The sequence below is a fragment of the Coturnix japonica genome, chromosome 18 (genome assembly GCF_054131305.1).
Source record: "Coturnix japonica strain WE chromosome 18, WE-NBRP24, whole genome shotgun sequence".
In the NCBI taxonomy this organism is placed as follows: domain Eukaryota; kingdom Metazoa; phylum Chordata; class Aves; order Galliformes; family Phasianidae; genus Coturnix; species Coturnix japonica.
The window spans coordinates 9,331,600-9,398,882 of NC_140680.1; the positions used below are offsets into that span (position 1 = coordinate 9,331,600).

The window sequence follows — 67,283 nt, forward strand, 5'->3', positions numbered from 1 at the left end:
CAGGATGAATCCCACAGTGTCCTCTGGTCTTATATATATATCAAAGTGGAGCAGCAAATCCTGCACAAGATTGAGGTTGGCTGGGATTTGATCATAACTACAGTCCTCCAACTTCAGTGCACCTGGGATGCCAGAGCCTATCATCAGTGCTGAGAATAGAGGCAAGGAAAGCATTCAACATCTTTGCTTTGTCTGTGTTCCTGTTTGTAAGACAACTTTTCTCATCAAGAGAACCAGCGTTCACTTTGCTTTGTTGTTAACTTTAAAAAACAAAACAAACCAACAACCTCTGTATTGTCCCCCACACTACTGGCCAGCTTCAAGTCTAATTGAACTTTGGCCACATGAATTTTTTCTCTAAAGAGGTGAAGAGCATCCTCGTAGTCTTCTCCTGACACCTGACTTCGCTTCCAGTGGCCATGCGCTTTCTGCCTAAGCTTTAGCAGAAGATCCCTGTTCAGCCAAGCTGGCCTTCTACCCCTCTCGCTTGATTTCCAGCACTTTGGAACTGCCTGTTCCTGTGCTCTCAGGAGGTGGAACTTTAAAATTGACCAGCACTGATGGACACCAATGCCTTCAAAAACAGCTTCCTAGAGAACCTTACTAATAAATTCCCTGAGCAGGCTAAACTCTGCTCTCTCCACTGAGGTTTTAGTGGCAGATTTCCAAAGATTCTACATTTGACCACTTCATGGTCCCTGTGGCCAAGATGGCCACCAATCACCACTTCATCCACTAGACCTTCTTTAGGCAGGTGCCAGCCAGACAAGGTCAGCATCACAAGTTGTCCCTGTGCACAACAGCCAGTCACTGGCTTCTCTTAAAGAGGAGATAGGTAGGAGGGAGAAGTATCTTAAGGAATGGATCGACAAATTTGAAGCTAGATTGACCTCCTGCTTAAAAAACCTCTAATGGCCCAAGATCTCTTGGTGTTTTGTTACAACCTTCTCTCAAAAATAAATAAAGAATAAAATTAGGGTTAGGAGGAAAAGGGGGCTTTCCAGTTAACTCTAATCTAAAGCTGAAAATGATGTTAGAACCCGTTTCTGGCTGCTTTTAATTGGTTTGATTTACACATGCGCTTCAAATCACCCTTCTATCAAATGCTTTCCTTTTCTCTTTCCTAGTATTGTTTCTCCATATAGCCCACAGCTGGTGGAAAGAGTCAAGGCTCTCCCCTTCCTGTCTTACAAGAAGCTGTTGGCCACAATCAGTAGCAATGTCCCAGCACAAACTGTCCCTGCAGCCCCTGGTGGCACAGCCCTGCAACCTGTCTGCAGGGGCCGGCATTACTGGGCTGCTCTCATTTGCCCTTGGATGCCTGAGGACTTGTTAAAGATGTATTGCTTTAACCAAGATTCCTGAGAGAGGGTCCAGGCAAGTGCACTGTGCTTGGCTAAATGCCCGGAGGAGCAGCAGTTATTTATTTTACAGGAATTTATCATACAAACCTCTTCCTGATGATATTCACCTCCTGGTCCTGTTTCACACATTGCAGCTGCTGCAAACAGGTGCAGCTCTTCCCTCTATATCAGCTCCTTATCAGCTTGCTGCCCACTGAATACACTTCAAGTATTCTTGTGGCCTTGGCCCATTTCTGTACTCTTCTCATTCCCAAGAGCTCAGGGTCCCTTATCATGATTTTTTGCTCCTTTATAGGGTATGTAGTTCATTTTTTCAGTACTGCCCTGAAATCTGGTTTTCTTACCCTCCATTAATTAGAGTTATTAATCTTTTCACTGAAGAAATAATTCATCTCCCTATTTTCCACCAGGAGTCTGCATAGCCAGGAGCTGCAGGTAATGACCAATGTAAATAATCTGCTGATATCTCCTAGGCTGTCTGTGTGGTGGCCCACATGGCACAACAGTGTGCTGCCTCAGCCAAACAGGCTTTTCAGTTCTTCTCTTTGGCCCCTGTTCCCCTTGGCGTGGCAGTGACAGACCATCCCTATGTCTTGTGTGTCCCTCAGAACAGCCACATGTACCAACCGGATCCAGGCTGGCCATGGGAGGAACATTTCTGGTCTTCTGGGCTCTTGGGTGCCGCAGTGCCTTCCCCCACAGACCTATAGGAAGCACGAGTTCTCTGTTCTCTTTGGACAGTTGAGTTCTTGCCTGGACCTGAAATGAGCGGCTCACAGTGAGGGATGGAGATGTTGGTGACGAGAACACAGGTTTTCACCCAGGAGTTTGCCCATTCAGCAGTAGTGAGCTGAATCTTTGCACTGCCTCTCTCTGAGCAGATGCTGATGTTTTGCAAACTCACTGAAATGAAGACTCTCTGTGATACAAATCAACATGAGCAGATACCGATCATGGTCAGAATGTGGCAGGGTACAGGTAAATCTAGTTCCTTTCTGTGCCTTTCTCCACTAGGTTCTGCACGGGCAGTAAATCCTGTGTGCTCCAGGTTACTGCTGAGAGCCCAGGGTAACTTGTGCTCCTTTTTCAGCAGGACACATCCAGGACACATCCACTGCTGCAGTGGGGATGCTTTCCCTCTAAAATGCTGTTGTGATGGCAGTGTGGAGATCCCTTCACTGCCCCTCAGGCTGGGGAGGGCAGCTCCCTGCATGGCTCTGCTCAGCATCCAGCTGCCATTTCTTCAGTGCTCTGCACATGTGGGGTCCTTGTGGATGTTGAACTGAAAGGGAAGCAGAGATGCTCAGACAAGCAGAGAGCCCCAGCACAACTGCAAGAGCACTATGCCTGCACCTCACCCACTGCAGCTGCTGCTGAGCCATTGTGGCTCGCCCATGGCAGCTGCTGCACGGCTCCCCAAGGGTCTGCTAAGCCAGCACCAGGCATAGCACAATGTGCCACTCAGGCAGCAAGAGCCTGAGGCACAGCAGCTGGACACCCTCGCCACCACCCAGCAGCAGGGTGGGCATTTGAGGAGTGGGATTGGTTGGGAAATTGTATCTTCTTACCTGCAGGAGGCTGCTGAGAAGTGTGAGGGATCCAAATGTGAGTTTGAAGATGTACTTGGAGGTAGAAATGGTATTTTGGTATGAAAAACCAACATGTATCCAGACTGAGGGGGAGAGAAAGAGGGAACAGACTGTGGGACCCCCACAAGGGGCGGCATCTACAGCAAGCTCTCCACCAGCCCCTAAAGGCTCCTAGTGAGCACAGAAGACAGCATCCACAGGTGGTGTACAGGGAGAGCAAAGCTAGGCAGGGTGAGGAAAAGTGAGCTGGGGGATTGTGTGCAGGCAAAGCAGGCAGCAGCTGCTGGCAGAGCTCAGTGACACTGGGTGAACAGGCAGAGGACCCTGAGCCGGCAGGAGGCAGAGAAAACAGACCCTTCCCCAGTCCTCTCTGTAAAGACACCCGTCAGATCTGGACAGCAAGCTGGGATGGAAGAATGCTGAGTAGATACATGCACACATTGTGCTGAGTGCGGGCTCCAGAGCCCCGGCTGGGAGCTCACAGTGTCAGCACTGAGTTCCCCTGCAGGGCTGGGAGCTCGGAGCACAGCCAGCTGCTCAAGGTCAGGCGTACAGAAGATGCTGAAGATGCTGCCCTCGTTGGGCAGATGCCAGCCAGCCAAGGTCAGCATCAGAGGCTGTTCCTGTGCACAACAACCAGTCACTGGCCCCTCTCCCTCCCACAGTGTAAACTGTGTCTGATTCTGTCTGACCGATAGGGAGAGCAGGCATTGAAGCTACAAATGCATTCCCAGGTGTGTGAGAAGAAGTTGGTTTACCAGAAATCTATGCCAGAACAGCAAACCGATGTGCTGGTTTTGTTGTTGTTGTTTCCTTCTCAAACGGATGAGTGTAAGGGTTGGAGTCATGTACTCACATTGTACACGACCCTATGTCCCAACAACCAGGCCAGTGCACATCCCCACCAGCCCACTGCCACGTCGTGCACACGAGCACCTGCTCGGTACCCTGACATCCCAGCAGCACAGACTTGTTGCTCGTTATTGCTTTGTTTCCCAGTTTGTAGTATATATGTTATCGTTTATTTATAGGCAGATCACTTCACTATTTACAGTACATGAGCGTAGAGATTCTACAGTCTTTGTGATGTAAACAAGTAACTCCGCAGCAGGGGAGTCTGGAAAAAGAAGCCAGTTCTGAAGTATTTACACAATTTAAAATAGAACTTTTATACCCACCGGATAGATATAGATAATACATCGAGCGATTTGGTTAAATTATCTATGAAACTATAGAATCTGACAATGTAAAAATACAAGAAAACGTCCTCTCGTTTTAGAAGGTAGACAGTTAAATCACACTAGAAATAAATCTCTGTTTAAAAATAATAACAATAATAATAAAGGAAAGGCATGGGAATCCATGCCATCTTTTAAGGTTAAAGTATATTACATAAATAAGGACACAACGGAACGGAACCAGGGAGGGGGGGAACAAAAAAAATGAAATATAAAAAACAGCCACCAATTAAAAACAATCAGACTAAAAACTGGATTCGTAATCACAGAGGGATCAACTCTGCCGCTCTGACTTACTCTGCGAGCAGAAAAACACAGAGTTCAGCAGTACTTACTCAGCACGAGGAAGGGGGCAGAAGCGGCCCCTAATCATTATTAGCAGTGTCCTTTTAGTTCATTGAAAGAAAAAAATAGAAGAAAAAAAAAAAAAGAAAAAGAATTTAGCTTTTATTATAAATAACAAAGCAGATGTGCCCCTTTTTAGGTGAAATTCTTACACCTTTCTCAAGAAATGCATTGCTTTCACCTTCTTCTCTCTCACATTCATACGGCCCACAGCCCGCACTGTGACGAGCACGGCTCCAAGGATGAGGAATGGAGCCCGAAGGCTGAGTTTGGTTCATATTGCTTGAGATTGTCGGGACGGATTGAGATAGAACAGAAAAGGGCTTCAGGGCTAGGCTACAAACAATGATAGAGCTCATCATTCAGCCCAGCGAGCTGCGCTGATGAGGAATGGGGATGAACCTCATCTTTGGGGCAGCATCAAACCTAACACCCGGGATTGTCCTCTGCATTCAGCCCAGACTCGGAAACATCGGCTCCTCTCCTAAGAGCCCATTGAATTCCAGCTGGGAAACCTGGTATCCCACCCTGAACAGCAAGATTTTATGGGGCAAATCTGTGCAAAAAAAGCAAAAGGGCATTTCATCATCAAACTCTTCATGTTTAGCATCTTCCCTTGGTACTCACAGGCAGCTACTGGGGGACATTCTAGAGCTATATACTTCTTAGAAAAATAAATCTCCTCCTTACTTATTGCCTACCCTAATATACCCTTTGCTCCCAGTTTCTCTGGGCTATGCCCCAGCAGCGAGGGGCACGGGGTCCCTTCTCTGCACCCAGAGCAGCCTCAGTCCCTGAACAGAGCGAGCTCTCCTTGGCCGCTCCTCACCCCTGGGTGCTGCAAACAAACAAAACCTTTCCATTAAAAAAATAAAACTCCAGTGGAAACTTATTTTTCACCACTACCCCTGCGTGAGAGACTCTAAACCCAGCCGGCAGGAAGCCACACCTGTGCTTCTCAGGCTAAAACACTCTGCGCTCACCACATCCTAAACTGGGGGCAGGCATGGGGGCTGGTGAGGAGGGTGCCTGAGCACCCGTGTGCGTATTGCATCAGTGCAGGAAACGTTTCTCAAGGGGGGAGGGACAATGAGCAGTCCGAATTCAAGGGAAGGGGGGACAAAAGAAAGGAAAACCCCCAAATGACAACAAAAAAAAATTCCACTTATAGGCTTCAGGCAACACGAAGACCACTTATTGCATCTCTTCCTATCCTACGACTGCAGTGCTGATTGGCTCTGTGCGTTACGAGGTTCCCATTGCAGGGCATTGCCCCTGTGCGATGGCACGGGAAGCAGCAGGAAAGCAACATCAGATTTTGGATGGGGGCTCACAGAAATCAATGCTGGCAATGCACCCAGGGGCTGCCCCAAGGGGGGTCCTCAGGGACCCAGCAGCCCCACAGTGCTTGCCCTTCCTCTCTGCCAGGCTTAATGCATCCTTTAGTTGGGAGTAGCCCAGGGCTCGCTCCCATGGCTGAGCAAGGAGGAGATGGAAGAATTCCACTTGGCCTTTTTTTGTTTGTTTTGTTTTTTCTTTTGTTTTTGTTTTTTTTTTCTTTTTTTTTTTTTTGGATTGATCGTTTTCTGAAAAACATCAGCACAGCACAGGACAGAACTACCCACCCTAAATGTGTCGCTATATACATTCTACATAAGCTCTATAGCAATCACATGTAAACATCATCGTTGTGAGGAAATACTAGGACAGAAAAAGGCAAAGCTACAATGAGGCAATTGCCAATAGCAGATGCTCAGTCTCGGCCAGGGTTACTCGTGTATGTTGGGTCAAGGACAGGAGTGGGGACGGCCTGTGGCAGGAGAGACCTTGACCAAGTGGCACAAGGACATGACCAGCTCTGGTGGTGGATGTGGGAGCCAGCAGAGCTGTGCCACTGCCTCACTGCTGCTGTTGGAACCACAAGTTCCATGAGGGCAGTGAGAAACGAGTGGGCACTGCGGATGGCAGGGCTGCTGGCAGCCCTTCTGTCAAGGACAGGCTTGGGCTGGAGCCACAGGTTGTGTTGGCAAAGCAGGGCTCCTGGAACTGAACCTCCTGCAGTTCTGGGGGCTTTGGTCATACTGCCTTCAAGATGAAATGGTGTCCACACTGAGGAAACGAGAATAAAAACCCTAAGTCGTGTACCAGGGAGACCCCAGAAGACTCTAATCTATCTATCTATTGACAGAGTTAAGGCTATAATATTCTATCTACAAAGGATGGCTGAATCCCTAGTGGTCTCTTGTGTCCAGAAAGCAAATGAGGGTGATGGAGATGGCTTGAGGAGCCAGGGAGATTTCCTTTCCCCCTGGCCTGCTCTTGGTTGGGATCCTTCCAACCAAGGCTGGGGTCTCTCCCACTCCCACCTTTCCCAGAGGTGGGGGACAAGTTTGCAAGCAAATTTCACAGGGACGCTGCTTGAGCATGCCTTACATCCAGCGCTGCCGGGCGGCCCGGGACCCTGGCAAAAGGCAGGGACTGGTGCAAGCAGTGGCAGGCCAGCCAGGAGCCACAGACACAGCAAAGATGCCACGCTTCCTTCACGCTGCTGGGGCACGGAGGCAGCAGTGTGGAGTGTGCCAGTGGTGGGCACGGAGCCGGCTCACCAACCAGGTACTGGGTGGGTGTATGGCTTATGGGGCACCGGCTGGAGAATGGGCAGCACGTCGGGCGGGCAGACATGGAGCTGCCATGCCCCTGCACATGGCAGGCTGGAGAGGGGACGCCTGGAGGTGGTTGTGCCACTCCTTTACCACCCTTCCCTTCATGCCCACACCGTGGCCCCTCTTGGCAGCTGGGGGCTGGGGCTCAGCCCTAACAAGGAGAATGGCTTCGACGGCAACGTGGTGACCCGGCGGGGAGGCGGGTGGCCTCGTGGCAGAGGGCGAACGCTGGCTCTGGGGCTCTGCTCTGACCCCCATTTGCTCAGTGGCAAGTGCCTCATTACAGTGCATAGTTAAAAATCAAGGAAGCGGTACAATAAATCTGAATTACAGTACATCTGAGCCATAAATACATCTTTAAGTATATACTTCTTTTTTTTTCTTCTTCTATTAAAAATTAGTTTATAATCCTGATTCTATTCACAATTAACAATTTCATCATCACACACTACGGACAAAAAATGTTATGGTGAACACAGCTGCAACTCCACAGTGGGAGCACGGGGAGGGGGACAGGGGAGAGGGGCCGGGGGGGCTCCTAGGCTCACCCTAAAACAACCAGTCAGAAGCGGGGCGACTAATGTGTGGCAGTGAGACATCAACACCATGGGGACTCACAGACAGAAGCAGCTTTGTTCAATGTAAACATCAATTGAAAGGGACAGCAGTCTCTCTCTCTCGCGCATGCGTGCTCTCGCTCTCTCGCTCTCTCTCGCTTGTCATAGACTGAATAATTTCTTTGAAAACGTAAACATATTGGAAGTGCCTTGACTGAGGTATTGAGGTATTCCTCCAAGGTTAAGGCTGTTACCGATGCAGGCTTAGCTGGGCCTCCTGCAGCAAGCTGTCAAAATCCATGGTCTCATACTTGCTCTTCACCGGCGCCGGGGAGGACTCCTCCGTGCTGCAATCTGGGAAGAACAGGATACAGAACATGGGTCAGGGGTGGCTGGATGCCCAGAGCACCACACTCCCTGTGCCATCACACTACTGAGCCCTGGCCGTGCTGGTAGGCACCAAGCACCCGAGCTGGTGTTTCCCCTGATGGGTGCCTTCAAATGTGCCGCTGTTATCCCATATCCCAGAATGAGAGAAAGTGGGAGAATGGGCTGTTTGTCCCCATTGAAAAGCAGCAAACTGGTGTTTGGGGGCGGGGCTCTCGCAGGTCAGGCTAGATGTCAGAAATTCACAAAAACTGCCAGATCCAGACGGGTTCTGAGTCCCCAAAGTATGGCAGCTCCCACGTGAGCAACCAGGTCATGGCAAGCGTGGGCGTCTGCCTGTGGAGCTCCCCTTCTCTTGCATCAGAAGCTGAACAAAGAGTGCCATGACAAAGCCCGCCATATCTAGCAAATGCCAGAAATAAGGCAGCCTCATTTAGCAGCAGCTTAACCCCTCTGTGTGCATATCTTTGCTACAGCTGGGAGCCATGCTGGGGTCCCCGTAGCTCTGCTGCCCGCAGCTCAGCAGCACAGACAGTGCTTTCATCATGTGTTGCATGCTGGTTCTTACCTCCTCAGAGCCCAGAATGAGGGATCCTGGGGTTTATTACATGAATAATGAGCATTTGCACCCACAATCAAAATCGGAGTACTGCTCTGAGCAAATGAAGTGTTACAAGGTGCTAAGGGATCGGGCAGTACTTGTGTCAGACTGGGCACCTAGGCGGAAATCAAAATGCATGGCTTTATTTTCTGGGCATGGAGCAGGATGCCTTATTTTGTGCATGAAGTAAGAGAAAAGAACCACTTCACCTCCCGCAGAGGGTGCAGAATTTAACGTGTGGTGTCTGTGAAACACCCAAGAGTCAAAGTAAGAAGGGCCAAGCAAGGCTGGATCACGTTTCTCTTCCAGAATCAGCACAGGGTTTCGCTCCTGCCCATTAGGAAAGGCTGAGGGGTGAGACTAAGTGAGTCCTGGCTGAATCCAGGCAGGGGCCTACAGAGAGCAGAGTGTGTGCTTGCATCAACAGTTAATGCAAACATAGCACATTTCCTTGTCATTCCAGATGAAAAGTACATACATGATTCTGGGGATATTGTCCTGTCAAGCAGCAAATAACTCAGATCACCTTTTTGAGCTTGAGTTGTTGACTGCTTTCCCTAATGACAGGGAAGGGATTTCTCTGCTGGAAAGTGTCAAGCACCATGCAGAAACACATCTGAGAAAGGATGGGCTGTGCATCAGCTGGGATCCTGTCACCCTGGGCTGGAATGCTGTACTTTGCAGCCAGCACACCCTGGGGTTGCACACAAGCTGCTTTCCTCCTGCCCCTGGCACCCAAAGCCATCCAACTGAGCTGAGAACAGCTGTGCAAGCTGTACCAGAGCAGGTGGGCTTTTGCTGCAGGAAAAGCTTTAGGACTCTTGCATGACAAAGATTCAGGAATGCAGTGTGCTGTTACCGCCCCACGCTGATAAACAGGATGCTTCTGAGGAAGCCTTCTTACCTAAGTCAGTGTATCTGGTCCAGAAGAAGTGTCCGAGGCTACCAGAGCTGAGCTGGAAGGAAGGCTCGTTCCTCTTCCTTAGCGAGGTGCCGTTCTTCAGAGATAAGGCGGCGTGCTCTGAATACCGGTAGGTGATGAAGCCGTATTTATCCCCCCTGAGCAACCAGAGAAAGAAGTAGAGTCGTGTCAGGCTCCAGAGCCATGCTAATGTGACTCTGCTCTGTGCCATGTGCCCACAGGCTGGGATGGGATGGGCACGGTGCAGACCCCCACACACCGGGGACCTCACCACCCACCTGTTAGTCCTGGACAGGACCTGGCACTCCACGATCTCACCGAACACCTCGAAGCGTTTCTTCAGTTCGCTGGAGCTCATGTTGCTGGAGAGGTTCCTGATGTACACCACCCGGCCTTCCCCCTGCCAGCACCAAGCCAGAAGTCTCAGGCTTCCAACCCACACCTTCACCTCTGCCAATGGATACTGAAAACATGGGGTGCCAGGAGCCCCCACCCTGACCATGCAGTGCTGCTGGCTCCCAGCCCACCACAACCTCAGCTACATGCCCCTTCCTCCCTTTAAGTGCCTACTGTACCCGTCTGACATTTGCAGCTCATCCTGGTGAAGTCACCAGGGAATATTCCTGAGACAACTGGGGGAAAAATTCAACTGTGCTGCAGTAAAATAATGCCAGATGGGCAGGTGTGGATATATACATATGTACACGGCAGTAGGGAGGAACAGGAGCTATGTCCCTGCACATGCAATCCCATTCTTGCTACACACCCGTGCACCCAAGCTGCCTCTGCAGCAGCAGTGGTGGCAGGGCAGCTCCAGGGATTCCCTAGTTCACTGCCCCAGCTGCCAGCTCCACAATGGAGCACTGACGTGGGATGCTCTGGGTATTTATGTGCCAAGGACTTTGCGTATTGCCAATTGCCAATTGCTTCCGCTTTACTTTAGATTTTCTCTCTTCCCCCACCACGTCCTTGTTTAACACTGGCCTTGCACCAAATGATGCTGAAGCCAGAGCTAATGGGCTCCAGTGTTGCTTTTCCAGAACAGATTACTGAGGGCTGTGGGTTTCTTTGTCCCAGTGCACATGTGGGTGCCCGAGGCTGCAGCTCCCTGCTCACTTACAATGGCCTTTTCCCGTTTCTTCTCAAGCTGGCCCCGGCTCCTGCTGCCACCCTGACACCGCTCACCGTTCCCACACCTGCAGGGCACAAGAGACAAAATCAGCCCAGAAATGGAACCCTGGGGGAAAGCTTCAGCTGTCAGAAAGGAGCTGTGGTGCTGGGAACTATCAGCAGCAGAGGAGAGACTGGGTCATGCAGGGCATTCCACTGCACTCCGACACTGAGAAGACCTTTCCTTGATGCCAGAAGAGGTCTCTAATCAGTCCCTTAATCATGTCCCTTCACAGGAATGGCTCCAGCCTCTGCCTGTTGCTCCCAGCACAAAGGAAATCCACATTACTTCCCCCAGGTGCTGCTCTCTCAGGCTAGGGCTGATGTTTTCAGCAGCTGCTGATGCATTTGTATCAATGGATTTTAATTAATTAGCATTTTTATGACTCGGGCTAGCAGACCAGAGAGATCCAGTGCTGTCACACATTGCCTTCAGATAGTGCTGGGAGCACAGCTTGTGTGCACCAAGCACAGCGGGAATGATATCAGGACTGGTGCTGGGAGCAGGATGCACTGAGACTCGCACAAGGACCTCCTGTAGCAGGAAGGGAGGAGACAGCCACTGTGCTGGGTCAGATCAAGGGCCTGTCTGCCTCAGGACTGTCCCAAGCTATGGCCAAAGGAAGTTTCTACAACAGCACATGCCCTCAACCTTACTGCCTGCAGCTGCTGAAGGCTGCCAGCCCTTTTCACTGCCCACCTGTACCTGAAGGTGCATCTGCTTGTGGGGGATCGGGACCGGCAGCACGAAGACCCCGAGCTGGACCTGCTCCGGGAGCAGTAATGCACACTGGTCCTGGAAAGGGGGTTTCTCCGCAGGCACAGCTTGGTGTCCAATGGGCTGTCGCAGTGCTCCTCTTCCTCCTCTTCTTCTTCCTCCTCCTCCTCCTCTACAAGGGAGCCACTTTCACTGCAGCTGTCGTCAAAAACAGCGTCATACTCGGGGGTCTTGCAGAAAGCCATGTCCTGGTCATCGACAGGACTGTCCAGGATGCCAAAGTGCTTTGTTAATCTGGCTCTGATCTCCTGATCTCTCAGCTGCTTGATGCCATCCTTCCACACCATCTCACTGCCGGCCTCCTTGCAGCCAAGGTCCAGCCCCTGGTAGTGTGTGTCTGGGACCCTTCTCTTGTGCTCCATCTCAGTCTGGCCTGAGGGCTCCCAAGACTTGAGCACCTTCCTTTGCAGGGTGCCCTCGGGCTTCAGCACCTGGCAGTAGTCGTGGTCCCCAAAGGAGCGTGAAAAGGGCCTCTTGAGCACTCCTGGCTGCTCAGCAGCTCGGCTCAGGTGGGCCAAGAGCTCTGTCCTCTCAGGGTGCTTCTTTGCGGCTTTCTGAAAGGTGGATGTGTCCCCTGTGCTGCCAGCTGTGGGGCTGGGGACTGTGCTGTCCTCCTTGCCTGTGTCCTGGGGGATGTCTGGCTTGTACAGATCCTCCTCAGCAGGCTTGTACGGTGGAGTGGTGGGTGGTGTGAGACCTGAACCCACGACAAACAAACCACAGGAGTCAGTAGGAGTCAGCTCTGCCCCAACTGGCACACTCAACTTGACCCCAAAGGATGAGCAGCACTGACATCTATCCACTCACCAGCACTTTGGGATAAAAGGATGCTGGATCCCCAGTGGGACCACCACACTCGCCCTTCCCCCTGGTCCAGCCCCCACATCCAAACACCTTTTGCAGTGCCTGCACTTCAGAAAGATGGAGCCTAGAAGCTGCTCACAGTGTTAAGAATCCCTGTGGCTGATCATGATGGGGGCTTCCACAGCACAGGATGAACACACTGGCAGCTACAAGATGGACTCAGGTTGTTCTCCAACCCAAGGAGAAGTGAGACATTAAAAGCCCATCCTACCTGCTGTACCACACAGCTCCATGGTCAACATTGACTCCGAGTTTCTCTTCCCAAAAGTAGAGTCACTGGAGAACAGCACAAAAGAAGGAAAAGAATGTGTGTAGGTGAATACAGGCAGGAAATACAAAAAAGGAGGCTGAAAAGATGCTGCCTACAAACGTACTATCCCACCATTCCTAATGCCTGACGGTGACTGGGGCAAGCAGCGTGCCCTCTTTGCCACTGCTGGGGATGAGCTGCAGCCAGACCTTGGGACACATCCCCCAGGCACCTGCCCTCACCCAAGGGCCTGAAGCCCCCCGGCCCCTTGCACCCAGGCGACACGTGTGGCTCCCACACCCCCGCCCCGCTGCACATCCCTCTGCTTTTTGACATGCCCAGCCGGACACAATGAGACGGCTTTCCAGCCCCAGCGCGGTTAGTTCTGTCGACACAGATCCTGTGTGCACTTACGTTTGCGCCAAGGACAGCGTGAGACACCGGGGTGTTTCTGAAAGGCAGGAGAAGCAGGGTTACCGGCGGAGCTGCGCTCCCTCCAGCGCCCGTGGGCAGGCAGCGGCGCGGGGCAGCGGGAGCCAGGGCTGGGGCCACTGCCAGTGAGGTGATGGCATCCACACGAGGGACAGCGTGGCCTGGCTTGGGCCAACGGATTGGAGCCGCTCATGCGCACAAAGCACTTGCCATGGACAGGTTGTGCTGGCTGTGCTTTCAGGGCACTGGCGCAGCTGAACCCCAGGGGAACGACCAGCCCAGTGTCTGCTGGGCTGCTGCTGTGGCACCCGCTGCCTCCTCCTGCCGTGAGGGTGGGGAAACTGAGGCAGGAGGCAAGGGGGGAGTGGATTGACACAGCACCCCGACACCAGAACAGTTCCCAGATCCCCATGCGTGGGACCCCACAGACAGACGGCACCTGGGGGTCACCCCCGCCCCTCACCTGCATGCTGCTGGGGGGCACAGCGCTGGATCTCACAGCTCTCACCATCCCCCGGGGATGCCGGCACAAGGGGCTGGGGTTCTGCTGGCGGCACCACACTCCTGCCATCTCCCTCTTCTGTGCCGCCCACCTCCACCTCGGCAGCGGGCTCTTCGGCAGGGAAGGCCTCCAGTGGCGAGCACAGAGTGGGCTCCCCACTGGCTGAGGCCTCCTGGGGCACAGTGGGGTTGGGGGATGGCTCGTCAAGGAAGGACAGCCAGTGGCCCAGCTCAGGATTGAGTCTCTTGGACCGTCGGACGGCGTACACGGCGCTCTCGGGCCTGCGGGCCACCTTCCCCGTAGCCATGCCCGGGGTGCTCGCACTCCTCCCTCCATCCACCTCCACACCGCCAGGCTCCTGCGTGGCCTCCATCTCGGTCCCAGGGCTGTGCCGTGGCTCTGCTCTCTCTGGCACTGCTTTGGCTCTGGATTTGCAGGCCCCACCGGCCTCCTCCCCATCCTGGACCTGCACTGCAGGGCAGCAGGAGGCAGGCAGCCGGGCCAGAGATGCATACACTGGCCTGCCCAGGCGGTAGGGCTTGCTGACATCGCACAGCAGGTCCCGTGCCAGCAGCTCCTTCAGGATGGAGAAAGAGGCTGCGGGTTTCTGGCAGGCCCCAGCCGTGTGCCAGGCGCAGCCTGGCCGGCTCTCTCGCGGGGCACAGTCTGCTTTGGCTCTCTTGAAGGGGCTGCTGCAGGGCTGGGGCCTGGCATCAGCAGTATCACGGGCGGGCAGCTTCCTGGGTGGCAGGCAGTAGGTGTGCATGTAGCGGATGAGCTCCACCACCGAGTGCAGCCCACCCTCACAGGAGAACCGTCCGTCAGAGCCCCCCTCCGCCGAGGAAGGAGAGGGCACCGCGTCGCTGGAGCTGAGCGAGTCCTCACTGCAGTCGCTGTCTTCCTCGTGCTGTGCACAGTCACCCAAGGGCGGCTGGTGGTGGCCGCTGTGGCGCTGCTCGGGTGCGCAGGGAGCTTTGGTCTGGGTGCACGGGGAGGTGGAGGTGAGGTGCCGGTGCAGCTCGGTGCAGCTGCGGCTCTGCGGGGCGCCCGCCCGCCGGTCCCGGGGAGCATCCACCTTGGGAGAGGAGAGAGCCAACCATCAGCTCTGTGCCCTACAGATGGATGTGGTCCTGGCACCGAGAGCAGGGGAAGAGCCACACGGGATGGTTGAGGCATGCAGGATGATGGAGTTCCTCCTTCCCAGGAGGGATTTGCAGCTGCTCTCGGGCAATCTAATTTGCCCATCCTAATTACTATTATCCAAGTAGAAAAATCTTTGACGGCAGCTTCTGCTGGGGTCAGGAGGGAGTGTAGGGCCGGGTGTTGCAGTGCTCCATGGACCCATTGGTGCCATGGTGGCTGCAGGCTGATGGGAGGGGGCCAAGAGGAAGTTCCCATACAGCAGCACTTAGTGACACTGGGAGGGGACTGAGCTCTCAGGCCAAATTAAATCAGATCATCCTCCCCAAGAAGAACAAACCCACAGGTTTTGCTGAGACACACAGAGACACACAGGAAAGCAGAGGGCACTCCACCACCCCATGATGCTGTTCCCCTTCACCACGGGGCTCAGGTCCCCTCTCTGTGCATGCATCACTGAGGAAATACCTTTGTACAGGGCTGGGAGGGCCGAGATTTGGGTGTCCCCGGGCGCCGGGCGCTCGCATCCCTCTGCACCTCACAGCTCAGAGGCGATGGAGAGAGGAGCAACTTCTTCAGCTGCAACGAGAAGTGTTGAGAGAGTGTGTCAGCATGGCAGCTCTGCCAACGAGCACCACGCGGGGGGCTGTGCCCAGTGCTGAGCTCCCAATGCAGGGGAAAAAGACAGGGGGTCTCACACCTCCCAGTGTCCACAGCCTCATGCCCAGGAGCAGCACAGGGGCAGCAGAGATGTGGGGCGGGGGCAGGGGAATTTTCTTCCCAGGGCCATCCCTGTTCTGACCACATGGGAGCTGTTGTGCTCCATGCCACACTCCATCAACTCTGTCCTTTGGTGACAGAGTCCATATTTACATGGTGATTGATCTGGGTCAGTCTTGGGTACTCCCCAAGGCTCGTTCTGCTGTAACATCCAGAACGAGGCCCCTGATCATCACTGAGCTCGCAAAGCACTGTGCAGATATAACCTCATGTGTCAGGCTGAGGCTCTCCCCCAGTGCAATTCCTACAGAGACTCCACTGCAATCCCAGGGGTGGTCAGAGTGGGGTTCTCCTGAGGTCGCACACAGCTCTGACAGCCAGGTTAGCAAAACACTTCTGCTCAAAAACCCTTTTTTGTTCAGGAAAAAAAACATTGCACCCAGCATTTTGTGCTGCGCCCAAAGGCAACAGCAGCACAAGGAGATCATGTGGGCTCTGTAGGACTGCACAGGGGCACAGATCTGGAGTGCCCTGAGTCAGGCACTGGGATTTTTGGGGTGATAAGAATGGGGGTGCCCACGTCAGGACATCAGCCGGGGCTTTGGGTGTGCAGCTCCTGTTGGTGGAAGCAATCAGCACCTTCTCCCTCCCCCTGCAACGTATACATCCTATATATACACATACATATTGTGTGTGATATATACACCCACCTGCGCGCGGGGCTGTGGGAGGTGGAAATGCACGCTCTCACCACTGGATGTCACTCCTCCCCACCAGAGAGCAGGGCTGGGGGGGACCCCGAGCAGGGCTGGGGCCTGGGGGGGGCGTGAGCCCTGGGAGGGAGCAGAACAAGTGCCTCCATCCCAGCGGACTTCCCGAGAATGGCAGAGGTTTGCAGCGAATGCTGCAGCGGGCCGGGAAATGAGGAGTAGGGAAATGCATTGACCAGGACAGATGCTCTGCTTCCAGGCCATAGGGACTGAGGCCACACAGCCCTGGAGGGCTGTGGAGGAGGCATGGGGGGGTTACACCCACCCACTGCAAGCTGAGCGCAGTGCTCGTGCTCAGGCTAAGTCCCCTCTGTCCCTCGTTAGAGAGCAGTGGGAGCTTTGTCCTGGGGACACAGGGTGGGCCTTGGGGCTGTGATGCTCTAGAGGGAGCCCCAGTCAGCCCCACAGCCTCGCCTGGCATTAACAGGGGCTGTGGGTCTTGCCATGCCACCACCCACCTCGTGACACCCCCTGTGGGTGGCACCCACCCCCACCCCCTTAAATAGATACTGGAACACACAGAGCAGCACCCAGCTTGTTCCCGTGAGGATGGCGATGGAGGTGACAGCAATGATGCAGAACATGTATACGTATACAATACAAGTATATGCTTTGGCATTGACGGTTAAAGAGAGTTTTAAGCCTAGAATGAAAAAATTCAGACCTTTGCTTCCTATCATACCCATGCAGCCGGCTTATCAGGGGCTCATCCAAATCCACCTTAAACAGTAGGAAGTGGGTTCTTACTAGAGACAGCTCATCAACCTCGGGGGCCGGGGGCGGCACCCCCGTGACCGGGGCGGTGGGTTTGGGGGAGGGGGCAGGCGAGGTGTAGGCATGGTTGAGCGTGTCCCCCTCTTCCATAGATCGGAAGGCAGCCAGGCCCACGTCATCTCCCTGTATATCATCCAGTGTCTCGGTGAGGGCCGCCAGCAGCGCTTCATTCTCGCTGTCTATTATCTGAAAGGAGCAGGGAGAGGGATTCAGGCACCTTTCGGTCCTCCTCCGTAATATCCTTAACATAAACCATACTCAACAAGAAGCAAACATAAAATTAAAATGGGAGCAAAGTCAGGCTCACGAGGAGGACTGCTGTCTGCACGCAGCCTCCCTTGCTCCTCTCTTCTTCTTTGAAAACTAAATATCTTCTGTTCCAAGCCCTAACCTTTCTTGCAGTTACTAGATCAGGCTCCAGGGAAAGGCAGCAGGATGCTCCATTTTTGGCTCCGTTTCTTTTCCTCCTGTTATTGGCACAAGACTGCAGCGCACACGAGTTCAGTGGGATGCATTTCATCATGCTCCGCTGTGCCTCACAGGCCTGCCTTTTACATTTCTTTTCTGTTTATCTTTTCCCCAGGAAGTTCAGCGGAAAATATGCATCTCGTGATGAAGGTCCGTCAGCAGGACTGGACCACTTTCAAGCACAGCATCAGCACAGCACCAAAGCCAGAGGGCTGTTATTACGGCCAGGTTGGAAAATATTGGGACTTTGTTGTTGTTGTTGTTCTTTTTCTTGAAGACCAAATCCTCCTCCTTTCCCAAAAGTGACCCTCTGTAAGTGACCCGGCCAAGCTGGCCTCCATGTCAATGGCCTGGGGATGCTCAGGAGGTCATGGCAGCCCTGAGAGGATGGGCACATCCAGGCCACAGCATGAGAGAATAAAGAGTTTAGGGAAAGGTGGCTTCGGCACCTCCTCATTAGCCTTCCTCTGCCTGCTCCATTTACAGACAGCGTGCAAATTAATGAGAGCACTAATCAGCTGGGGAGGGGATATTAATAGCAGTCCCACCACACCATCCCTCCCTTCTCCACACACCCTGTGTTCCCCATGCCTCTGCCTTTGGGTCCCTGGTGCCTGGCTCACTCAGCACGAGCTACACAAATGGTACTGTCTCCAGTACATGTGTCCCTGTGTCCCCATGTTCCCCGGGTACCTGGAAAAGCTCAGAGTCATCGGTGCTGTACTGGCTGGACTCAGTCTCAGAGTGCTCCGCGCACCATTGCAGCTCGCCAAAGCAGCCGGCTGAGTCGAAGTCGCTGGCATCCAGCTGGGACAAATCAATCTCGGGGAAGTCGGAGTAGAGGTGCTCCTCATCAGACACCTCATACTGGGGAGAGAGGAGAGCGGCAGTGAGCATTCAGCTGCAATGCATGGGGTTTTGTTGGGGTACCCACACGCATCACCTCTTCTCAAGCACATTCCTTAGACTCCAACAGTGGCATTCTGGAATAAAATGGAAAGTCTGGGCATGTATCGAGCCCACATGGGCAGAGCCTGGGGTATGGCAGCCGGCAGCATGGCCTGTAGTGCCTTTGATGATGCATGGCCAGCACTCAGGGCTCATCCTGCTGCCCCAGCAATAGAGAGAAGTGAGAGACCTGGGCATACAAACATACAACACACATGGCAAGGCTCTGCAGGATGACTTGGCACCACTTACCCTGTCCCCATTCCTGCTATGTGGCAGTACAGTGTTCCTTGGGGAGCTGCACACCCCAAGGCACTGCAATGAGGGCCCGTCAGGCTCCTTGCACAGACAAGAAGGGAAAAACGGCACAGAGATCATCACCATCCATGTGCATGTGGGGCAACTGCAGCTCTAGGAACCAAGCTAAAAATATTCACTGAATCACTGAACAGAGCTGAGACCTGCCCTGCTCCCACCTGGCTCCTCACTGCCTGCATGGAGCTGCACCCTCCTGCCCTGCTCCCCCTGTGCATCTCCAGCAAAACACGGGGTTCCAGCACAAGGTGAAAGGTCCGCGTGCATCGCCCCAGCATTGGCTGCCCAGGGGGAGTTTTCTGGTGATGTGGGAAGCAAATTTGTTTACACAGCAAATGGATTTCAAAGCAGGCAAACATCTGAGCACGTGAGAGAGGCAGAAAAACACAGTGGCCTCCACTTGCGCAGTGCTGACGGGCTCTGCTCCGCCAGGCAGTGGGGGGACAGGGATCTCAAACCGAGCTGCAGGAAGGGCAAAGGCAGCGCTTCTGTATTTCTCATCTTCTGCAACAACTCCAGCTCCCCCTTCTCCCTAAATCTTCCCATGGGAACACAGGCAAAAGGCTTTATTTTTAGAAAAGCCATACACACACATATATACGTGTGTGTATGTTCAATTAAAAATAGCAAAGCAGACAAATTCTCCTGCTCCTTTTGATATGCCACAAGGGAAAAGTTCTTGGTGCTGAGATCACAAGGAGCAGCTGACACCAGTGCTCGGGACGTCTTTTGATCAACTCCGCAGATGTGACACGTCCCCGTTGGCAACAGGGTTGGGTAAAAATAAACTCCTGCAATCCAATGCTGTGGAGCTGCCCCAGCCGGGCACCCGGAGATGGGCATTTGGTGCCCTGCACCGCTGTGACCCCAGACAGCATCCGCAATGGATGCTCCTGGACTCCCAGATTGCATATGGGTAAGCAGTGCCCCAAAGCCCCACACCCTTGTGCCAGGCCACTTGCCAGGCTTTCAGCAGGAAGGATCTTTTCAGGTCAGGAGCACAAGTGGGGATGGAGAGCGTGAACTGGTGCTGGTGTGGTAAAAGTGTGGTACTGGTGTGGGGCTGCTGTGGGCATGGGACCTCATCTGTTCCAGCTTTCCCTTTTCCCATCCTTTTCACTTCCTGCTGCCTTGGGAGAGGAGTGAACTTTTGTTCTAATTTTACTCGGGAGTTTGTAGGAAGATCAGCCATGGGTTCTTGGTGTGCAGCCAGCAAACACCCATGGAGAAATGCTTGAAAATTCGGAGGCATCCTCCAGACCGGACACCTGGCCTGTGCACACTGCTGCATGGCTGCAGCCAGAGCTGCAGGGAACTCTGCCATGTCCAACCCATCCTGCAGCAGAAACAGCTCCAGGGTGTCCCCATGCCACAGCCCTACGTCCTCTGGGGACACAGAGCCAGAGCCTCAATAATGGGAGCAGAGCCCACCTGGGAGATGTGCAGAGACCCACACAGTGGGGCTTTGTGCTCACTTTGTGGGTTTGTGCAGAGCTGGCCATGCTCAGTAGCCCTGTGCTGTGCTGTGGAGATACTTTGGCTCCAGGTACTCTCTACTCCTTGTCCCCAGCATCCCTGTGTACCATGGCTGAGCCAGGAGCAGCGATAGCATGAGGGACAGGCTGCCAGGGACGTCCAGAGGTGACTGTGATGACGGCTGTTTGCTGGGGCCCTGCTCTGCCCAGGCCTTTCCCAAGAAAACACAGTGCAGCCTCTTTGAAGCAATGAACCCTCCCAGCCTGTTCTGTGCCTTTGCTGGGAGAAACTGCCTGAGCAGCATCACCTAGCAGCTGATTTGCAGCTTTTCCTCCCGCTTTGGAGCAGCACTAACTTCAATGCTGGTGTTTGTGAGGTTTCATCTGCTAAGAAAGGAGCCCGGCTCTATTTCAAATATTGGATTAACAAGATGGAAAATGTTTTTTTTTCTCTTTCGATGTGAACTCGGTCTCCTCAGGCTGAACCAGCTGGTGGTGAGTGTGGTCGTGACCGGCCTGGGGGCTCCCAGAGAGCAATGGGATCTTCCATGCATGGCACCAGCAAGCTTGCGCCTGCAGCTCAGGGACAGCACTGAGGCAGCACTGGCCCTTATCTTGCAGCCTCCTGCCTGCAGGCCCTTGAAGTCATGGCCAAGTGCTCTGCAGCACAGCTCTGGGCACAGCGGGCACACCGTGCTTGTGCTCAGCGGTGCTGCACGAGCACAAGGCTCTGAAGTCTGCCGGCGCGGATGGGGCATGGCAGCCTCTCCATGGCTTAATCCCAGTTAAGCTGGAAGGGCAGATCTGCACCGCCACTTGCACACATGTCCCCAGGACGCTGTGCAATCGGCTTGTCACTCACACGCCACTTTGCTGCTCCCTGTGTCTAATGAACAAAAAAAGGAAGGAAAGAGGGGGCTTCCCAGGAAGGGCAAAGGAAGGGGCCAGATCTGTGCCCTCACTGGGAGCGAGGCTGTGACTCACTGCTGCTCCATCCCCACCACTAAGTGTCTGCTCCAGGCATTAAGGGATAAACACACATCCACACACACATGGGAGACAGAGCTCCAAATTAGCCCGTGGCATCCTGGCTGCAAGGCGAGAAAATCCAGAGCCCCACGGGTGGCTGCCACCACAGCCCTCCTGCAGGTGGGAATGCTGCACCCCGAGCTCTGGAAAGGAAAGAAACACCTTGGGCAGGAGTTTGGAGAGAGCCACCCGCGCTTATTAGGGAAACCCGTAATTACAGACTGCTTGAAATGCGGATTATGGCTGTGCAGGCGGCTGACACTGTGAGATTGTTCCAGCCAGGGCAAGGTAGCGAGGGGGCAGCAACACTACCATCTTGGTGCCCCATGAGGACAGACCATACCCCGTGTGCTCCTGCAGCCAGCACCTGCCCGTCCCAGAGCTGTCACCACAGGGCTGTGCCGGCTCCTGCCTCACTCCCTGATAAGAGCATGGCAAGGGGCGGCTGCCCCCAGTGCCAGGAGGGGGGCACGGGCTGGTGGAGGAGAGAGCTATAAATAAGAGTAAATATAGCGAGAGGCACCTGGCCAGCACTGTGAAGGTCACTGAAGCGCGTGCCGCAGATAAGCAGCCCCCCTCCCCACTGGCATTTGACAAAATGTCACCGAAGGAGCGGTGCAGTGTCAGGTTGTGTCGCTGCCTGCTCCCCCCTGTTATTTATAGCCCCCGTAGCGCTGGGGCCACTGCCACCCCTCCTGCAGAGCTGTGGGGCTGCAGCACTGGGGCCTGCCCTGCCGCAGTGCTGTTGTTTGGGGGAAGAGGGGCAGAGGGAGCTGCCAGCTGCCCGGCTCTGTGCAGGCATGGGGTTAGGGGAATTTGACCTCTGCACTCTCTTTTGTTTTCAGTTGGTACTGATTTGTTTTAATGATTCAGCCCAGCCAGAAGGAAAAACAGAGCTATCATTTAAACTCGGACAAAGCAAACATCAGGCTGGGCCTTCCTTCCTCAGAAACAGCCACTGTTTGCCTGCTCTGCTGCAGCATGGGGCAGCCCTGGCAGCAGTGCCAGCCTTGCACAACCCCCTGCACAGATCCCTGCTCCACTCACAGCACTCTGCACAGCTGCATGCACCATTGCATGCACAGCTCCATGCAGACAAGCAGCTCAGCCAAGCAGTGCAGGCAGCACACGGAGCCGCTCAAGGTCTGAGGCACAGCCATAGCCGAAAGCACAATGAAAGTGTTCTCATTCACTGACTTTTGTCTTACATTAGAAGGGTATAATTAAGATCAACCACAAGATGCGAGTAATAGGAAATATTAAACATTAACTACAAACAATAAACATGAACTTGCCAGGATATCTTTGATACGGCGCAAAGATGGAATAAATTGCACTAAACTATCCTTGAGTCACAGCATGGACCCAGAATAAAGGAGCTTGAGATAGTGTGATAATGCCCTGAGTAAACAAAGGTGTACTGGAACACTTTAAACAAAGGTGTGCCGAGTTTAGGAAGAAGGGCAGCAGCACAGTGCCTGCATCGCAGGCTGTGGAGCTGCATTCTAATACTGCAACCACTGCTGTCTGCATGGGCTCCATGTTGCAGTCACACCGGGTACAGCTGTGGTTGCCTTGGTCTTGTCCCAGACAGTGCCCAGAGGGGCAGGGAGCAGCGGTAGCACTGGGGCAGGCAGGGAGCCCCTAATACAGGGGTCCCCCTCAGAACAGGCTGCGCTGTGGGATGGGGCCAGTGCCTGACTCAGTGGGGAGCTGACCATTAGCCAGTCTGCTGTCACCAAAATTCCCCACAGCCAGCTTTCAAAAGGACAGGATGAGCCGGCGATTATTTTCAGACCTTCCTCTTGCCACACTCTGGGTGCTGGCAGCCACATGACAGCTGCGGGCAGGGGCTGTGTGGGGTGGCTGTGGGGCAGCACACTATTGTCACCACACTTATCAATCTCCCCCAGCCACATCAGCTCCAGCCTGTGGCACTGGAACCCATCAGCCTCGCTCAGGCACCTGCAGGGGTGACATGCAGAAACACAGAGGCCTTTGGGGTGGACTGGGAAACAGCAGCACCCAGAGGGGCACCCAGCAAACACCAAGTGCCACCAGGGCTGCTTCCCACAGGCGCTGTCATCCCCAGGTCCCTGAGAAATGCAGCCCTTGAGACCACAAGCTTTCCATCCATTGCACATGAGTGTGTTCTCCCACTGTGGCACACTGGTGCAGTTGCCATCTTAATGCTGAGTATAGGGAAGGGCAGTGGAGGATGAACTGTGATCACTAAATATCCCCTCCTCCCATGGAGGCCCTGGCTTGGCACACAGCCCAGCCCTGCAGCTGGAGGGCCGTGATTTGGGGATTTGGGGCACATTCTGCTCCGTGTCAGCAGAAATGTGGCTGTTAAGTGAGAGTTGAGGTTGAAGGCAGTTGAAATGCCAACCCCTTACACATGTAGCATGAGGAGAGAGTGGGGATAATGTGCGACTGCCGCCTGCAGGATCAGCTCACCCTTCCTCTGGTGGGGAGCACTCTTCAGCTGTTGTGCCGGGGGCAATGGGCAATGCTCCCGCCTCCAGGCTGGCACTGCAGCCTTCACACCCCTATGGGGACGTTGGCATCATGAGGAAGCAGTGCACTGACTTAGTGCTAATCAGGGTGAGGCGGGAGATGAGATGGAGAAGGTTCAACCCCGGGTTAAGAAGGCGCAAGGAGGATCTTTCCGCATTAGCCTGAGCTCTGAGCGGGACCAACCACACTGTGCCACTGCCACAGGCACGCTTAGTATGACACTGCCGTCAGGGCATTCAGCACCAAAACCAACCCAGGATGACCCCCAGCAGAGCCTTATCTCCTGCTGGTCACCAGAATCCCCTCTGGACAAGGAGAGGAGGAGGGGAACAGCACCCTTCTCACCATCCTTGTCCTGTCTACAGGCTCCAATGTGCCTGCAACTTCCCAGCATGCTCACCTGCATGCTCTGCAAGCCCCGATTCTCACAGCCAAGATCCCCCTACCCTCTTTCCCTTTGCCCACCCACCCCCAGGGACACTAAGTGCTGTTTCCCCATGCATGGCATAGCAGGGGCCCAGGCAATGCTCTGTGCTCACCCTGCACCTTCTGCACTTCAGGAGTGCTTCACTGTGCCCAGCTCCCATAGGGAAAAACAAAGCTTTCGCAAGGTGTCCAAGGATGAAAACCACTGCAGAAAAGGCAAAACTACTCCCATCTCTCCACACCTCCCACCAGGCCTGCTCCTTCATGCCCAGGCTCATATCCCAGCGGGGGTGGCAGCACCAGCCATGCCCGGCCCTCCTGCCTGGCTCCAGCACCTCCTGCTGCAAGCAACACTGCCCATGCTGGCCCATGCTTGCTGCCCTGCAGGATGCAGGGATATATTGGAATAGCTGTGATGGTTATAGTGTGGAAAATGAGGCATGGAAAGGCAAAATGGGATTTGGTTGTTATAGGACTCGCGTCCCATGACCGGCAGCTGTGAACGTGGCTCTGCAGGGTGATGGTCAACACTTCTGGGCTGGCTGTGAGCACATCAGCACCACCCAGCTGCACTTTCCCTGGAACAACAAGCTTCACATGGGGATTTCCCATAGCCACACCAACAAACACAACGTGTTGCTTTGCCCATGTCCGCACTGGAGCCGATGCCCTGGCAGCTGCAGGCAGGAATCCCACCCAGACAATGGGCTGCCTGGCATCTGGGTTGTGCCAGCAGCTGCAGGGATAGCAGGGTGCTGGGGCTGGTGCCACTGGCCTGGCTCCTTCTGCAAAGAGGTGGACTCTACCTTCTCTCTCCTTAAAAGTGACTCATCCCAGAATGAAAGTGCTCTGAGATCTGCAGATAGAAAAATCCCTCTGAGGGCAAAATGCTCATTTAGGAGCTAATGAGAGCGATCACACACGAACACAAAGCTTCACACTCTTGAAAATTACCCCCTGCAAGGGACCACACCTTTCCCTTTCCCAAAACCCCAGCCCAAGAGGCACCGATGGGCGCGCAGGGAGCTGCACGCTTGGGTGGAACCTGGCAACTCCCCACTGCAGCTGCTGGGGGCTGCTGGGGATGCTGCAGTGGCTGGGGTGGTCGGTGGGGCTGCTGGGGATTCTTGGGGCTGGTGAGGGCTGGTAGGAGCTTCTAGGGGCTGCTGAGAGCTGCACTCAGCCTCCTCCCTGCCTGCCATGGGTAAGTCCATCTCTCCTGGTCACAAAGCAGACCTGTCTCTGCCCCATGCCCCACCCCATGTCCTGTGCCACTGCTTTCACCACCATGTCCACTCCTGAGCGCTCCCTTTCCCATTTCTGACCTCCCCAACCAACATCAGAGCTGAGCATCCCCTCCTGTGCATCTCTGTGGCAAGGCTTGCAGGGGTTAAGGTAATTGCTCCACATGCCACCTTCATAAACTCTGAATGGTCCCAGTGCCTGGCAGCTCTCCTCAGTCATGTGAGCAGCTCCAGTTACCCAACCCCACTGCCTCTATGCCTCACTTTTATCCTATCCATCTCCTGCCCAAAGGAGGCCATCCGTTCCCCTGCTGCCTCTGCTCTGGCTGCTGGGTGGCAGTGGGTCCAGCTGTCTCTGAGCACAGCCGCCTTTGTTTCCAATGTAAATGTGAGCACAACACTGCAGCTCCAGCCGGGCCCCTTGCACAGACCCTGCACACTCCATGCGTGAAGCCTCTAAACCTCTGCAATGCTAGAGGCAAGTGAAGGACCCCTGCACACTGCAGCCCCTCCAGGTGCCAGCACCCTGAACACAGCTCCCCACCATGGGTACCTGGGTGGAGTCACTCATCCCCAGCCCCAGCTGAGCTGTGCCCGCTTATGCAAACAGCAACGGAGCTGCTACAACTAGTTGGACTGCTGCCTCGTGGTCAGGTGCCTTCCTCCTCCCTCTCCTCCTCCTCCCCAAAGGCCGCTGGGCCCCAGGAAGGCAGCTGCCTCCATCCCTGCTCCCAGGGGGCTCACAGTCCCTTGGGCACAGGCATGGGGCTCCTGGCCCCCAGCTCAGCGTGCTCTTATCTCCCACGTGCTGCCAGGAGGCAGTGAGATGCAGCTGCGAAGCAGCGCTGTCAGCAAGTTTCACAGTCCTTGAGGTGTCCTCAAGTGTCCCAGTGCAGAGTGCACTACAGGCAACTGGAGGAAAGGTTGCCCATGTGCACCTGGCACTGGCATGGCACTGCCACAGCACTGGCATGTGCAGCTGGGAGCAAAGAGTTCAACAGGGGACAGGACCCAGTGTGGGTAGAACAACTGCTCCAAACAACCTCTGCAGCATTGCAAAATGGAGGAAAAATCCAGGACATGAGCACCATGCACCACTATGCAAATCTCATCCCACCCATCCCGGCACCAATCCCACACCACCAGGGATTGCAGCCGACCTGGAGCAGCCTGGCTCTGTACAGGGACCTTCCTGCTTTGCACAACACTCCCTGCATTTCAGGATTGCAGGAACTCCTCGTGAGTTTGCAATGCTTTGGCTGCAGCTGGGAAATTCTCTCTAATCCCCCAGTCACTCACACCAGCTCAAGGGAATTGTTTCCATGCAACAGAATCAGGCTTTTGCCAAAACCAAAGGGCCTCAAGCCAGTGCCCGTCCCAAGCTCCATGGGATGCTCTGCTCTGCTCCGCACATCCCTTGTGGTGCCAGGCCCCGGGGTGGTGCTGCCGATGCTCTGGTTGTTGGGATGCTCTGCCAGCTGCTGCTGCATGTCCTTGATGAGCTCTTCTGCAAAGGTAGCACCAAGCGGGGAGGAGCAGGGAAACCTGCCTGCGCTGAATAGTAAAATCTGCTGGCAACACTGTGACGCTTCTCCAGACACTGTGTCTAAATATAGACTGCTCATCTGTTACTGTGCCTGCTGCTGGATTTGGTGCGAGGAGCCAGGGTGCTGCATGAGGCTGCCCTGCCACGGCCACAGCTCGGCTGGTGCTGCAATGGGATGAAGGTGACAGTGGCACTGCCCCAGAGCTAGGTGCATGCCCCAGCACCCTCCTGAGCTCAGGTGCCCATGACACAGCCATGAAGGGCCACACAGGAGAAAGCGGGGCTGAGTGGGCAGTGGGATGGAAGTGCTGGTCCTGGCTGGGAGGGATGCACCGTGAACACAGGTTGGTCATTTGGCTGCTGGCCTTCCCCAATGTGCAGGACTCAGTGGGCAGCAGGTGCAGTGCTGCAGCAGGAGCCACAGTCACAGTGCGTTGTCTGAAGGAGCAGTGCTGAGCTCAGCAAGGCATGGCAGCAGCACACGGCCTGCAGAGGGATGGGGCTGGCAAGACCCTGTGTGCTCCAGCTGTGCCGAGCAAACCCAGCTGGGGAACAGATCCAGCTCAGGAGCAATGCTGATGCCTGCGCTGGGTTTTAAAAATACCTCTGTGACTCAAAGTGCTCTGGAGAGCAGCAGCAATACCCAGGGCACCAGCACAGGATGCTGATCCAGCCCCAGATAGCAGAGATCTGCACTGCCTGCAGCCAGGGATGGATCCAGCACAGCCAGGGATGCCAGCACTCTCTCTGGCTGCACTCACTGTCTGCCTGGGGCTATGGGTAAGCAGACATCCATGCCAAACATTCAGCTCACACCAGGCTTTGCTCCACTGTTGCAGTTTCCTGAGGGAAGGAGTTGTGCCCCAAAATGTGTTGGGGATTTGCATCCTCCTTGACTCCTTGTCAAAATTCTCTTCAGGGATGCAGCTCGCTGATGGAAATGGAATGCTGCTGGGTAGCAATGGATACTCAGGGAAGGAGGAAAAATGAGTAAAAAAAAGTTAGGAATACATTTCAAATATGACCCATCTGGGTCGAGGCAGTGTCTGCTGTACACAGCAGCCTCCTCCTCTGCTCTTGGCGCTGAGTCCCATTGAGACGGGGCCAAGGAGGATGGGAACTCCAGGCATCCCGTGCTGCCGACCGGGTCACACTGGGACACCTGCTCCTGGGGCACCACTGCCAGCACCGCCAGCACGGCTGCATCCCCTACCTGGTGTCCAAAGAGCTGGCAGAGGGCACATGGCCAGAAGAAACAGCCCCACAGCCCCCGTCTCCCCAACTCCCTGGGGCAGCAGTGGTGGCAGAATGGCCAGAGCACAGCCAAGAAGCTCAGGATGGCTTTTCACGCATGGGGATGGGGGAACAGAAGGATGGTGAGTGCTGTCCCACAGCCTGTGCACCCAGCACACTCCTCCTCACCCCACAGTGCACATTCTGGGGTAAATCCAACCCTGCTGTATTAGTAGCAAAAGCAGTGTCTGAGCAACAGCTCACAGGACCAGAAAGCTGCTGGGCTCACCCAGTCCTCCCATCACACACCCTGTCATTGCATGCCTCCCATCCCGCACCTTTGTCCCTCCTTCAGCCCAGAGGCTGCTGGAGCAGGCTGGCATGTGGTGGGAACAACACCATCTACAGCAGGGTTAGGAACAGGACTGAGAAAAGGATCACTTGCTAATTACCCAAGCACTCCAGCCCAAGCCCCCTGACATAGGCACTCACAGCCCAGGATGTCTCTACATGGGGACAGGAAGGACAAAGCACACAGCTCACACCAGAAGCTGATGAAGTCCTCAGGTTTCACCTGGGGACCCTGAAGCAGGGATAGACTTTGGCTGTCTTTGCTCAGTCTTACAATGTTCTAATGAACTCACAGCACAGTTCATCTTGTGAGACTGCAGGAGAACCTGAAGCCATAAGATCCTCCCTGCATGCCCCACCGGGCTGAGGGCACAGTCTAAGTGCTCCATTTCTCATCCAGACTTCACAGATGGCAAAAGTCCATCTTTTGGGGGAGAGTGGATGCTGGAAAGTGAGTCCAAATGAGAGGGAACAGCTTACAGGGCCAGGCGCACAAGGAAATGTTCCAGTGCCTTCCCAGACTTCTCCTCCTTCCCGTGCCCAAGGAACATCCTGAGCACAGGATTGCAGCAACCCAAGGAAGCCAAAAATGGGGCAGCATTGCTGGAGCAGCAAAGCGAGGGCCAAGCTGGGAGCTGCTGCCCTGCCCCAGCGCCTTTCCCCCACTCCCCCAAGCTCACGGGGCACAGACCCGCGTGCTGCCACTGGTATTTGGGTAGCAGGCCACCACGCGCTGATGACACAGAGCCAGAAGCAGCTGAAAAACACAGCCTTAAAATAAGAGCTGGCAGCAGGCAGACTCAGCTTGGCATCAGCTGAGACACGCTAGAGGCAGGAATGGGGACGCATCCGGTGGCTCCCTGAAAGAGAGTGGTGCAGGCAGCAGCACCTGGGTCCAGCTGTGCAGGGCTGTGCATTTCATCTCAGTTCTCCATCAGTGCATGGGTGTACCCTGGTCCCTGCACCATGAAGGAGCAGGTTTGCTGTGAAGGGCTCCAGAAGTTGCCTGCTGCCCCCACTGCTAGGGGCAAGGAAGGAAGTGCAGCTGCAGCACAGCCACATCCATCCATCCACCTGTCCATCAGCAGCACATGCTCCACGGCCACAAGCAAACACTGTGGGACACTTGGGGTCCCAGCGTGGCAGCTGCAAGCCTGTCCCCAGGCTGCCCCCTTCCTGCTGCCACCACCCCCTGGAGCAGCCCTGGCTTTGTGCACACATGCGATGCCTGCTCTGGGATCCCCTTCTGCACCATTGCCAGCAGTGCCTCGGTTTCCCCTCGCAGGCCTCAGAACAGGGCCCATGTCCCTGCAGGAAGATGCCACCAGTGCCTGCCAAGGGACTGCAGCTCCCACACGCTGCCATGCCCGACAGCCGGCTGGCATCCATCTTGGCTGCTGGCAGGGACCGAGCGCCGTCCTGGAGAAACCTCAGCAAACCTCACGCCCTGTGCTGCTGTGGGAAGCCCCTTGCCATGGCCATGGCCACGGGCACGGCCCCACGGGGTGCGCAGGGGGAGTGGCATGGGGCAGTCAGCACGGGGACAACCAAAGAAGGAAAGGAGCGGGACGGAGCAGGAGCTGCCGGCACATACTGTAAAAGGAGCGGGAATGGGGACTGCAAGGCTCCAGCTCGGCTGCTTTAAGATGGCTGTGAAGCTGAGAGGAGGAGGAGGATGTTAACCCTCCCAGCACTGTACTAGTGCTGGGGCATTGTGATAAGCAGCGGGTTGCCAACATCAGATGCAGAAGGGTGCCCACAGCACCCACAAACTGCACCTAGCTGTGCTGTCAGGCCCTGGGGGGTGCTGCTCTAAGGATGGATCACTGGGAGGAGAAGGAAGAAGAAGATGAGAAGGAGAAGAAAAGGGAGGCGGAGGCGGAGGCGGAGGAGGAGGAGGAGGCAGCACAAAGCGAGTGTCCACAGGATGAAATCACAGCAGTGCCCCCCATGGATCCAGGGTACTCAGCAGCAGCACTCCCCAGACAGTTGCTGCTCTGCCCCTTGTGCTGCCCCAGGAAAGCAGCCCCCAGTGCCCACACAAGGCTGTGGGGCACAAGTGGGGGCAACAGGGTTTGGTGGAGCTCAGCTGCACCCTTGGTGCCACCCACTGGGTGCTGCCATTGCGCTGGTGGGCAGCAGGACCACGTGGCTGCTCAGCTGCCCTCCTCATTAAAGACAGGCGTAACACCTTCCTGCTAATTTCTTTCCTTCACAAACATCAGCCTTGGCCCTCCCCGTGTTTTATTGTTGGATTCATCAAAGCTTCAAGAACCCAAGCATGGTGATTGTAGGAACAGAGGTATCAAGCACTTAACTGCAACTTCCTTTCTTTGAAATGTTTATTGGCCATTGACGTCAACTAATTATTGAGAATTATTAATTAAGAAAGCATTTAAGAGCATTGCTTTTGTTGAGGTTTTGTCCTTACAATTAGTTTATCAGCCAAGAGAAAAAAACATCGGCCTTTCCAGTTGCTTGGAAAGCAAAGCTCCTATAATTAATTTCCTTTTCCTCAGCAAACATTTTGCTTTGACCCACCTTGGGGACATGCCTTTCCCCAGGTGTGCCAGCCCCGCCAGCTCGGCGCTCAGAGCCAAGGAACCCCAGGGAGGCTGCTGCATGGGAACACCGTGTCCACTCCACTTGGCAAGGGCAGCAACAAATGAGAAGCAGCTCTTTTCGGGAGAACACCCCAGGTTCCCCTGCTCCCACCAAAGGGTTGCTTCCTTATTTCATGCTCAGGCTGCTCCCACAGGGGACAAATCCTGCCCCAGAAGTGTCAGCCATTCCCCGACCCTCAGTGTCCCGCTCAGCAAGTGGGTCAGCTAAATATAAATGGAACAACCCAAGCAGCTTCAGCACCAGCACCTTCTCGCCTTGCATCATTGCCACCCTAGAAATGACGGCCCAGAGACAAAGCCTTGCTCAGCCTCCACTGTGGCAGACATGAAACGCTGTCATGTTACAGAGGCACCACCGAGACCAATCCTTATAGAAGTCACCCCAAGCTTCCAGGTTGGTCAGGGCAGATACCATGGGATGAGGGACCACTTGGGACCAACGTCCTTTGGACAGATGCTCCCAAGAGCCTGCAGCTGCAAACCATGTGCACACCCTGCACAGAACAGGCCCGCGGGAGGGAGATTTCCATTTATCAAAAGCAGCTGCCCAAGCTCCTGAGCACACACAGAGCAAGCTCAAACCCCATCATTAAGGCTTGGCAGTGCACTGCCAAGCCCGCGGCGCAGGCATGCCCATCCACAAAGAGCGCGTGGGTTTGGCTGGTAGGGCTGCATGAACAGCCTGAGTGTGATGCTGGAAGGCTGCAGCCTGCTTTCAGACCCTGTGGGCCCAGCTTGTTCCAGTTCTAAGGCAATGCTTTTCCTCGATGCAAGCTGCCCACCATCTCTCTCCTTCCTCCCCAGCTGGACACAGTAAAACCCAGTGCTAGGATCAGCTCCATGGCTGGGGCCAAGGGCTGCAATGACAAGAAGAGGTTGTGTCAAAGCGACCCACCACTCAGCTGGGAGGAGGCACTTTGCAGCCTCTGTCAGGCTGTCAGCAATTGAACATCTCCAGCCTCTACCCCAAGCCCAGAGGGTTGATTATTAGGGAAAAGCACTCAAAAGAGGCAGCTTATTAAAAGCAAGAATGGATTAGTCCAGGAACCAAGAAACTCTGGGGCTGCGGAGTTCAAGAACAGGACAAAGCCGCCCTTCCCTTGCAGGCACTGTGCTATCCTGCCTCAAAGCATTGGGTTGAATGGCACAGCCCAGAGGACCATCAAAGCCCCACATCCTCCCAGGGTCTGCGGGAGCCTGGAGGTGGATGAAGGCGGCAGCAGAGCTTGAAAGCAATGAGAACACGCCCTGAAATATGAGTGGAAAATGTCTGCTCCAGCCCAGACAGTCAAGCTGCGGCACTGCCTCCTCTGCTCACCATGCATGGTCCCAGCACTGCTGCGGGCCCCCAGTGGAGATGCTCCAGGGAGGAAGCCTTTGGGCGACGTGGGAGGAGAGGCAAAGGCAAGCAGAGTTCACAGCTGGAGCCACCAGAGAGAAACGAACCCTGGAAAAGAATCCTGCTCCATTTCCCACTGCAGGGAGGGCTTTGCAGGCGGTCTCCCACGAACCACTGGGGAGCAGCTGCAGATGGTGGCAGGGTGAGCCCAGCCTGGGCCCTGCACTGCCCCGAGCAATGGGGCTCACGGTGAGGAGCTGGGGCTGCGCAATCACTGCTGTGAGTGGAGGTGGAACAGCACTGCTAAAGATAACTTCGTACAAAGGTGCTATTAATAGTGATACTATAGGGGTTTTTCTGGTTTTCTTCTTGCTTTCTGCACGGCTCTCCCCTGGGACTGATGGAACAGGCCCTGCCACAGCTCCAGGGAAGTGATGCTGCATGGCAGAGCCATGAAGCACAGCAGAGCCCCAGAGGCACACGGACAGGCAATGATGGCCAGCACCAGCAGCCAGCCCGCCACCTGCCATGGCTGCAGGCCTGGGCCGGCTGCAACATCTCACACAGGAGCTGTGGGCCATGCCGCCGCTGCGCTGGTTTCCATGACAACTTCAGCACTCGGTGCAAGATGGAGATGACGGGATCAGCAGGGAAAGTAACTGAGCGGAGCTGGCATCCTCCATCTGCAGCACAGCCTCACCAGCACAACAGCCTCTGGGCATCTGGGTCCCCCTCATGCTGGCTGTGGTTGTCCCTGTGCCATCTCTCCCTCGCTGACAGCCAGCCCCATCCTGACCATGCACACAGCACCTGGCTGGTGCTGTACCCCAGAGCGGCTTTGTCACTCCTGGTGGCTGCAGGGACAACTCCAGCACAGCCCAGCCTGCACTACCTGGTACTGGAGCCTGCATGGGCAGCGTGCAGCCCTCCAGCTACAGGAGCTGCTGGGGCTGGATCCAGTTGCCACGGTCCCCAACCCAAAAGTGATGCCAGCACTTCTCAGGGGTCCCAGGCCAAGTGGCTGTGTGTGGTGGCTGCATTCCAGGCCCTGGAGTGGAGACAGGGAGGGTGGGAGCCGCGTTCCCCCCGTCAGGTCCCCATCACCACCTCCTGCCCACATGAGGCCCTGCAGCGCGGCCCTTCTGCACAGCGCTGCAATTAGCCTCGCTGACCCCTGAAATCCTCAGCCTCGCTAAGCAGCCATGCATTAAATCCCAGATCCAAGAGTGGAAATAGACTTCGTAAAAGGCTTATGGCCCTATTTATTACATTTTACGCATGACGGAGTCCGACAGCGCAGCGGCGGTGCTGTGGTCGGCTCTGGCTCTGCCCGCACGCTGCGACAGACGGACAGACGGACCGGGAGCGGGCAGCCCAGCCCTGGCGGGTGTCTGGTCCTGGCTGGCATTGAGTTGCCAGCTGAGTGCTCCAGCAGACGTGGGCAGGCAGGGATATCGATCTAGATGAAAGCTAACACTGCTCTCGGGGATGGGTAACCGTATCTGCCGCACATTTGTATTCTTCAGAGCGGGGCGCAATGGTTTCAGCCATCTGCCAGAGCAGCTCCAGGATCCTGGGGACGCTCTGGGCCCTCTGCCCGGCTGGATGCTGGATGTACAGCCTCCTCCATCTCACCTCCATGTTATCAAGGTCCAATGCAGCACATAGCTGAGGAGGCCACCAACACTGAGGGTGATGGGGCCTCCCAAAGCCACACCTACCACTGTCCCCACATGTGGCCCTGTCAAGCACGTGGTCCCAATGGCACAGGAAAGGCCACCATCAGGACCTGTTGAGGACAGACCTGCCAAGGGGAAATGGGCTTCTAAGAGGTGTTTTGGCTTGACGTTTCAAAGGGGCAGATCACACATCTTTCATTAAACAAGCTCAAGGCTTTGATGTGTGCAGTGCCCCAGCCACCTAAGGACAGAAAGACCTTTGCTCCTCTTCCCTTCCCTTCCCGCTGCCCAGACCCATGTCTCATTTGGTGGCTCTGCTCCAGCAGCCCTAAGTTATCACCCCCTGTACCAGTCCCCTTCACAGCACAGGACTGCAGGTTTTGCCTGCAGCTATAAGCTTTGCTCCGTGTGGTTCTCAATCTGGCGCCTTCCTCCAAGGGAAGCAAACAAACAGCATGTTTGGGCATAGATGGGCTCCCACCTCAAAAGGCAGTGAGACATCTAGAGAAAAATCTGCTGCTTGGATCCAGCAGGCTGCATGCTGCTCCCCCACTTCATGTGAGCCATGGCCAGGGAACAGACATGGAGGTCAGTGCGAGAGGTCTGAGCTCCCCACAGAACTTGTCCGCAAAGGTCCCAGCCCCTCCGCTGCACTCTCAGGCTAATCCTCCCACAACAGTGGCAGCTATATTTAGGTATCTAAATGAGACGGAGAGGCTGTTTCCAAAAAGAGTTAGTTTGGGTTACATAAATACAGAGGGAAACTTAAAAGGACCTTAGGCTGCCATGAGAGAGCAGCAGAGCCAGGGACGGTCCCTGCTCCCTAGTGATCTGCCTTCACTTTCTGTTGGACTTGGGGCTGTGCTCCCCAGCATCAACAGGCAGGTTGGCACATGGCACAGAGACACACGGCTCCAGTGGCAATATGGGGGAAGTGGCTGGGATGAAGGGAACCCCCCACCCCAGGACAGGACCCCAGCTGCCATGTTACCAAGTGGCACCTCACCGTGTCCTGAAGAGCAGCTTGCCATATCCTTGAGTGCCACTTTGCCATCTCAGCATGCAGAATTTCACCATGTCCCCAGGTGCCACCCCGCCATGCCAGCACAGCTGCTCAGCCCCAGCCCTGCAATAGGTCCTCAGGGCAGGAAGCCATCCCCATGGGCAGCACAGGAGGAGCAAGCAGCAGAGAGGAGGCACCCCAAGCTTTACAGATGGAACAGCAAACCAAGCCAGCAGCTCCAGCCCTCCTTGCCTGTGCTTGCCCAAACAGCTCCCCACGACCTCCCACCCCTCTCGGCTCCTGGCTTCCTTCCTCTTGCATCGACTTCCATATCCCGAAGCCTGTGCTCGGCGAGGAGGAGACACACGTGCATGAGCGTGTCCCACACACCCACTGCTTCTCATTCCAGCCCGTGGGGGTAAAGGGTGGGGGCTCCTGGGGTCTGCGTGCTGCAGTCACACGAACAGCAGCCGCCAGACCAGCGCTGTTTGGTAGCACGCACAGCAGGAGGCTTTGCACCAAGTGTTTTCATTTTCAAAATAAACATATAAATAGGCACACATATTCCTTCCTAAAAGGACATGACAGCAAAGAACAAAACAAAACCAGCTCTAACACCATCCAGCCTTTCAGACTGAGAAAACCGCAGAGTTTTCATAAGGCCTGAGTTCTGACTAATAGGTTTTAGTACCCAAAAAAAAAAATCATGTGCCAGTATCCTGGTGGGGCCCAAATATGCAGAGAAACTTCCTTTTTGAGAAACACAGTTGCAATTGTTTCTTCTCGTTATTAGCGTGGTTAGGTCGTGACTACCTGTGTTCATGCCTACTCACAGGGATTTGTGCTGCTGGCTGCTTCAAAGCTTCAGTTCCAGCTCTGCAGGCTTATGCTGCTCCAGGGAAGGTTTAAAATCCTGCTCACCCCGAGGTGCTGAGCGTGCCCATGAGCTGCACGCTGCTCCCAGCCAGGCTGCAGGGATGAGGCAGGGAAGTAGCTAAGCACTGCGGTTTAAAGAGAGCCAGCAGCAAGGCTAAACTTAATTAGCTCCCAGTGAAGGGCCGTGAAAGCTGCAAACATTTGCACTGAGGCTGTGAGAGTCCTGGGAAACTGGAGGACACGGACTGCAGCTGGAACAAAGTTCACCATGGGTGCCAGGTGGGCAACCTCTGCAGGGAGGGAAAAGCACGGCCAGCTGTGCCTGCTCAAATCACTGCCCCGTTCTGCCTCCAGCCACCAGTGCTGAGGTCAGGCAAAGAATTGCCCCACCAGGATCCCGGGTGGGCTCCCCATGTGCAGCCTGCAGCACTCACCCTTATAGCAAAGAGACAGGGTAGCACATATTCTGCATGGAGAACATCCAAGGTGATGCAGGGCCATGGCAGCAGTGTCCTGATTGGTGCACAGGGGGCAGTGAAACTACTACCCACATGCGATGCTCACAGGGCAAAAGGAAAACCAATGGCAGTCATGTGAGTTATGCTTCACACCTGTGGCCCGCTGCTGTCACACAAGTGTGTATCCAGTCACTACTGCAGCTGCAGCCAGGGCTGCTCCCAGCCCTTACCTGGCCCCTATGCACACACAGGGTCATAGCAGGCTCCCACTGCAGCGCTTCCCGACACACCTCACAGCCAACTTGCATTTTCTTGAGAAAAAACAACATACGTTGCTCCCACCGACCCTGCTGGGCTAAAAGCAAAGTGAGGATTCAGTAAGCAGGATGCAGGCTGGGTTCCACTGAGCGTGCTGCCTGTGCTCTGCACTGCTCCCTGCGTCCTGACTGTGCTCAAGTGCTGCTCTAGCTGTGGGGACACCACAGGACGGCCAGATCCCCAGCTGTCATTTGCAGGAGGTGAAATGAAAAGCCTTATCCGGGCAGAAGAAGCTGTGCTGAGTGGCAGCCAGGCTCCCTTCTGGCTGTGCTCCCCCCCCACCCGCAGCACATACTATGCAGCTGCCTCTCAGCCCCCTCCCCGTGGCAGAATGCTCCGTCCTCTCCCCTCTATCTCCCCCTGCCACAGGATTTCCTCGCTCTTGATGTGCGCAAAAATTAGGAAATGAGGACTCCTCGGGGACTGGGTGGGGAAGCGGCTTTTGGCTGGTGAGGGGGGACGGAGGGGGGGGGAAAGGATGACACCTCCCACCCCCCCACCTCCCCCCATCTGCCTGGGCCCCGTGTGCTCCCGCAGCCCTCCTGAACAATGGTCAGGAAGCAAAGCGACAGCAGCGAGGAACTTCATGCAAACTGAACCGGGAGCGGAGGTGCCTGCCGAGCAGCGCTGCCTCAACAGCAGGGGCTGCCTCGGCCGTGTCGCTGCAGGCGGTCAGCTCACGGAGCAGAGGCAGCACAGAGGAAGAATTTAGAAAATGCATGGCAGTAAAGATACCGCTGTCTCTGCAATCGGATGCGCTGCGAGAGCTCCGGGCACTCGTTTCATCCTCAGCCACCTCAGCACAAAAACATCCCTATCAAGCATGTGCCGCTGAGTGCCACGGGAACACCGAAGTGTCACATCAGCCCTCGAGGCCATCAGTGTCTTTCCCACCGCAGCCCCCAGCCCAGGGACTGCTCTGTGGTCCCTGCTGGAGGGGAAGCACTGTGCATCCCCTCACCAGCTGACCGGCTGTAAAGGGAAGGGATGTAGGAAGCTCTGTGCCACTTCAGCAAGGTCTTTGTAGCGCTCAGAACGCTGTGCACAGCAGCATCCTCCAACCCGCAGAGCTGCTCTGTCCAGGTACAGGGCACTTGGGAGGTGCCCAGCACCCAGCGCCTGCGGCTTTGTCTCAGGTCAGCGGGAAGTGAGATAAGCAAAGCATTTTCTCTAAGCCCCAGACATCTGCCCAGGAGCCAGGAGTGATCAAAGGTTAAGTCTGGCTACTGGATGGGGCCTTTGCATACAGCCCATGAGCTGCATCAGTCTCGCACCCCCACCAGCCAATACACAAGGCACTGCATTGAGAACCACGGGGACTTTTCAGCTCTTACTCAGCCAAAGCAGAGCTTTCTAGCTTTCATTTTGCCTTGTCTTAGTTCAGCCATGATCGTGTTTGATGCAACAATCTGCAGCTCAGAGCTGCACGCTGCCTTTGCAGTGGAGGCACATGAGGACAGCGCTGTTGGCACTGCAAGCATTGCCAGATCCATGCAAAGTCCGTGGCGTTTCTTGGAAGCTCCCATTACACGGATACATAAGAAAAGCCAATAAATAAATAATAATTACTGTGATTCCATGGCCGGAACTCAAGAAAAGTGCTGAAGAGCAGAACTGCTGAGTGATAAGTGAAGGAGAACACAGTGGCCGGACCATTACCTGGGTGGCACAGCAGCACGGCTGCCTCCCAAAGTAGGTCAGCTCACCCCACCTGACCATCTGCACCATTAACTTCAACCTTTAGTCTTTGGCTCGTGACAACCACGATCAGCACCCACGTCCCTTTGCACATGGTGCAAGCAGCAGGGCATCCCTTTGCCTGCATTCACCCGCACTTGGGGTGCAGGTGAGTGATGCCCCAGCCCATCTCTCCATGCAGGCAGCGTGCAAAATTCCTCCTCTGCTAAATCGCTTTCGTTCCGCCAAACCGTCACGAGAAATGAAAGCCTGCACGGGGTTGCCATGGAGCGGGGCTCAGCCGCCAAGCGGGGGCCGAAGTGGATTCCTCTGACAAATGCAGGCTCCTCTTGCCCCACCACAGGGAAAGCCTCAAGTGGCACAGCCTCACAGATGTCCATATCCCCAGCCCTGCACACACTAAAGAGGGGGTTTGTGGGGAGGAAGGGCATCCCGTGGCCCCCCAGGACATGTTTCATTTTCAATTGACAGCACTTAAGTGCGGGAGCAAGCCGAGTTTCTAACTACAAAGAGGCTTTTGACATTGGAAAGGTTAATGTGGGAGAGAAATCAGTCTCTTTCACAAAGCTCCCTTTGCTAGAGGCATGAGGTTAAGACCTTAATTATTCACCTGTTGGAGAGGTGCCTTTCCATTACAGCATGGGAGCAGGGTAGGATGTGCAGGCAGGTGGAGGGAAGGGTTCTGCTGGGGCCCAAAGCCAGGGCTGAGAACAGGCTGCACACAGCCCTCCTGAGGGCCAGCCATCCTCTTCCTGCTCCTGCTGCACTCTCCATCTCCTCCGTACCTGAAGCTGCAATGCACATGGCTGCAGGAATCCTGCCTTGTAAGCAAACCAATGCTGACGGCCACATCCTCATACATCTGTACCGCAACCCAGCAGCAACCAGCAAGGTGAGAGCATCAACAGCATGGGCCCCACGACCTGAGCTACACAGACAGTTTTGCCAGAGCCAGTGCCTGCCTTCACCATCCAGAGCTCAACACACACAAAGCACAGCATCATCCTGCTCAGAGAGGACTGTCAGAAATTAGGGACACATTCATTTCATTACTACCAATACTGATCCACCTGATGCGCAGCCGAGGGCTTCAGTGAGTGTGCTCCCTGCACTCATCAATGGATTAAGCTGTTAGTGGGAGGCTGAGAAGTTAAGGAGGGAATATAGCATTTCAGCTCACATGATCTTTGAGCATCTCTCCCAGCAGCTGCCTGTTGTTACTGTTTTTCCCTGCTGCACTTCACTGGGGGGGTTTAAAACAAATCGAAGCCATAGAAGCACAGTGCTCCTGCTTCTTGCAGGGATGCTGAGGCCCATGCTCCCTGCAGAGCCACAAGGATGCCACTTTCCAGCACCTGCTGCCACCTTCCATTGCCCACTGCAGCGAGGTTGCACAAAATGGATCAGATGGGCCCATTCTGAGTTACTGCAGAACAAAATCACTTTTTCGTTGCCGTTAGAAAGGAAAGGGGACAGCAGGAGAAAGGCACGTTTGGAGTGAGAAGCCCTGATTTTCTCTGTGTAGCAATGCAGGCTGCAGGTGAATCATCGCTGTCCTCAATATGTAAATAGAGGTTCGCAGGCAACCTCAGCACAAGCCCATATGAGGAAGGGATGGATGCAGATACCCACGTTAAACCTTCACTGTGCATCTCCCGAGAGCCCTCCTGAGGGTCCCTCTACCACAGAGCACTGACCACCAACACTGAGCCACTCCTCACCCAAAACCCACTGTGAAGGAGGGAGTGGGGAGAGACAGCAGGGGAAAAGTTGGAATTCCTCAAGGTTTCCACAGAGGAAACGGGTGATATTCGTGATCTCACGGCCTCCTGACACCACAGCCACTTAGGATAATCTGATCCCATGCTGAAGCACAAGGGACTGTGCAGAAACAGCTTTCGGGCTTCAATGAGCAGCCAGCACCCAGTTGTAAGCAGGGCTGTACAGTAGTAGTGGGGAGGGACGTCAGTGGTGAGCGTGGGGCCCGCCTCCGGCTCCAGCTCTGGAGAAAGCATGTGACAGCAGCAGGAGCTGCCACTGCGGTTTCATCAGAGGTGAAGGTACACGAACAGCACACTTACAACTTAGTCCTTCCTTAAGCAAATGTATGCAAATCAGCCCCAGGGAGGGGGGGTTTATTATTTTATTCTTTTCCTTCCCCCTCCTTCCTTCCTTCTGTTCTCACACCAGGCTTTAACCCTTCTACACACGTGGGGGACAGAAGGAAAATGCAATATCTGTTCCACCACGGGCTGCATGGCGCTGCCGGGACCTGCTGCAGTCGGCACGGATCCGTTTGCTGCCGGTAACATTATATGGCCGGCAGACGTCAGATCAGCACTGACCCCATGTGCACGCACAGCACTCCCTCCAGCATCACGCACATAGAGGAGAGGGAAGGAAAAAGAGGCCACAAGCGCAGCAGTCTTATTTCACGAGACGCCATAAAAAATGGTTTTATTTCATCACAGGCCATTTCACGGTCCCAAATTCTGCAGGGGGTGCTCAAAACATGGTGGTTTCACACCAGAGAAGGATGACAATCATCGGGATCTCCTTTTTCCCTTAACAGCCCCTTTTTGTGGGAATAAAAAGAAGATTTCTTGATTGAGATGTCAAATGCTGACCAGGAAAGCAAAACGAAGCAGCCCTTCAGACACACGCTACAATCACACGAGCTCTGTGCTTGGGTCTAGAGCCACTGAGAGCACACAGCGTAATGCTGGGAAGCAGAGCCAGGAACTTTCACCTGCCTAGAGAGCAGCTGTGCTGCTGGGAGCCGTAGCAGCACTTTGGGGGACAACACCCTCCAAACCTGCCTCCTTCCTCCAGCCAAGCATTCCCCACAGCAATAATAAATCCATCCGAAGCAGAGAACGCAAACTGCTTACAAAACCTCCTCAGCCCACTTCTCACCCTCCCTGACCCTTTTGCTGCAAGCAACCTGTCATCAGCTCTTCGTTAAGAGCCAGAGCTGCCATCCACTGCTCTGCCCCCAGCAAAGCACCCGTGTCCTGTGCCAGGCAGGAGCACATGGGGCGGGCACCAGGACCACATCCATCCAGCTGGTGGCAAGACCTGCCTGGTTGTGTCTGGCACACGCACCAGGGACAAATCTGATTTACCAAGTCCTGAGAGCTTGTTTGTTTGGAACCCAAACAGCAGGATTAGTCCCCGTGTGTCCCGTTCTCCCCCCCACGCACACACACACACACACACACACACCCGACATATTCCTGCTGTGTGCAATCCCAAAGTTAAACTGGTGAGAGAGCATGGGTTGGGATGAATCCGCTCGCTTCACAATCGAAGCTATTTTGTAATCTGGGGTTATGAAAGTGAAGGGCTGGAGGGTTGATATATAACTGTAGAAAACTCTTCCCACTTGCACCGGCCTCAGCAACCCGGCTGTGAAATGCACCGTGGTGCTCCAGATCGGCCACGGCTCTCGCTGCCGACCAGATTATTGTATAGTGCCTCTCTTCCACCCCCCAAAATGGAAAAGCATGCGAGCCCTATAGCGAGCACAGCTCGCTCTCGTGATTGTGCGGGAGCTGCCAAGGAGCCTTAATCTGATTTTAATACCCAGCTCCGTGCAGGAGGGAGCCGATCCAGATTTTGGAGCAGCCGGTTCGCAGCACGAAGCCCCTTTTCCCAGCCGCAACCCCCCCCCCCTTCCCATCCCCTCCATCCCCCAGATCCCAACCCGTATGCGTGCAACTGACGCTCGGCATGACTCATCCCGCAGCCCGGCTCCTATCGCCCCCACCGCTCAGCCCCCCGCAGCCCCCCCGGCGTGTCCCGCTGCCCCTCAATCCGCGGCCGAAGAAGCTGCAGCTCCGTCTTTCCGTTCTCCCCACGCGCACGGGGAACGGAGATCCGGGGCTGCCGGGAGTCCACGTGCGAGTGGTGCTGAAAGCGGGGGCCGGAGCCGCTGCATCGCGATGCGGCGCTGCCCCGCAGCCCCCTCCCCTAATATCGCTCCCGAGCAGCCGGCGGTGCGGAGCCGGGGTCCCCCCTTGGGGCTCACGCCGCTCCGCGGGGCTCCGCGCCGGCTCCTCCCGCACGGCACCGCCGCCCTCCCCACCTGGCTGTCAGCGAGGTAGTTGAAGACGAAGGAGGAGAGCGCCTCGTCGAGCAGGGTTCCGCAGTCCGGCCCCGGCTCCGCCATCTTCCACCTCCGGCTGGGGCTGAGGCGGCACCGAGCATGCAGCAGGCGCGGCGGCGAGGAGCCGGGCGGCCGGCGGGGCGGAGCCGGCAGCAGCCCCCGCCCGCCGGCTGCGGGAGCCGGGGGGGGCGGCGGAGAGAAGGGGGAGACGGCACCGAGCCGCCCCGACGGGGGGATCCGCAGAGCCGCGGTCGCTCGTGGGGCAGCGCTGCGACGGGAGGGTCTGAGCTGCACCGCCCGCGGGGGGCGTCACGGGGGGCTGCAGGAGAGCGGGGCTGCGGGGTGGGGGTCCCGGGAGGGAGAGCTGCTCCGGGGGACTTCGACTCAGCGGTGTGTCTACAGTGGGCATCTCGATGTCACGTGTATCATTTTCTGTCTCAGGTTTTGAGGTATATGCACGCTAAAAGCCCTGTTAGAAATAATTGATGACGGGACGAAAATCTCACGAATGTTCTATTTGCTTACCCTGTTTGCAATTACACGGGAAGGAGCAGGGCTCCCTACTGCAGCCTGAATTAGCTGCTGCCCAATCAGCCGAGTGGCAGCGCCTGCAGCTCATGGGGCTACAGCCTCCAGTCCCATCAGAGGGCTCAGTGCTGGACACCAGCGTGTCCAACTGCTGATGTGGCAAGGCCATGAGGTGGGGAGGGATGTGCTGTGTTCTGATGGCTTTGGGTCCCTTCCTCCAGCAGCCAAGCCTTGCTGCCCATCAGCACATCAGCATTCCCTCCTTGCTCTTGTTCCAAAGGTTCTTTGCAGACCCTTCGGCAGCAGCAGCTCTGGGTTTCCCTGTGCCCCAAGCTCTGCCTCAATAGATGTCACAGGCAGCACTAGGTTGGTGAGAGCTGGGACGTGGGGTTCTGCAGCTCGGGTGGAAAAAGTGAGAGAGAAGCTACCAAAGCTCTTCCCCATTCAGTGCTGCTTTAGTACTGATTACCATTAAGGAGCACTGCAACCCAAGGCTCTTTTCACCACAGTAAAACTTCCCTTCCCCAGGGGCTCCATTCCCCAGAGCGCTTCCTGCAGCCCAGATCACTGCATATGGCAGGAGGGAGCAGGAAATGGCTCTGGGACATGGGTGGTTTCCTGCAGAGGGGGACTGTGCTCCCAGGGTCCTGCAGTGCGGCCCTAATGCCCCTTTGCATGCAGTACAGGGAGAGCTGATCTGCCAGCAGCAGCGTTTGCTGGGGGCCTCACGCTGAATGTGGGCTTTCAAGAGGGATCTGTTGAATGACAAGTGAGGTTCTCCTTCATGTATCTTGTGATTTCCTTTATACGAGCTGCACTCAAATGGGAAGTAACCATCTACGGGAATCATTTATAAAAGGCTCAAAACTCCAGCCTATATTGCCCTGTGTTTCAAAGACACCTCTCCTAGCTGGGCATGCAAGCACCCAAGGAGCAGAGCAAAGCCAAGCACAGCTCACACCACCCAACTGCTCCTCTGCACCGGGCTCCATTTGGCTGCAAACCTGGGCAAGGCCAGCTGGGGACAGGCCCTTGTGCCAGGAGGTGAATGGAGGACAGTGCAGGAGGAACACAACAGGGACACCTCGCAGGGGGGATGTGCTGCTGGCTGTGCCTCTGGGGTCCGACAGGATCCTGGGGGATGCAGCACAGCTGTTGATGTGGCTGCGTGCTGGTGCTTGGATGCTCCCTCTGCTCCTGCTTTCTCTGGGCTTTCTCACAGCCCCAGCGCTTCTCTCTGCTGGTTGGTGCTTTTCCCCTATAGAATGGGGAGCTCCAGGGGGGTGGTGAAGGAGGACAAGATGTCTCGTTGCTTTGTTCTGCTTCCTCAGAAGTCAATCAGATGGAGACAAAGCATGTCCTGCCCAGGGTGGTGTGAATAGGATGCAGTGCTCGCTGTGCGCGTGCTCCTTTCTCTGTCTGCACGCAGAGCATCGCGCAGTTTCACTATCAGTTGTTTGTGACTTCTCTCTAAATCAGAACCCAAGTTTTGCAGTCAGGAGGGCTGGCAGAGCTCAAGTCCCGCTGGTTCTTGTAACTAAAGAGGTGCTGACCACAGTTTGCAGCTCTCAGCCCTCTGCCAGGGCAGATAGGCCCTTCTCCAACTGCTGCCCTCCAGCCCCAGCCCCAAAGGAGCCAACGTCCCCAAGCAGTGACGCTTTCTGTCCCGTGATACGGCCAGCCGTGCCTGACAAGCTGGTTTTTGCTCTCTCCACCTCTCGTAATCTCAGGCACCAGAGATTTCCTGATGTTCTTCAAAGAGGGGCAGACAGCTGAGGCCGTTGCAAGAGGAGGAGCCCCGCAGCCTTCCCGCTATGGGACTGAGAGCGCTGACCCCAACCCCGCTCCCACGCCAACGTCAGCCCCGGGGATAACAGAGCCTAGGTAAAATATAACAAGGAGAAGCCTGCATATGCCCTTTGGGAGGGCGAGCCGTGTCATTAGGGCAGCGGTCAGGGGGGGACGCCGGCTGAGCGCCCTCGGATTGTCAAAGGCCAACGGGGGACGCGGAGTGGAGCCAATGAGCGGCTCCAGGGCCGGAGCCACCCAGCGCCAGTGCCTGCCTTCGTGCTCGGGTTTCAAGCCGCTGTGTTTGCAGATGGAGAGATGTTGTAAGGGCTGAGCAGCGCGGGGTGGGACAGGTCCCCCTGGGTACAGCGAGGGGTTCCCCAGGAGCTCGCCAGCCCCACTCAATGGCGTGTTCTCCTTGCCGCCCTCGTGGGTGATGGGCTGATGTTTGGACTAGATGATCTTCATGTTTTTTTCCAACCTTAATGATTCTATGATACATTAAATGAGGCATTGTGGGACTGTCCCCAGGGCTCCCGGCTGTTCTGGTGGCCCCATGTGGCACTGAGCATCTGCTGGGCTCTGCTCCTCGGGATCCACTGCTCTTCCACCGCACCACAAAGCCCTGTGCACAATGGGCATCACAGCTACCCCAGGGCTCAGCGTGCTGCAGCTCTGAGCCCACAGCAGAGACAGGGATGGAGCTGCTCCAGCATAGGCTCTGCTGGTCCAGCCTGCTTTTGCAGCCTGCTCTTCTCTAAAGCTGCAGCCCTGAACATGCTGAAGTCAGGCTATTATTGCAGAGGAAACCTGTGGAGAGAGACACGTGGGGTGTGAGGATTAGCTGCTGAAACAGATGGGAATTTCCCAGAGGAAGGAGCTGAGGAGGCCAGGAAGGGCTCCTATACAGTGGGGCTGCTGCCAGCAGCGTGGGCTGTGTGAGGACCCCGGGATACCCACTGCTTCCCCATGGTGCTGCTGCTGACTCACATCTCTGCAGGGAGCAGCACACGGCAGCTGTGTGCCCACTCCCTGTGCTGCACACCAGAGCTGGGCACCAGCATGATGCAGGGCTGGCAGCCCATCCTGTTTGGGGACAGTGTCTCCGTGGGGTCCCAGGAGCACTCTCTCTCAGAGCGGCTGCTCCTTGTTCCTGCTTTGTGCCCCAATGCCACCTGGGCTGGGCATCACAGAGCATCTCCCACGAGCAGCTCATGCAGCGCTGGTGCTGGGAGGCTGTGTGCCTGCAGGGCCCGACGGGAGCTGTGCCGTATGCTCTGTGTCCCTCCTGCTTATTCTCTCACTCTGGCTCTCACACTGTGCTTATAGCATGTGTCATATCCCATTGATGTCACCTGCCATCCCCTGCCTCATCCCTGCCTGCAGGGCTGCCTGTGCCAGCAGCTGCAATAAGAGCACACTGGGTCTCTGCATCCCCCCAGGTTGGTCCCAGGGTGTGGGTAATACCAGCTGGGGGCTGAGCCCTGCAGCCAGGCCTGAACGCTGCAAGCAGCAGTTCTGCACATAGCAACAGAGAGAATGCAGCACGATCACAGCTCACGTTCCTTCCTGCCGCTTGGAAGTGTCTAGAGAGCTGAAAAAGCTGCAAGACGTTCTTGCTGCCATCCTTCTCCCTGCTGGCTTCTCCGTGCTCTGGCTGTGCTTTGAGCCCCCTTTCTGGGGGGCATAGCACTTCCCCAGACCAGTGGATACCTATTTGGAGTGGTGAGGGCTGCAGACATCCTGCAGCGTGCTGCCCGCCGCACAGGGCTGGCTGACTCATCGCCATGCAGCATGCAATTACAAAGGCAAGTGCAGGCCCCTACTGCTTTGCACAGGTATCTGTGTCAGCCGGGGCTATTTCCATCTCTCCTGCGCACTCTCAGCTCATTAGGAGGGGAAGGAACACAGCCACACAGCTCACCTGCCTGCCACAGGGCTGGGCAGAATATTCCCATGAGCAGAGAGCCAGAAGAGGAATTACATCCGAACACACCGAGTGACACAACAGGGGGAGAAGGCAGCGAGGTGCATTGCCCACACATCCCTCATACTTACAGGTGCACACACAGACCAAGCGGAGGTGTGGAGGTGCAGCGTGGTGCAAAGCACCATTGCCATGAACTAAGAAGTTCCGGGCCAGGATCCAAGCGAGGGCTGCAGCCTTCCATCTGCAAACACCATTTGCTACAGGGGTTTAGCAACCGGGGCTGTCACAACTGCAGCAGCTGCAGAATCCTTGGCCATGAGTGGGGGCAGCTCTGCCATTGCGTCACTGCTTTGTGCAGTGCAGCACAGGGGATGGAATGGCCAGCTGCAACGCGAGGCAGCGTGTGCTGAGCAAAGCAGTGCCCGGTTCTGTTTTCATACAAGTGAGCTTCTCATGTGTACTTGTTATTTTCTAACTGTTTGGTAATGTTCATTTCATTTACTGCATGCATAAATGAGCAAGTACGACATATACAAATGTCAGGAAGTAATTTAGTTTGTTAAGCTTCTTCATTAAAAGAACTCTGTATTATTAAAGTATCTACATTGTCATGGGCTGGTATCCCATTAGCAACCGTAATAAGAAATGTTGTTTATCCATTCAGAACCAGATCTCTGGGGCATCCATTTGGCAGCGTGTTTTGAGTCAGTGGTGGCAACTGGCAGCATCTCCATGTGCCCGGTCACAGGACAGCATTTCCCACCCTGAGCTAATTACCAGGCCAAAATCTTCACCTCCATGTTGTCCCTGGACATCTGCTCTCTCCTCTAATCTTGCTGGCCCTGTCCTGTGTATGGCATTGTCTCCCCAGGCCCAGCCCTGTGTTGGCTGCATGTCAGGGGCTGTAGGGAGTGCAGCTGGCTCCCAGCTCCATGTGGCTCCACGTGCCTATGTCATGTATTACATGACCCCATAGCCCCATGGCCCCATAGCCCCATATCACCATTGCATTTCCTGCCCTGTCTGCCCGCTGCTCCCTTGGCAGGGCTGTACAGGGGCAGCAGTCACTCCAGGGCTCCTTTCAAGCTCCATTTCTCCCCAGATTTTCCAGACCAGCTTTATTTGCAGGACAGAGCTCTGTGACCGGCTACATTTGAATGCTGCTTCTCCCAGGCAGAACGCAGCCGCGTCTGGGGCAAAACAAAACCAGCATTCATGGGCAGTCATTTAAATTCCCAGCAGCTGTTCCATGCCCGCGCTCCCACTGCTCACAGACACATGTGTGGGCTGTGCCCTGGGCAGCAGACGAGCAGGTCTCTGGGTGCACCCACTGGCACCCAGATCCCAGCAGCTTAAACACAAAGCTGGGCATGGCACGTGTCTTACTGGGTATAGACAGTTTCTCCTCTCCCAGCTGCTTGTTTCCAGGTTCAGCATATCCCACTGAGGCTGGAGGCTAACACTGCACTTATCCCCAAAACACACAGAATGGACCCCATTTATCTTTCTTTCCTTCTCTTATTCTCAAGTCCAAACACCCAAAAACAAGGCAGTCAGTGCAAGCTGCAAACAAATCTCATGTATCCTGAAATATAAAGCAGGGGAATAACTCCTGTTCCACTGCTCCCACCCGGTGCAGAACAGCGCCTGCAGGTCCCTTTGCTGGGATGGGGGGGCAGAAGAAACCCTGAGTGCCTCCCCAGGCTGCTTGGGGATCCCTCTGGGTGTGCACTGAGGTGAGGGTAAAACGTGGCCAGCCCTGAGCTATTCCTATCACGTCCCATCTGGAGACAGAAATCTGCCTGCTGGCTTTACAATTAAAATTGAAATGATTTGATTATGGGGCTTCATTAGCAAAAACAAACAGCAGGCAGCTTTCCTCCCCCCCACCCTTCACCCATCCCTTCCTCCCCAGGGTGTGTTTAGGTGAATTCCAGCTGGGATGCTGAGCACACAAAGGGGGTTTTTGTCAGCAGCGTGCACCTAAAGCTGGGAGCTATACAGAACCTGGGGGATCTGGGATGCTCTTGCAGTACTGCTGTGACAACCATGAGCGGCCACCCACAGGTGCAGCAGCCCTTGGGGTTTGGGTTTAGGCCATTTATCACCGTGGGCAGCTGTCACCAAACCCAGCAGCCTGTGCCCTGCACACACACCCCCCTCCGTGCACGCTGCCTTCACCTCAGGTGCTCTCGGGAAAGCCCCGAGGAGTGCGGCACACACAGGGTCACCTTGGGGAGGGGACGGGCTGCAGTGTGGGCTGCTGCCGGGGGGGGGGTGGATGGTTCATGCAGGGAGAGAAGGGTGCATTGCCCCAGGGCGTCCACAGGGACACAGCAGGGATATGGGGAGCGGTGGGGGGCACCCGGCTATTCGTGGGGGGTAACGGCGGTATGGGCTGCTCCAGCTGACTCATGTCACGTCAGGGGCAGGCTGGCACCGCGGTGGCACAAAGTCTCCCCCCCACTCAAGGCATTTGGCTGAGCTGCAGCACGGGGAGGCGGCAGGGGCAGCGAGGGCTATAGGGTTACAGCACGGAGAGCACGGGGCGAGCTGCGAGGCACCGCTCCATCACCCAGAGCCCGGCAACAGGCACAGAACCGTCCCCGTGCCTGGGCTGCACCGGCAGCGTGCACGTCCTACCTAAACTCGCCTTCTGGACTAAATCTTTAACAAGATCAAGGGTTTAACTTTATCAGCGGCTGGAAGAACATGACACCTTTTCCCTGGAGCAAAGTATCAGCGCTGCCTGGCATTTCCTGCAGATCCCTGCACCAATCCCATGCCTGGCTCCCTCGGCATTTCCTTCACAGGGGGGCACAGACCGCCCTCCTGCAGGGAGGGTAGAGAGGAGATCTCTGTGTCCCCTCGAGACACAGCAGCACAGTCCTCCCCAGTCTTGCCAGCCTTCAGCTCTGGGGAGCCATCCTCAGCAGCCAGGCCCAGAGCAGGAGCACAGTGATTGATTATCCCTGTTAAGGCTGCCAATGGTTTCTGTGCACATTCAGGTGGCTCCAAAGCCACCGGTCCACGTTGGCAGTGGGGCAGCCCTGTGTTCTCTGCAGAGCAGAGGCTGATGTTGCAGCATGCAGCACATCTCAGCATCCCCAAGGCCATGTGAAGTGGGGAGCGGGGGGGAGAAATGGGCTGTGCAGCCCCAGCCCGGCCACATGGCTGCGTTTCTGCATCCCCAGCAGCCAGAGCTGTGCTATGGGGCTGTGAAGAAGGGAAGGGTGTATTGTGGCTGTGCTATGGAGCTGAGCTGGGCACCGTGTGAGCCAGGAGCTCATCTGGCAGCGCTGTGACAGCGGGGACATCAGCAGCAGCCAGCGGCTGGCTGGAGGGGTGGGGGGAAGGCAGTAATGACGGTCCGTGTCTGCAAAGGTAGCAGAGCATGAAAGCAATTTCACACTTTATTAAACAATTCAGGTGCTGGCTGTGCAAGATGGGAGCAAGCAGTGCTGCTCATGCCCGTGCTCCTCTCTCCAGGCCCTGTGGCTGCCATCTGTGGGGCTCAGCCCCTCCAGCAGTGCAGTACTGCAGGTACTTTGAGTCCTGGGATGCTGCTGCATGTGCTGCTCTGCATCCAGGCCCACATTCACTGCACACCACAGCCCTGCCACACATTGTGTCCTGGGATGGACACAGGTTTGGGAGCCCAGGCTTGGGGTTTGCGTGGATGGTGTTCTTCCCTAGGCTATGCCAGTTGTGCCTCGGTCACTGTGCACCTCACACATTAACAAGCTGGCCCAGGGCCAGCAGGTCAGATCTGATCCTCGTTGTTGCACCCTCTGGGTGGACACCATCCAAATGCCAGCACGTCCAGGATATGAATCAGCTTCGGCGCGGTGCCAGCGCTGAGCCCCTTGCTGGCCAGCAGCAGGTTGTGTGCAGCAGTGCCACCCAGCTCCACTGCAACCAGAGCCCTGCACCACAGCGAGACCCCAGGCTGGTGAGCGGCTGCCCCACACACAGCCCTGCTGCTGCTCTGGGCAATGCCTGACCTTGAGGTGGGCACCTGGCCAGGAGCCCCCCCCCGGGCACAGGCATGTTCCACCAGCCCGGCCAGAGCGTTCCTCTCAGGAGAGCGTGTCCTTGCTGCGCTATTTAAAGGCACGTTTGTGCCCTTTATTCTTCCTCGTGGTTCGGCTGGAAGGGACCCGTGCCCTGCGCTGACCCCGAGGGAGCAGCCAGACCCTCGGGGCAGCAGCGCTGCGACCGGCTGGGGCGATACAATGAGAGAAGTGAGTTGGTGCCCCGCGTCCTCACAGCACATAACAGCGCCCGTCCTGGAGACAGCATCTGCAGGGAATATCCACGGGCACCGAGGTTCGACACGATGCGACGGGGAAAGGAAGATCCCGAAGGAGCTGCGGGAGGGAGGCGCTGCAGTGCTGCGCTGTGCGGGGCTGCGCTGAGCTGAGCTGAGCTGTGCCGGGGCAGCTCCGCCACCTCGCGGCCGCGCAGCCCCACGCGTGGGCACAGAGCCGGCACGGGCGCCTTGTATTGTATTGTATTGTCACAGCCAACAGGAGCAGGGCTCGGTGGCCGAGAGGTGACAGCACCCAATGCCCAGATGCCGCTCGGACGTGTGAGTGGGCGCAGGGGAGCATCACCCCACCCGTTTTGTGGACAGCACATCTCCAAGAGACACGTGTCAGGCTGGAGCCCCGTTTGCAGCACTGCAGCACTGCAGCTCAGACCTGATTTACTCAGGGACAGTTCTCTCTCGCCACCACTACAGGGACTTTTCTCACCGATACAAATCCCTGCCGAGCTGCAGCCACATGTGGCTCCATCCCAGCTCTTCTCTCCGTGCTGCCCAGCAAGAAGCAAACACACGGGGACGTGGCACCCTCGCACCTTCCTGCCCTTGTGCACAGCACAAAGTACATCTCCCCACCTCCAACCGTGCACCCACAGCCCCTGGGCCACATTCTGCTGCTTCCCCAGCCCAGAGCTGAGCATCCACTCTCTCAGCAATGAGCTCATCGGGTGCCATGCACACAGCTCTCCGTGAGCAGCACGAAGCCTTCGGATGCTGTGCTGGTGCTGCTCACACGGGCAGACTCCAGCCCACAGGCTCCTGCACAGGGACAGTCAGCAGGTAGCTGGAGGGAACGTAGCCCCGCTGCCCGTTCACCTCCACCAGGCTCCACTCGGTGCTGCCCTTCTTGTCGTGTGGCTCCAGCACCACCACGGGCTGCCCTGCCTGCAATGTGAGCTCCTGAGGGCTGCGTGCTGTGAAGGAGAAGCCAGCAACCACCTGTGAGAGCAGAATGAGAGGAGAAAGCACTTAGCAAGAGACAGAGCCAGGAAGCAAAGGGACATGCATGGCAGGGTAGGACCTAGAGAGGACATCAAGGACATTGATGTAGGGACATGAAGACCCCCGGTGCACAATTCCCTTGCTCTGTCCACCCCAGATCCCAGCAAGACAAAACCTCTGCTTCACCCAGATGGCTGTGACACTCCTGCAAGGCACACAGCTGCACATGAATGGTCACATGTGTGCTGGAAAAAGAGGTCTGTGTCCCTGCCTACAAGCATGGAGCTATCAGGGTCACTAGGAACAGTCCTTGGTTGTCCTCCCCTCTCACCTGGAAAGCTGGGGTGAACGTGGCTGCCTGGGGTTTAGGAGCTTCAGGTGGCACATAGGAATGTCGCCTTCCCTCTGTGCCAATCTCCAGGGCTGATGTTTTCATGCTGGGCTGCTGGCTTGGTCCTGGGCTATAGGGCTGGAGTTTGGAAGCAGGCACAAACCCTCGGGGACCTGGAGGACATGCACACACAGGTCATGGGGTCCCATCACCTGACACACACAGGACAGGTTGGAAGAGGAGGGAGAGTAACCTGGCTGTCAGCTGGCACAGCACAGGAGCCTCACTCAAACATGTCCATCGCTAGAGTACATCCAGAGCAAAAGCCCAGATAATGGGTTTTAAGACATTTCTATGTGGACTGGACTCTCTTTTCCCAGTCTTGACACTTCACAAGTGCTCTTTTGGGGAACAAATGGGGAAACCCAAGATCTACAGCCAATGGCTATAGGTGTAGCTGGCAAAGCAAAGGCAGGTTTGGGCTGAGCCAGCCTTGGAAGAGAGAACCCAAGAGACAGTGGCTCACTGTTTCATCCAAGCTGAGGAAGTGGTTTGGGTTTGGTTTGTGACCTTGGTGCCTCCCTGCAATGCTAACAGTACCTCCAGCATCCACCAGCCATCTGCCTGTGTTGCCTTTAGTATCCACACTTTGCAGCAGAGCCACAATCTGCCCCCTTTGCAAGGTCAGGTCCATGTCTTTGCTGCCACTGACGTTGCTTGTCACTTGGTAAAGTTTGTCTGGGCCGTGTTTGCTCACAAGGGAACGGACCTTCCGCTCCTCAGCAGGGTTCAGGGGCTGGAGGGGAACAAGAGACACAGGAGCACTTGGTCAGGCACATAGGAGACTTCAGTGGGTGTGATGGGGATGGGCTGATGGTTGGACCTGATGATCTTAGTGGTCTTTTCCAACCTTAATGACTCTATGATTTGCAGCTCCTACCTGTGGCACAGGGTTTGGTGTGACGGTCTCAAATGCCTGGATGAAAGTACGGAGCTGGATGCCCGACTGCTGCAGGGTGTCCTCCACCATCCTCCAGAAAGCAGGCAACGGCATGTGGCCATGAGGCATCTGTGAAGATAGACCCTGAGGTCAGTGTGGGATGCAGCCAGATCCTGCCATAGATCCTGCCCCAAGCCCACAGCACAGCAGCCCCACCAGAAGGGGAGATGGATGGACCCAGCAGAAGCAGGCAGGCCTGGAAGAGCACAAGGACACCCACTCTCCCTCTCTCACCTGCTCTAGTTCCTTATTAGCCTCATGCAGAACCTCTGCAGCCAAGTCCTCCTGCAGGACAATGAAGGAGCCCAGGATCTGTCTCAGGAGCTGCATGGCCCCCTGGTTGAAGCGTGGGAGTTCAGCCACAAGCAATGCATTGATGGCCAGGTAGGTGTTCATGGCTGCTTCCTCGTTGTATGTTACGCTGCCTGTCTCACGCTTCCTCTCCTGAATCTCTTCATAGTCCAGCAGCTTGTCCAGGCGTTTCTTGACCAGCTGCTGTGGCCCCACCAGCATCTCTGCCAAGCTGCAGAGGGGCTGCCAGACCAGCCTGTCCAGCCGGCGCCTCTGTGGGATGGCAAAATCCAAATCTCCATTGGAACCCCACTGGACAGGTCCTGCTGTCTGTATGCAACACTGTCCTATGCAATAAAAAAAGGCTTGGGGGCCTGCTGGGGGATTTGTGTGGAGTGGGGGCTCATGTGGCACCCCTCCCTGAATGCACATGGGATGCCAACCAAAGCATACCCTTAGTAACGCAGTCATGCATGATGTGATTCAAAACTTGGGCTGTCCCAGAAGACCAGATATGAGCACTCATATATGCAAAGTCCCATGGACCAGTGCAGTGTGTATCCCAGCAGAGTGCCCTGGTTGGACAGAAGTCCTAAGCCCAGGATCTGAGTGCTTACCCCGTTTCCCACCTCACACAGCATGGGCATGGGAAGGCTGGTGCTCCCTATAGGGCAGCTGGCATACAGTCTGGGGATCTATCTTCCCTGACACACTTTACGCTGCTTGGAAACCCACCCTGACCATGCTCATGAGTGGGGCTGATGGCAAACACTATCTATGGAATGCTGATGGGTTGCCAAAGCTGAATGTTGATAACGATGCTCCCTGCACCGGGCCACTCTGAACCCCACTCTGTTTCCCCTGCCCTGGCAGCAGGTGAGAGAGATGCCCGGCTCTGATCCCAAAGGAGCTCTGCAGAGGAGGAGCACTCACAAACTCTGGGAACACAGTGCCATGGAGGTGCTCTGCAAGGCGGCGGTACTGCTGGGCAGGGCCCTCCTCCATCTGCAGCTCACACTTGTGTGGGGTAGGCAGCAGGAATGCCTGGAAGGGAGAAAGCAATCAGGGCAGGAGCTCTTTATGCACTGTTTGGGCAACAGGGAGTCGTTCTGTCACCTTTTCCTTTATCTCATCCCACTGTGGGGAACCATTCTCAATATTTTGAGGCAATCCTATGAGGCCGTGAGGTCCCCAGCACAGCAACACATTGGATGTTGTGTTGAGGGACATGGTTTAGTGGGAGCCATTGGGGATAGGTGAACAGTTGGACTGGGTGATCTTTTAGGTCTTTTCCAACCTTGGTGATTCTATGATTCTATGTTTCAGCTGAGAAATACAAGTCCCTGGGCACCTCCAGCTGCTATTTGCAGAGGGCTTGGGGATGTTCTGCAGCTCCCAGATTGGGTCCTGAGGCCTGGATGGGGGCAGCTGCCTGCACACAGTCAGGGTTTTACCTCTAAGTGCTTCAGGTAGGATGCCATGTTCTCCTTCAGTGCAGTCACACAGGATGCCACGCTCTGGAATCTCTCTTCCAGATCATCGTACTCCTTGTCCTCTGTCTGCAAGGCAAGGGGCAGCTTGTCTCTGTGCAGACAGAACAGGGAGGGGTGGGGGCAGAGGTGATGCTAACACAAGGTGCAGCCTGAAGCTGGAGGGGAGGAGACCCCGAGAGGCTCCAGGAGTTTGACAAGGGCCACAATCCGGGGTGTTTGGGCACTACCTGGGACGTGGTGCTGGGGAAAATGCCTCAGCTGCAAGCAGCACTCAGTGCCACTGGGTGTGCATCCTTTTGCTGGGATGCTCTAATGGTCTGAAGGGCTTTTGGAGGTCAAAATGTTCCCCTGTGATACTCGTGAGGCAAGGAGGGAGGTCTGTGCCTGCACAGTGGCTGGAATGAGGGACCAACAGCCACGCTGGGTCACCCGGCAGGGGGACATGGGCTTACATGACAGCACAGGCCGCTGGGGGTCAGCACCGGGCTCGGCTCTCCCTGTCTCGGTGCAGGAGGAAAGCCCCAGAAGCGGCAGAAGCAGTGGATGGGTTCGCACCTTGGCCACGATGCCGGCCTCGTGCATTAGGAGCCGGCTCAGCCGCGTGGTCTTCTTGGCGATGGAGTGAGGGTTGAGGCGAGCGAAGCGGTCCCGCAGCGTCAGCTGCTCAGCCTTGTTGTACTTGGTAGCTGCCTCGGGGAGACATGAGAGGGGAAAGAGAGATGCTGGTGAGTGGCCTGATGACCCAGAAGTGAGGGGCTGCTCACACAGCTGCTCATCTGTGGGACCCTGAAGGTGCTTTGGCCTTAATTCATAGGACAACAGTGCCCTGGGACCAGAAACCCTGCCTGCAGCCACCAGCAACCCGGTGCAGATGTGGCTCCTGCAGTGCTGTGTCCTGGCTGTTCCCTGCAGGCAGGCATGTCCCTATCACAGCCCTGCAGCCCAGCAGCCTTGCTGCACAGTGCTGGGGCAGGTGTTGGGATGCTGGTGTGACCAAGAGAACAATGTGGCTGCAGAAGCTTTATAGCAGCAACCTGAGTGGGCTAAACAGAGAAAAATCAAGGCGAGAACAGCAGCAAGGCTGGGGCTGATCGACAGGATAAGCACAACCCACATCAAAGAAGGGCAGCCCCAGGGAAACTACCATGAAAACCAAAAAGCAGAGTGAGCTTGCATTTGTGGGGAGCTTGATTTCTCCTATCCCAAGGGCAGGATTGTTCCTTCAATTCCCCAGCCCAGGGAATGCAGGTGAACCAGTTCTGTTCTTGCTTCTATGCCACCCTGCTCCTGCAGCTTGCCCATGATACAACACCCTCCCAGAGCCAGGTACCATAGTGCCCTGCTCACCCACTTCCCGGCGTCGCTTGTACTCGTTGATGTTGGCATTGACCTGGGTCATGGCACGCACGGCTGCAGCGAGGGCAGAATGGGTGCTGGTGTTGGCAGGGGTGTTCTCCAGGATCTTGCCCAGCAGCAGTGGGTATTTGGTGACTCTCTGCACCGGCATCACCAGGAAGAAGCTGAGATCTGAGGCGCTCGTGTGAGGCCTGATGGAAGGGGGAACTGCGTGAGGCTGGTGAGGAGGACAACCCTAATGCTTCTCTGGGCTTCTCTGCAAGCATTCTGGGGGTAACCCAGCCCTTCTCCAGCACCAGGAGAGCTTTGCTGCCTGGGATCAAGAGGTGAGCTATGCCTGGATTTCTGGCCTTGAACCCCAGCTGTTCACCCCCAGGGAGTGCTCATCAAGGTGCTGTCCCCATCAGCCCCAAAGGCAGTGCAAGGCCTGAGCAGGCATCTGTGCTTGTCTGGCTGAGAGGTGCAGGACACCCCAGGCTGTGTGTGCAGGGCCCCCCCCCTCCAGCACATCAGCTGCACTCCAAGCAGGAGGAAATGCCAGTGACTTGCAGTGCTTGTGACCATGCTGATGGGTCAGGAGTCCTCCACATCCACTGGGGCCAGCCTATCTCTCTGCTGACACTGGGGAATGCATGTTGTCTGTGGCACAGCCCTTTGGGTGGCAGTGATGTGGAGGGGAGGAGCAGGCAGGAGCCATGGGTGCCACCCCCACCATAGGTATGAGGTCCACCATAAAAGATTCCCAAGCTGTAGTGCTCCTTTGGTAAGTCCCAGAGGATTCAGGAGAGGCTGCCAGCAGCTATACCAGGCAATGCTGTGAAGATGTGGCACTCATCCAGGTGCCCAGGAGCAGGTACCCATCCATGAAGGGAGCTCGTTTAGAGAGAAGGGCAAGACCATTAGGGAAGGGGTGGCAGAGGGTACCTACACTGTTGCAGTCAGGGTGTCCATAATCTCCTCCTGCAGCCTGGGGTCCTTGCGGTAGCTCTCCACCAACAAGAGAGCATGCTCATAGCTGGCACAGTAGATCTTGTAGACCATCTCCATCTCCTCCTTGAACTCCTGGAATAGAGTGCCTGGGGGAGGAGGGTCAGGCTGGAAGGAACAATTCTCTTCCATGGGAAGGGGTCTCCTCCCCACATACAGTATGATTTTGCTTTCCACTTACTGATGCTGAGCAGCTGCTCATGCTCCTGGGTAGTAGTGTCCTGAAGTCCCCTTAGGAACCGTCTGGAGACATGGAGGATGTCATCAATATTAGAGAAGAGTCCTTCCAGGTCAAGACCAGGCAGCTGGAAGGAACACAGTTGCCCCAGAACAAGCCAAATAGATGAGATGGAGGTGGACCTGGTATTGTGGAGTCACCCGCACCCTCTCGACACCAGTGTCCTTCCAGCAGCCTCATGTGACATTTGAGGAGCTGGAAACGCTCCATTTCAAGAGGCATTTGGAGATAAGATCTGGCTTTGTTCCCAAGCAGGACAAGGCCTTTCTAACATTACAGATGCAGAGTTAAAGCCTTCAGATGGCTGTACTGGCTAAGACATAATGTCTGTTCAACCCAGGACTCAGCCTGAGGGAGGCAGCTGGAAGGGCTGGAAGGATCAGGGCACAGGTAGTGGCTTCCCAGCTGCCCTCAGCACTGACCCTGCTGGGACGTGGGAGCCCCATTGCTCCCAGCACATTCACCCTACAGCCCCCTCACCTGCTTCTTCTCGAGGTGTGCCCGGATGTCAGACAGGCACAGCTGGAGGTTGTGCACATAGCTGGCTTCGGTGGTGATGAGCTCCTCTACAGCCAGCCGCTGGCTGTGCTCCATCCGCTCACAGAGCATCACCTCCTCATAGATGTGTGCATCATGGTCTGCTGTGTCCTCAGCATGTGGCTCTTCTTCATGGGTGCTTGCCATGTTAGGATGCCTGCAAGGGTGAGTTTGGGTCAGGGGCTGAGCTGCAGACACAGGGGCTGGTGCTCTGGGGTCCAGCTTGGTGCCCACACTTGTTCCACCTACAGCAGGGGACAAGGAGCACTTCCATGAGCACATCTGTGCACACTTGTTCCAAGGAACAACAAGCCATCCACATCTACAAGGAAGGCTTTCCTACCACTGATAAGATCTGGATAGATAAGGTGATACACCAAAATCATAAAACCATAAAATGCTGAGAGTGAAAAGCAGGATGGCTGTCAAGGGCAGGCAGCCACGTGAGGCAGATGGGGACATGCTGAGCAGTTATGCCCAAATCCAAGTGGCCAGAGCAGCACCCCGGCACCAGCTGTGTCCCCCCCCCAAGAGGAGCACAGGGCTCCACCACCCCCATGCCCGCTCCAGCACTGCTCAGGCTGGCTGTCACTGCTTAGGCAGTGCCTGGCATGCTGCCTTGCATTCAAGTGTCCTTTTCAAAGTACAAAGAGTGTTTATGTGACGCCTGAACAACAGGCATTTCTATGGGAGGGAGAGCTGATGTACAGACTGGGAGGGAGGAGTGTGCAAAGGCGTGAGTGCCTGTGCCAGAGGCGCTGGGAGCCCCTGGTGCTCAGAGGGCTTTTTGCAGAGGCGCTGCTCTGTCTCCCTCTCTTCTTGTAGAGAGCACAAATCTAGGAACTGACTCACAGCATTGCCTTTCCTCTACTAATGCTGCTGCTGAGGAGAAAGGCACAGATCTCCATACAGCATAGACAGTGCTCTGCTTGGGCAGTGTGAGGCCTTGGGACGCAGCCAGCCTATGGCAGCCTGGCCTCCTGCACAGCTGCACGGCTCTGGTGCATGTGATGGGAATGGGGGGCTGAGCCAGAGCCTCTGCTGGGGGCTGAGCCAGCAAATGTTGGGTGCTGCAGGAGTGAGAGTGCTCCTGTCTGGCAAATGCCAGCAGCTGCTCTGGAGGTGAGATAGGCTTGGCAAGAACACAAATCCATGTGCTAAGACAGCAGGCACGGCGCCTCTGCCTGCTTTATAGGAGAACTCTACCCTGCTAGCTGTCATCCCAGCCCCCTGTGTACCTGTGGCTGACACAGGACGCTGTTCTGCACTCCACTGGGTGCCCCAGAGGTCCCCAGATGGTGGGATGTACCCCAGAAACAAGCAGATGGTTGGAGCTGGGGCTGGAAATGCACTGAGCTCTGCATGGCAGTGGGGCACACAAATGCAGAGACCCAGGGGCAGGCAGGGCTCGGGGTGCTGCCCCGCTGTCTGGCCCATCGCGCTGTGCAGCTCTGCCCCACTCCCCACTGGCTGCAGCTCAGAAGACCAAGCTCTGAGTGTTACCGGTCCCCATGCCGATGTGGGGACCCCCGTGCTCCAGGGAACGGCTCCCAGGCCGGGAAACCACTTTGCGCCCCCGTCTGAAGCAACGGAGAAACAACAAAATCAAGAAGAAGCTGTTCTGACAGCTTAGAACGAGGAGCAGGTTTAATTCCCCGGCTCCCCCCTCGGCCTGCCGACATATCGGCTCTACGCTGCTGCCTCGGAGCATCCCTGCAGAAGAGCCGCGCCAGGGGGAAGGCAGGGGCTCCTGGCTCCCAGCTCCCACCCCGCAGCCCCCCGGTGCCCGAGACCCCCCTGCCCGGGCCCGACCCCCGTCTTACCTGCAGGGCCAGCACCGGGAGCCGCGACCGCGCTGCCGCAGCGGGGGAGGTCAATGACAGCGCGCAGCAGCAGGACGAGGGTGGCACGGGAGGGACGGGACGGCCCCCGGCCACAGGGGACAGGGTCCGACCGGGGACCGGCCGCACCGCCCGGGGGAGCGGCGAGGAGGAGCCGGGCAGCGGGGGGGGAGCGGCGGCGGCTCCGCACCGCCCGCAAATGGCCCCCCCGAGTCTGATAGGAGAGAAGCGGCGGCTGCTTGTTTATTGCCTCACTGCGGCTGCTGGGCGCTCCCGGCTGTGCGGGGCTGGAGTTGCCCGGCACGGTACGGCCCCTGGGCACCCCGAGGGTGGGAGCACCTGCTGTGTTGGCACTGCCCTGTTTGCTCAGCCTCAGAACGGGGTTTGGAGAAAACAGAAATGAAAAATCCAAATATACCCGAGGAAGCGATGCCACCGGGACACGGGGATGTTTTGGTCTGCGGGTTTTTCCCGCATGTGAAGTATTTGCATCCTTGTAAACAAGCTATTGAGACGGCAGCAGCTGATGCGCAGCCAACTCCTGACGCCCCGAGCACGTCCCATCCAACCATATGGAGGTGACAGCCCCACCTGGATTTTTCCAGGCTGACACAGAGCATCCAGAAGTGGCACAGAGAAAGGACACACATAGGGACTTACGGAGAGGCAGACTGGGGGATGAAGTCATGAGCACAAGCAACCCACACAGGGGCCGGCAGTAAAGGCTTTACCTGGCTCTGACCGCAGGGATGCAGATTTTCTTTCTCCCTCGCAGCAGCGACTCAAGCCTCTCCCAGGTACATTATGGAACAGCGGAACGCCCACCCAGGTGGCCTTGGGGACAGCAACTCAGCAGTGTCAGGAGCTTCTCAGCTCCATCCTGGGGCAGGCACATTTACCACCACATCCAACGAAGCCATAGAGGTACGTCACTGCCTTTGGCTCCCATCAGCACACAGTGCTGTGTCACTCAGTGACTGGCAGTGCTCTCCTCCAAGGGAATCTGTTGCCCCAGCAGCCAGGGCAGTGGGGCAGCATTCCCTGCTGTCTGCTCCGCCCCACATGGGTCATGCTGTGGGTGTTCCCGCAGGCACGTTTTCAATTCCAACCAGTATTTTCGGATGCTTGATAGCACAGCCAGGGTGATTTCCTTGCAAGACCGCTGTGCTGCCAAGTGATTTTCCCCAGTGTGAGCAGTTTCCTTCCTGCTGTTGGCCCCCTTCTCCTATCCAGCCCCAAGCTGGGGCTGCACAGCTCCATGCAGACGTGTTGTCACCACTCCAGGGCTCACCGGGAGTCAGGAAGACATGGGAGTGGGCTGGCTGCTACTGCCAGGCTCTGGTTACAAGGAAAAGCAAATAGGTGCATGCTGGTCTAGCACAACTGTTTGTGTTTCCAGGTTTTGATAAGCCAGTCTAAAGGGCCTTAGTCTCTTCTCCACCCCATTGGCACTGGCTGTTGTAGCCTCGTGGCCTCAGACCCTGCAGACATATGACCCAGCAGCATGGCACAGGGAAGCACCCAGAAGGGTGCAGCGCTGCGGAGGCGGCAGGGCAGGGCAGGGCTGCCTCCTCCTGCTGGGCTCCCTGGTTTGTGCAACCTCTTTGCATGCCTGTTTTTGCTCACAGCTTCTCCAGGGCCACCCCCACGCACCACTGGCCCACAGCTGCAGCAGAAACACCCAGCAGGGAGGGCAGCTCCCAAACATCTCACCCCAAACTGAACCACTCCTGGTTTGCAGCTGATGGGCCGGAGCAGAGGGATTTTCCCAATTGTACAAAAGATGAAGGCTCAGGCAGATCAGTTGGAAGCTAAAGCCATAAGGGGGCTCTGTGGGAACACAGCAGATGCGTTGTGTGTTAGTCAGGGCTTGCTCAGAAAGCAGGCACAACTTCCAGCCGTGCAAAGTGAAGCAGCTCTGGGTTATGCCCAATTGCAGCAGGCAGGGGTTCTTCTCAGAGCAGCATGTTTGCACAGGAAAGAGGTGTTTCCTTTATTTAATCTTTTCCATTATTACTGTTCTTTGGATTCCTTTCCTGCCTTGAAAGGACTTCATGACCACACACCGCTATCAGCCCTTCGTGCTGGAAGTGAAAACATACAGAAAAAAGAAACAACAGCTCAAGAATAGGGTGCAGGTGTGTCCTAATCACAGCTTCCTCCCACACTGCACGGCTGGGAAGTGGACTTTGCCTCAAGCATGGTTGCTCCTGCATGCTACAAAGCATGAGAGTCCAAGCTAAAGCGCTATGGCAAAGAGGCCAGTGCCATAAAGTTAAAGATTTTCACAGGACTTCATATCTGAGCTGGTCATCAGCATAAGCACCACATGAAAAACCACGGAGATGTCATTCCATTTCTCTCTTCTTCTCTTTACGGTCCATATAACATGTGCCTAAGTCCACCACAGAAGGGAAGCACACCTGCTCACAGTAATTACCCTCACACAGGTCACCAGGGCTGTACCAGGGCCTTCCAACAGGCTGTGCTGGGAGGCATCGCCTCCACCAGGAGGCAGAGCAGAGGCTGAAAATAAGGAGATAGAATTTGATCCATGCAGAATAAATTAAGAGTCAGCTCTTTATTTCTAAAGGGTTTATTTATGGGCTGAAGGCTCGCTTGCCTCTGGCTTAGCTGTGTCATGTATTCCTTCTCTGTTCTGTATGGAGGTCGCTTTGGTGGCGATGGCAGAACATCACTGTTACTGCTCTACCTGTGCCATCAACTCCATGCTATCATCCCTGCAGCACGTGCTATGGGGCCCAGCAAAGAAACATGAGATGGAGTAGCAGCTCAGTCTGCTGCCCCTCACGCTTCCTCCCAAGCTGTGGGCTTTACTCTTCATTCCCATGGGCTCTTCTTTCTCCATTGCAGTGAATCCGGTGGAAAGAGCAACCCTCCTAAGAAGTACATAGAATCATTGAGGTTGGAAAAGACAACTAAGATCATCCAGGACCGATTCACTTTGTGTAAGGAGCATCAGCTCCTCTCATCCTCTCCAGGGCTGCAGCAGCTCACATCTCCTGTCCCACATGTACAGCCTGAGGCTTCATGTCTACCAGCTTCCACAGCCCTTCCCTCTCCCCTTCCCCATCCTTGCTGCCTTGCATTGCTTTTCCTACCCTAAAACCTCCAAGGCTGCTGACTCGGGGCCTTTTCTTGTGGGTGGCTGCTTTTCATGTTGGTGTCTCTGCAGGTGAAGGAGAACAGTTCACTGTCAGCCAGGTAGCAAATGGCTTATTTTCTAAGGGCCACGGTTTGCAAGATCTCCCATCACCCAGGCACGACAATAACTGCTCCCTGTGCAGCACACATTGCAGGAGATAGCTACTCTTGCTCATTGGAGGAACAAAGAGTGGGAGGAAGGCAAGAGCAGCCTTTGAAGCTGCCAATCCAGTTTGTGAGTAAGCTCTCCATTCATTTTTCCACTGATGCAACTGGGTGTGTATTTGATTTGATGGGGCTTGTGTCTCTGCCACAGGCGAGCACAGCATCTCCCCTCCTGAAAGGGAGCACCGTGTGTTTGTTTCACTACTGGGGGCAGAGACTCTTCCTACGAAACTTAACTGCTGTGCTGAGGCTCAGAGCATGGCGAGGATGGCTTGGGCAAAGCCACCAGCCCCAGACACCATGTTGGAGGGCAGGGAGGGCATCGTATGATGGGCTGGGGAAGCCTTCCCAGAGCACCAGCTCTATGCCTGGGCTTCTCCTTCCTCTGGGCTTCCTCTTTCTCAGGGAGAACTTGGCATTTCTACGTGGACATTTCCATGTTCTGTCAACATGGAGTTTCCTGCTGACACGACAGCAGCTGGCTCAAACATGCTGTGTCAGCAGAAAATACTTCATCCCATCCAGCCACAAGGCAGTGGTGGTGTCAGAAGGGACATCTCCATTATCAGTCCAGGTAGAGGATGCCAGTTCCAGCTTCTCCACCCCCTGAGTCACCAGCCTATGTGCCAGCTGCAGGCCTCCTCCCCAGGCTGTGATGGTGGAGAGCCATCAGCCTCAAGGCCTCCCAGATCTCTGCCAAGTTCTGGGTCCTTCTTTTGGCCAAGTCAAGCCCAAGGTTCTCCAGCATTCCCAGGCTTCTTTCTGGGCTGGAAAGGGTTGTCCAAGCCACCCCATAGCTGGTAGGAAACCCACAAACTACGTGTTTTGGGAAGGGGTCTTGTGGCAGGGGATGTGTCCTTCTCTCATCACATACCACAGCAAGTAACGTGCTGTTTCCTCATGGAAGAACACACAAGCGATTTGGTACCCAAGTACCTGCACAGGCCTCTTGCAGTGTGCCCTTGCTCCCCCTAGGAGCCTAGATGCAAAACAACAGCTGTTTTCTTTCTGCTCACTATCAGGCTGTAAGGAGACAGATTTTCTCTCCTTCCTCTGTACAAGAACCCATTGTGTGCCCAGAGCCTGCATCACTGCAGGCAACATTGGCCCAAACATGCCTGATTTGAGATTTTCAGCCCAAAATGAATGTTCTGAGAAAGAGGAAGAATAGCAACATGACTGTGTCTGCCAGCAGCTTAGGATGATGTGTGCAGGTCTGGCTTTCCTGTTGCCTCCATGTAAAAGAGAAATGGAGCAGGGAAGGGAAGTGTGGGTGCCCAAAGCAGCAGCCTCAGGGTGAGGAACAGTTCTATGACTGGGAGTAGGGGTGGATGGGAGGCTGTGAGACAGAGCCATGCAGTCCTGGCAGGGAGGGGCTATGCTCTGCCTCCTGTGACACAGGAGTAGGGGATCCAGCTGAAACTACCTGAAGGAAGTTTAACACAACAAAAAGGAAGTGGTTCTTTGGTGCAATGCGTAGTTATACTGCAGAGCTCCTGGCCACAGGATGTGACAGATGTACAGCATTTAAACAGGATGAATTCATGGAAGAAAAATCTGCTGGGTTATTAAACACAAAGAGCCAGCATCTCTTCCTGAAGGCTGCAGGACTGCTGGGAGCTGGGCTCCGTGCATGGCAATTGTTGCTGCGCCCTGACTGCTCCTCTGCCAGCATCTGGCCAGTCTGAGTCACTTCACATGTGGCAGGAGCTTGGACATGGACACTGATTCCAGTGTCTTCTGCCTGCCTGCTGCCAGGTGGGTCTGATCTGAGTGCTGGCATACACAGACAGTGCTACTGAATTCAGCAAGGTAAATACGAGTTACAAGATTTTGAAGCAGAGTCTCCAGTTCCCCATGGTTGTAAAGAAGACCTCGCAGTGCGGGTATGCAGAGACAGTGTCGTGTGCCTGGAGCTCCTGCAATGCACCAGTTCTTAGTAGCGCGGCACACACCATTGGGTACAGAGATGTGACTGTGCTGGCTTTAATGAGGTCTGACACTTGTCCAACTGTTGTGCTGTTTGGGAGAGGGTCTAGGAGAAGAAGAGGTGTGGTGCACACGGAGAAACAATCAACCAGCTCCCAGAAGGGTCATCTGGGGTGCCTTACATGGGCACCTGCTTTATAGTCCTACTCCTCCAAGCTGTGCTAAGCTGCTGCTCATTGGTGCTAAAATTAGCTGAAGGGCCATCAGTAAAGGAGCCCTTGGAAGAGCTCGCTCTCTGAAGCATCAAAGCGGGACAGCCTGCACGCTTATCATCTGCTTCCTCAGTCCCTTGTGATAAAGCGGGACCCACATGGCGTGAATGCTGCTCCAGAGATGTGGAGCTGAGCCATGCATGTCAAGGGGCTGATTGATTTGTTAGCGTTGTTTCCTGCACCGTGGCAACAACATGTGATGAGCCTTTCCCCTTATCTGGCACTTTCCACCCTGTGCTTTTCACAAGCGCAAATGAACTGGAGCTCGTGATAATCTTTGGAGGAAGGGAGAGAATAAATTCAAGCATAATCAAGCAGCATCTCTCAGCCCCTGCTTTGCTGATCTCAACAAGAATTAGCTCTTGGATGGCATGAAAAGCTGCTCCATTGAGCAGAGACGTTCAGGTCTGCAGGTGACTGCTGGAAGGAATGAGATGGGAGCAGACAGTGAACTGGAAGGACACACTCACAAAAGGGGCTGCAGCCCCAGACAGCCTGTTTGTCTGGAACTGGGTGTGCCAGCCTGAGTCCAGGTGCTGAGATTTGCCATGGTATGAGGGAGATGGGCCCATACTTGAGACCCTGCAGGGGCTGCTCAGCTGTGAATCCCCACAGAACCTAGAAATCTGGATGGCCTGGGAAACAGTCTGCCTATAAATTAGAGATATTTATATCAAGGCCCACCAAGGCCCTGTAGGGACAGGGTTCCTTTCTGCCACACTTTGCTACCCAATGCTCTCTTGGATGCTCTCAATCATGGAGGATTTTTTATCCTAATCATAAGAGGAAGCAACTAGCTCCAAAAATCTGGAAAGAACTGCACTGCCCCAGCTGCACAGGACCAGCTCCATGACCCCTGAGGAGATGCTGATAAAAGCCATCACGTGATGAGCTGTGAGCGATAAAATCACCAGACTCAGCAGCCCTTGATTTTGTCCCTCATCCGCAATCTGCTCGAGTGCTTCTGCTCTGGGAACAGCCTGCGAGCGCTCTGACATCCAGTAGGTGGGTGGCAGTGGGAAGGTCCCTGCTGCATGGGGTTTGGGGACAGCATAGCACTTCAACTCAGCTCTCAGCAAAGGGTCCTCCCTCCTAGAATGTGACAAGAAAAGCCAGAGCTTCCAAAAAGGGGATGGTGAAGCCAGTGGGACAGACTGTGCTTGGCTGGCTCCTGCCACTGGAGAGCAGCAGCAGTCATGAAGTATGGCCATATCCTGCATGGGGCAGGCAGGGCTGAGCCCCAGCCTTCTCTCAGGCACGCTGCATTGCCTGTTCTGCTCCTCCCATCCCCCTCTGCATCCCACACCTCTGCACATGGCATGTATGAAACCCATGCTGCCTAAAATTGTTCAAGAAATTATACTCAGGAAAATTGATGGCAGCCTCGTGTGTATCAGCCAATGTCCACAATCTGAGTTACTTTGCGTTAGAGAAGACTC

General features: G+C 55.6%; 2 protein-coding genes and 1 long non-coding RNA gene across 8 annotated transcripts; 1 reads left to right on the forward strand and 2 right to left on the reverse strand.

Annotated features, from left to right (window-relative positions):
- Positions 1-3,952: 3,952 nt before the first annotated feature.
- On the reverse strand, positions 3,953-42,962 carry PPARGC1B (PPARG coactivator 1 beta). Of its 3 annotated transcripts, none has more exons than XM_015876087.3 (12): positions 42,704-42,900; positions 18,228-18,401; positions 17,040-17,252; positions 15,271-15,381; positions 13,624-14,737; positions 13,143-13,179; positions 12,690-12,754; positions 11,537-12,311; positions 10,787-10,862; positions 9,945-10,066; positions 9,649-9,803; positions 3,953-8,110 (listed from the first exon to the last, which is right to left on the reverse strand). In XM_015876087.3, the coding sequence occupies exons 1-12, from the start codon at positions 42,785-42,787 to the stop codon at positions 8,007-8,009; spliced, it is 3,030 nt and encodes a 1,009-aa protein (XP_015731573.2). In that variant the 5' UTR covers positions 42,788-42,900; the 3' UTR covers positions 3,953-8,006. The 3 variants fall into 3 exon arrangements, 2 of the variants coding, with proteins under 2 accessions (XP_015731573.2, XP_015731574.2); XM_015876088.3 differs by having other exon boundaries at positions 11,543-12,311; positions 42,704-42,898; XR_014935450.1 differs by lacking the exon at positions 13,143-13,179 and having other exon boundaries at positions 42,704-42,962.
- A 2,010-nt stretch (positions 42,963-44,972) lies between these two features.
- Positions 44,973-47,569, forward strand: LOC107320298 (uncharacterized). The gene is made up of 2 exons (XR_001558213.3): positions 44,973-45,136; positions 47,101-47,569. It is a non-coding gene; the product is annotated as an uncharacterized LOC107320298 (long non-coding RNA).
- A 2,786-nt stretch (positions 47,570-50,355) lies between these two features.
- ARHGEF37 (Rho guanine nucleotide exchange factor 37) lies at positions 50,356-61,611 on the reverse strand. 4 transcript variants are annotated; one of them, XM_015876157.3, is made up of 13 exons: positions 61,045-61,611; positions 58,416-58,629; positions 57,879-58,002; positions 57,639-57,786; positions 56,702-56,901; positions 55,910-56,040; positions 55,316-55,420; positions 54,795-54,905; positions 53,805-54,134; positions 53,511-53,639; positions 53,171-53,366; positions 52,571-52,743; positions 50,356-52,236 (listed from the first exon to the last, which is right to left on the reverse strand). In XM_015876157.3, the coding sequence occupies exons 2-13, from the start codon at positions 58,617-58,619 to the stop codon at positions 52,027-52,029; spliced, it is 2,061 nt and encodes a 686-aa protein (XP_015731643.2). In that variant the 5' UTR covers positions 58,620-58,629; positions 61,045-61,611; the 3' UTR covers positions 50,356-52,026. The 4 variants fall into 4 exon arrangements, with proteins under 4 accessions (XP_015731643.2, XP_085374994.1, XP_015731644.2 ...); XM_085518868.1 differs by having other exon boundaries at positions 57,879-57,940; positions 61,045-61,333; XM_015876158.3 differs by lacking the exon at positions 61,045-61,611 and adding an exon at positions 60,296-60,528.
- Positions 61,612-67,283: the final 5,672 nt, after the last annotated feature.

Coding starts and splice junctions, on each gene's coding strand:
- ARHGEF37 (XM_015876157.3), bottom strand. CDS start 58,619: ATGGCAAGCACCCATGAAGAAGAGCCACATGCTGAGGACACAGCAGAC. Junction 53,367..53,510: donor CACCAAACCCTGTGCCACAG/GTAGGAGCTGCA, acceptor GTTCCCCTCCAG/CCCCTGAACCCTGCTGAGGA. Junction 52,744..53,170: donor ATGGCTGGTGGATGCTGGAG/GTACTGTTAGCA, acceptor CATGTCCTCCAG/GTCCCCGAGGGTTTGTGCCT.
- PPARGC1B (XM_015876087.3), bottom strand. CDS start 42,787: ATGGCGGAGCCGGGGCCGGACTGCGGAACCCTGCTCGACGAGGCGCTC. Junction 17,253..18,227: donor ATGACTCTGAGCTTTTCCAG/GTACCCGGGGAA, acceptor TGCTCCTTTCAG/ATAATAGACAGCGAGAATGA. Junction 9,804..9,944: donor GTCCTGTCCAGGACTAACAG/GTGGGTGGTGAG, acceptor CTGGTTGCTCAG/GGGGGATAAATACGGCTTCA.